The sequence below is a fragment of the Mesocricetus auratus genome, unplaced genomic scaffold, assembly GCF_017639785.1.
Source record: "Mesocricetus auratus isolate SY011 unplaced genomic scaffold, BCM_Maur_2.0 Super-Scaffold_15014, whole genome shotgun sequence".
Taxonomy (NCBI): Eukaryota; Metazoa; Chordata; class Mammalia; order Rodentia; family Cricetidae; genus Mesocricetus; species Mesocricetus auratus.
Window position 1 is genome coordinate 76,296,709 of NW_024429186.1, and position 72,089 is coordinate 76,368,797.

The following is a 72,089-nucleotide window of genomic DNA, read 5'->3' on the forward strand; positions in this document are numbered from 1 at the left end:
AGCTTGAACCCCAACATCTGTCTCTGGGTTTATGATTCTGGTGCTACACTTAAACAATATTCTTTAAGTAAATATAAGATTATTTTTTTCTACAAACACTGAGTTTCAAGTCTGAGAACTATTAAGTAATTTTATATCAGTTATTGATTATTTTAGGAACTATTTAAGGGAATCTATGGTTATAAGTACTTCCTTTTTATTAATTTTTAATTTGAAAGGATAACATTTTAATACAGTGCAGTGTTAATTAAGTATATCTTTGGTGATGTATGCTACCTCCATTTATAGTCCATAAAATGCGAGGCCTTCTGCATATTTCACATAGTCTCAGACTTGCAGAACTCTTCTGTTTAGTGGGCAGATGGGCTTGCTTGGGTTATAGATTGACAATGAAAATGAGCAAGATCTTGAATTCAATTAAGTTATAGAGACACATATATTGCAATGCATAGCTAGGCAATAAATAACTCAGGCAAAATGGAATTCATGGTAGGGAATATTCAAGAAAAACACTCAATCCCTGTGTGTGTGTTTTTAAAGTACTTGGGGCAGCAATTAATTGAGAACATGCAGTTTAGCTGTGTCAGAACTGACCGGGTGTGTCAGGAATGAGGAACTCCTGTAATTTATCCTCTGACCCCTCCACATGCACACTGTGTCATACACATACACACACACACACACACACACACACACACACACACTACTACTACTACTACTAAATAAATGTAAAGAAATATCCTTAAAAGAATATCAATACATAATAGGAAGTCCGAAAGAAACAATATATTTTAAACCAGAATACACAGGAATACATTAATTGCATTCAAGGATAATTACCATGCTAAAGTTAAACTGACATAAAATGGTGACAGTAGGATAATGTGACGGATACAGTGACCTGTGACAATGTTACTGCAGTCATACAGACACCCACAGTGTACTCAGCACAAATGTATGGATGCATATGTGTGTGGGGGTGCATGCACACACACACAAACACATGCACACCGACTGAGGGAGGGGGAGAGAGAGCGCTCTGTTAATACAGATAGATGTCAACCATAGTCACTCACTGTTGAATGTTTGTATATGATGGAATAACCACAGTGCAAGATAGATTACACCACACTGAGACATTGTTCAAACAGTAAAACCTACAGCCCAAATGACCAAGAGAAACTTTTTAAAAGATGGACTTAATATAAGAATAACAAAGATGCATCAGTTTCCACAGTGTCTCAAATTTGTAACAGAAACATTTCCAACTCCATGGAGTACTTTAACATCTCTGTTACCTGGTAAGAACTGTGGAATCATTAAAATTAAGTTAATTAAATAGCAATGCACAAGCATGTGCATACATGAATTTACAGATTTTTTTATGCAGGAGATATTATTCAACAGGGTAATCCAACCATATTGACAGCAAGTCCCTTGGTGAGAAGAGAAGAATGAGTGCTCTGTGTAGAGCTTAGTCAGCCCGTAAAACCCATAAAAACATGCGAGGAAACTTAAAAAGTTCTTGGAGTACATCTGGGTGTGCCACTCGGGTCACAGTAGTGATCCTGTTGCTTGCCAAGCCTGGCTAATTGGTTACTTACTATGTTTGAATCTTTGCGTGCCGCTTTGTGACTCTTACGTACGTTTTGTAGTCCCTGACTTCTACAATTGTCAAATAAACCAAAACATGAATGAAATCAGAAAACAAAATCTCAATGTGTTCTCCTAGAATGGGTCTGAGGCTGCCTCACAGGCTGTACCAACTGGAAATGTGGATGTTTGATCTGTGAAAACCATAGCTGTATACATTAGAGGTTGGAAAACCTATTTCATTTTAATGTTGTGAAAAACGTCTTGGTCCAAAAACCACATAGATTTTAACATAAAGGCTGCATAGAGAATGTCAAAAGGCCTTCAGTTCTGAAATCCCACAGAAGGAAGGATCACATACTAAGGAAAAGGCAAAAATAAAGCACTAAATGATTAAGAGTCGCATAAAACTGCGACATGAAATTTGAACACTAAAAATAGCCTCAGCATAGGTAGAATGGTGTTAGCACACTCCACAGTGAAGGCTTACTTCTGAAATAAACTGCTTGCTGTTTATAGCAACAAAGAGATGTTGTGCTTCGTGAAGATGATTACCAGTGTATCAAGGTTCCATTTGGGGTTCCAGGAACAGAACAGATCTCATTATCACAAAATATTTTTAATCGGCTGTGTCTATGTCCACTTTTATTCTAGCTGCAGTTAGATAAAGCAAGAACTTACAGACTGACTATGACTATTAAAACAGTAAAGGGTGAGGATGCTGTTTGGTTTTCTTGTTGCTCTTTTTTGTTTGTTAGTTTGTTTTTTGTTTTTTTTTTGTTTGTCTTGCTTGTTTCTCTTTAGTAATACTGCTCCCTTAACTCTTTCCATGCTCCCTGATCTGACATCTTATCTTCTCTGCCTCTTATAGACCTCAACATTCCAATCCTTACCTCAAATTACATCTTCATACTCAATGAAAACCTAGAGAAGTATTTTTGATAGCCTTATCTGTCTAGGCCCAAACAAGTTTGTTTGCCTCATAACCGGCTCCTGCAATTGAAAAACTCATCGTTGCCCATGGCCCTACAAAACAGGGACTCAACTGGGCCATTTCAAGATGAAATTTGCTTGCATCTGTACTACCTGCACACTGACAGGAGAAGCAGCACTGAAGGAAGCATAGCTCACCCTCCACAGTAGTATCCTGAGCTCCAGGGGATAGGACGCCAATGTATAGAGTCAACCAGAGGAGCTTTCTGCCTCATTTATTTTTATAGGTTCCATATTTCTAAGATTATTGTAGCAATCCTGTAGGTTCCTAATATATGACAGTTCCCAAAAGTACCTGCTAAAAATGAAGAAAGTATATCAATTCAACGAACACTTTAAAACAATTTCTCAACCTCCTAATTCTTGACCTTTGTCTGTGAAGCAACACAATATTTTTGAAAGTCATTAGAGCATTTTGAGGGCATGTATGACCTTAAGGGGAGAGGGAGCAGGTGAAATCATGGGACTGTCAGCTGCCATCAGGGATTGGCAGCTGTAGGATATTAATAAGTCAACCTGGGGATCCCCCCACCACAGGCTGATGTGGGAGGCCTTCTTGCTACCCAGGGCCATGTTGACATCCTGACTTGGGCTACTTCCTAGGACCATGGGTCTGTCGGCTTACAACAACCAGGGTCTGTGATTATGCTAATGGTCTGTGTTTCCACAAAGGGCCACATGGATGCCCAGGTTCTGGGTAACCAGGTATGGCCATGGTGGCAACCGAGGGATTTGCAGTAGCTGGAGCCATGATAGTGAGTGACTGCACTATCACCAGTGACCATAGTGTCCACTGGGCACAAGCTACTGCCAGGGGCTATCACTGGATCCGTGGTTCTACTGCCAACTGGCTCTGCAGTGATATACATTGCTCACCAGAGGCCACAAGAACCCCCAGCCTCTGAGCCACCACCTGTGACCATGCTAGAGTCTGAGGTACACATTGCTGCTGGAACCATGCCAATCTCAGTGGCCTGCATTGTCACCTGTGACCATGACTTTGTGCTGCCTAAACTGTTACTGAGGGCCAAGTTTGGGTCCATGGCCCCACTGCAGCCAGAGTCTACACTGATGTCCAAGGCTCTCTGCCTGGATCAGGATCCTGGCATGGGAAAGCTGGCTCCACCCCTCATCTGCGATGAATGGTCCCAGCAGCCTGAACTTAACAACTCAGCTACCACCCAGGCACACATACACGGCCTGGAGTAGGAACATCCCAAAATCTACCCCATCTATGACCTGCTTGAGTGTTTGAAGGGACTGATGCCGTGGAATCAATCAACAGGATCTCCATGACTCAGGACAAGAGCAAGATATCAGAAGAATGCTAGTGGGGTCCAGTTTTGATGGGGCACTAAAGCCAGAGGCCCTGAATTTGACCAACATCTCATTACACAGTGAACATGTGCAGGTAAAGCTGTTTGGACAAAAGGGTCTACTGCATGACACACTGCAGCTCCCAAAGCCACTAAGATGAATGGCAAGGCAATGGAGAGGTGAGAAAGTAACTTCTTCAGAATCAATTGATAAGATCATATAATTTTTTCCTTTAGTTAATGTGTTAGATTATATAGGTTAATTCTGAAAAAAAAAGCCCAACTTAATGTTTGAGAGGCAAGAAATTGGAAGGTGTCACACAGGATATGCCTGAGCATTCCCAACACTGCCTTCTTTTAAGATAATTTTGATAATCTTCTATTGAATCCTTATTTTCTACATAAATGAGCTTTGTTTGATGTCTGCTATTTGTCTTAATGTAAAAGCTCACCATCGTTCTGATAACTTATTTGGACATTACTCAGTTAATAATGCTGAATTACAGATATGGCCTACAGAATTGCATTGAACTTCACTAAAAACCAAGTAGACTGATTTAGTACATGTTTAAAAGGTATAATAATAATAATAGTAATAATAATAATAGTTATTTTCATGTAAATCTTGGTTGTTTAGATTGTTTTATTGAAATAAATATTCTGAATATATGCATAATTTTTAAAATGTCACTTCTGTGTAATAGAATGTTTAAGTAATAAAGTTATTAAATTTGTAAAAATCGTAAGAGGAAAACATGAAAAGTTAGTATTATTGATGTTGTACTACAAATGGAATAATTATAAAATGGGATCCATGTGCCAGTCTTTAAAGTTGTAGGGCACACGAGTCCTCCTTTTCATGACTAAAGGTGGGTGGCGAAGGTTTTGAAACACTGTCACCAGTTGGCAGCCAGGCTCTAGCTGGCCTCTGTTCTTTCAGTTTGCTGCTTTCTACCTGCCATCAGCTTCAATACACGGTGTTGCCAGATGCTCTCCTGTGCCCCTGTAGCCTCATGCCATGCACCTATTATGTACAATTACACAACCATTTTCAGCCACTTAAATCTAACATCAGCCCAAACAACAAAGGCATCTACTCAAATGCACTCCGTTGCACCTTTGTGTTCAAGTAAGACAATGATTTTAAAAGATTCATGTAAAATTTCAGGCGATTATAAGATCCTGCTGAAGATTGGATCTTTCCCTCCCTTCCTCCCTCTCTCCCTCTCTCTCTCTCTCTCTCTCTCTCTCTCTCTCTCTCTCTCTCTCTCTCTCTCTCTCTCTCTCTCTCTCTCTTTCTCCCTCTCCCTCTCTCCCTCTGTGTATGTGTGTGTCTGTGTGTGTGTGAATATGGATTCGATTGAAAACAGAGGAGGCTGTTGTTTTCTGTGCCTCTGTTATTCATGTTTCTCAGGTCTGGAAACAGATGGCACACCACCTGACTCAGAAGGGTCTAATGTAAGATTCATTGTACTTCACAGGAAATCAAGGATTAGGCAATGATACAGAAGGTGGCACACACCACCTCAGTAACCAGTCACACAGTATGATACAGTCAAGTGGCAAAGGGAGAAGAGAGAGGAGAAAGAGACAAAGAGAAAAGGAAGTCCTCTCACTCCAGCTCTTGACTGTTAGTATATTAAAAACGCAGTCACCCTCTATCGCAAAGTTTCGCCTGCAGCAGTGATAGCTTGCTTTCCAGAGGACTTTAATTATGTGGTTGCTGTTAACACTGAAAAATTGTTCAGCGGGGCTGGAGAGCTCGTTCAGTGGTTAAGAGAACTTGCTGCTCTTACACAGCACCAGGATTCCATTCTCAACACATTCGTGGCACCTTAGTTTCAAGAAACCCCCTCATCCTCTTTCTGGTGCCTGCAGGCACCGGCACACATGTCATGTACAGATACACATGCAGGCAAAGCATCCAAACACATAAAATGAAGGGTTTTCTTAAGACTGTTCTGGCATCATTCTTTTGATATGGCCCTTACAGGCTACCCATTGTCCTGAGGATGACCCTATACACATGCTCATACTGGCAGCACTAGGTGAACTCAGTGGAACTAAAAAACAATACAAGAAGGTGGAAGGAGAAAATGTTGGGCTTATGGAGAAAGTTGGAGGGAAGGGATGGGAGAAATAGTTGATTAAAACACATACTATTTATCTATGAGATTCTCAAAGATAGTTTTTCAGAACTCTAACACCGTTGGTAACAAAGTGAGTAAGTCCAGCCACTCTGGATAGAGAGGGAAACTTTCTAAAAATAAATAAATAGATATAAGAATTTAAGTAATTGCCATATGATCCAGAAACATCATATCTGGATATATACTTAATGGTATCAAAGTTAACACAAAGTAGTGATACCTGCAAAGCCACATTTATCACAGCAGTAGTCACAACGACCAAGTTTAAGAATCAACCTAGTGATTGTCCTGCCTCTGCCTCCTTCAGCAAATCCTACCGGCATGTGCCACGACAACCCGCAGCCAAACTCAAGAAATTCAGGGACAGAGAGGGAGGATTGATGACCAAAGGGATTAAGACTGGGCTGGGTTAACCCCCAGAAACAGCTGACCTAACAAGGGTTAGCTCTTGAATCCCAGGCTACTGCCTGGGAATCCAGCATGGGACTGATCAAGACCCCCTGAGTGTGGGTGTCAGTGAGGAGGCCTAGGTAATCTATTGAACCTTGGGTAGTAGATCATTATTTATTCCGGTATACACACGGACTTTGGACTCCCATCCAACAATGTGAGATGGACTCTCACTCTGAACTATTGGGGGAGGGTCTAGGCCCTGCCCTGGATGAAATGATAGACTATGGACACCCCCATGGAGGGCCTCACCCTCCCTGGGGAAATGAGGGGATATGGGGGGGTTGGTGGGAGGGCACAGGAGGAGGGGAGGGAAATGGAGAGGGACCTGGAATTGACATGTGAAGCAACCTTGTTTCTAATTTAAATTTAAATTTAAAAATAAAAAAAGAATCAACCTAGTTAGCCACTAGTGGATGAGAGAATAGAGAAAATGCAGCATGCATACAAAATTAAAACATTTTCAGCTACCAACATGAATGAAATTATGTGATTTTCAGGAAAAGGAATGGAACCAGGAATCACATAGTAAGTGAAATAAATCAGACTCAGTGTGCTAGTTTGCTTTCTGTTGGTATGATCAAACACTGACCAAAGCCACTTTTGGGAGAAAGGGTTTCTTTGCCTTACATCTTCACCTCACAGTCCATCATTGAAGGAACTCAGGACTTGAAGGCTGTAAGTGAACCAGAGACCATGAAAGAACGTTGACTTGCATGTTCTCCATGACTTGTTCAGTGTTCTTTCTTAGGCAACACACTACCACCTGCCCAGGTTGGTGTCATTCAATCTCTAATCAAGAAAATACCCCACACATTTGCCTAGAGCCAGTCAGATGGGAGAGTTCCTCACTCAAGGCGTCATCTTTCTAGGTAAATCTAGTTTGTGTCAGGTTAATAAATTGACTCAGAAAGGGAAGTACCACATGTTTCCTCTCGTACGTGGAGTTTAGAAGAAGGAAATGGCAGAAAAGTAAAATGGCAAGGTTAAGGATATGGAAGAGGTAAGAGGTAAAATAAGGCTTTAAATTCAGAGCATTCCAATTTTTTTTTTGCTTGTGTGCAAATGTTACAATGAAGCCCAATACCTTGCATTTACGATAATAAAACTGTAAGCTAATAATAAAATCAAATCACCTTTCAGGCATAATAATGTATAATGATGGTGATGCACACAGTGAGTAAGGAATTTTAACAAAATTATAGAAAGCGGACCCAGAAAGGGCTCAGAAGATGGCTCAGTGGCTCAGAGTACACATTGCTCCTCCAGAGGACCCAAGTTCAGTTCCCAGCACACCACAACTGTCCAGAGCTCCAACTCCTAGAGTCAATAGTCTCTTCTCTTCTCTTCTCTTCTCTTCTCTTCTCTTCTCTCTCTCTCTCTCTCTCGCTCTCTCTCTCACATCTGTCTCTCTCTGTGTCTCTGTGTGTGTGTGTGTGTGTGTGTCTGTCCCTCTCTGTCTCTGTCTCTCTCTCACACACATACACATAAAGTTCAAAGTCTTAAAAAGAAAAGGGGCCTGGGAGGACAGGACATAATTGCTTGAATCACATGGGATGGGGTGTCTCCACAATGACGGAAGATGGTTGGAAATGTGGTATGTAAAGATGCGCAAAACCCACCTTCCACTTAACCTAGAACATTGGGTAAGTTTTTCCACAGCTTACTTCTATTCAAATAAGAAAGCATTCATCTAACATGCTCATTAATCAACTTGTACAAAATTGGCAGCTGTAGCTGCTTTTGCACTAAATTGTCAGAAAATTAATTATAACACAGATCATGTGACCACCAAAAGTGGAAACACCAGTTGACTGTTGCATAGAAAGCTTACTTGAGTCTGGGCTACCTTGTGTCTTCCTCCACTAACCTACATATGAAGGCAAGCTTCTCCCTAATCTGAGAAGTGAGGGAGAGCACCTGAGAAGTGTTAAGGACACTGTCCCATGCACACGAATCCCTGTCACTCGGACGAAATGTGTCTGGACTTTCCCTACCCCTCAGTGCCCACCACCGGGATGAATTCAAAGCAATACCAGTAGAAAAGAGGTGAAGCAGACTTCCTAACGGTCTGACGTCAGCCTCTGGCTTCGCTGTGGAAGGGACCCACACAGATAATGGATATGGCATCTATATGCTAATTTGGAGTCTCTCTACTCTCATGCTGCTAAAGCTTGTTGAATCATTTGTTCCTGTCAGGTTGTCACAACAGAAGAAAGTTTCAGGCCCCAGACAAAGACCACGTGAGGATGTATTCCTAACCTTGTTATCTCTGTAACTGGTTGTAACACAGACTCACCCCCAGAGACAGAGTGGCATTAAAGTGCAGTCAAGACATTTACAAATAAATTACTGCCTGCAAAAATCATAATAAGTGAAACAGCATTTCATCCGCAAAGAGCACACTTGAAAATCCGTTATCAAAGTCAATTTGCTATTTCCACCCTACATTAGCCTAATATGATGCACACGAGGAGCAGCCGGTGGTGTTCCAGCACAGACTCTCCAAAAAAAAAATTAAGCTTTAAGGATTTCAAAATCTCTGGGAAACTGCATTACTGGTCAAGATAATGGCATCTCAGTAACAAATGAAAAAAAGCAGATGAAATGCATAAAGGCATAAGACTGGGCATGAACAATCTGGTCCCGACACAATCCACCATCTGCCACTCCAGGCATCTTTTGCAGCAGGCCAGTGCGTCACCTATTAGAATTAAAGTCAGCATCGACTAGAGGGGTGACCATGGGGACAGGATGATAGCTTTCTTACTTCCCTTTTCCAAAGCTACACAGACAAGAAAAAACCGTCTCCTCCTGGAGTACAAAGAAGTCTTCCCTCCAACCCAAAAGCCACTTTACTCTCAAAAGAACCATGTCACTACACTAGATAGGTGACTACTAGGAAGCACTGAAAACAGCTTAATTCCACAGAAAACGTCTACCCAAAAGGGCAAGGAGAAAGAACGAGTACAAAATAACTGATTTGTAGTGCATCCATTTCCTTTCGGTAGTTCAGGATTCAATCATGTTTCAGACTTAGAATATGACAGCTCATTGACAAGATAGCTGGCCTATTCATTCTCCCTTAGCAGGTCTGGTATAAACTGAGGTGGCTGGACTATATAGCTTCCTTAAGATTGGTGCTGTTAGTGGGACTTCCTTAGCACTGAGTATCACTGCGTTCGGGACAATTTCCTTAATGATACATTCCATGGCTGATATATATTATTTTATACACCAACTATTTCATAACAAAAACAGATAAATGGAAATTCTCTTGAAAGCTGTTGACTGGCACTGTTAACTTTTCATACCTACTGAAATAGCAAGCAAAAATCTCCTAGACGTCTTACTCATCACTGTCCTTGCTAAAGTAAGCATGCCATCTCCAAGGCCTTTCACTTTTGTTCCCAGAATCATCTGAACTTTGAAAAATTTAAGATAGGTTTCCTAAAACTCCTGAACTTCAAATATACAATATGATGAATAAACTAAATATAAAGTACATTAAAGATCAAACTTCCCACCAATGTCGTCTTTTGCAACAAACAAAATATATTGCTGAAACTCTCAGTCTAGTTAAACATTAATGGTAAGAGCTAATGTTTGTTTCTATACATTTATGTGGCTGCTCGATGACATATTATATTTGCATATAAAATGTGAGCTTCTGGGAAGGCCATTATGAATTTATTTCCAAAGTCAAGGAACATACTGTTTAAATTACACCTAGTAGCCAGAATTTAATTTTAATTTCCCAAATTTCAAAGAGACAGATACAATTGGCATCTTTCATAGAAATTCCATACAAACATTTTCTATGTGCTTGTATGTATCAACCTATTATGTTGACCTACTATGCTATCAAGGGGAATGGACTGTATCGTATTCAAGATGAAATTTATAGAAAGATCCCTACTATTGTCAATATGGAATAAACAAATGTGGGGCATACAAATTTGACACTAACATGAGTAAGTCATCCTAACGTTGTATGGGTATGTTTTCAGATTTTCCTGTGCCTAGATCAACAAAATGAAGTGGAGTAATACATTCAACAAATATTTGCCCAACACATTCTCTACCCTGAAGGGAATGCAGAAGCATTTGTACTGAAAAGCATGTAGAAGAAAGTAATACTTGGAGGGAGTCCTCAGGAATTAGCTAAGTCAGTGCTGAATGGGGAAAGAGTTTCCACAATAATAATGGAAAAGACACCAAGCAGGGGAAATAAGCAGAGCTTATGGTAGAATTTCAGTTTGCCCTGGCTAGGACGCAATAGTACGAGACATGAAAGGTGCAGCTGAGGTTGCAAGCATCAAGCATAAGAGATTTTGCTCCCACTTAAAAATCCTGTGTTTTTTCCTACTTAGAAGAAGACACTAACAGTTTAGACAGAGATTTATGTCTTTAAGTGACTATTTCTGAAGCAGATAACTTATCCTAGCAGATAAGTTGAGTTGTTCAAGAATGGGGAAAGGAGGCCAATGAGAAAAACTAAGATGATGGTCACAGGAATAGATTAGGAAGAATGTTTGGTACATAGAAATTATGACTAGTGAAACATTGTGTTAGATGAGCAAAATATTGATGTATTTACTATCAACATTTAGAAGTCCTTGTTGTGGTTCCTTCAACTGGAGAGGAAACCATGGGATATGGGGAGAGAATTACTACAGGAAGTTTTACATTTCAGCACACCGACTGTAAGTTTTCTATGTGGCAAACTTTTAGAAGTGAGCATGCCTGCAGGGTGTAAGGGCTTGGGAAAGATTCAGTATACATATCTAATTAATAGCTGTAACCGTGTGGTTAGATGAGATGCCATGATAATCATGAAAGACTGAAGAAGATAGACAAGGAGAAAAAGTAGAAACAATCTGAGAGAGGACTAGGAGAATTTTTAACTCAAAGTCAAGCAGAGAGGAAATGTGGTTCTACCCTTCAAACATGGCAGAGAGGGCCAAATACAAATGCCACAAAGATAACTGACAATTGGGATAATCAGATATAACATCATGATATAGTGCATAAAAGAACAAACAGAAAGCTAATATATAATATTAGGAAAAACCAAAGTACCTGGAACGTTATCAAGATTGCTTACAGAAAACAAAATTTAAGATCATTTTCTTTATTTTCTTATTTATTTTAATTTTATTTTACATTCCAATCACAGTTCTCCATCCCCCTCTTCTCATCCCATTCCATCCCTCCCCCAGGCCAGTCCCCCTCCACTCCTCACAAAGAGTAAGAGCTCCTGTGAGAAGTCAATAAACTCTGGCCTATGAAATTGAGGCAGGACCGTGCATTAAGGTGGAGCACAGCATCCCCCCATAGGGAATTAGCTCCCACAAGTTAGCTCATGCACCCAGGGATAGATCCTCGTACTACTTCAGGGGCCCCTCAGATAGACCAAGCTAAACAAATGTCTCCCACATGCAGAAGGACTAGCTCGGTTCCATGGAGGCTCCACATCTGACTTCCCATAATCCTGGTTCAACTGTCTCTATAGATTTCCTTTTATGATCTTGACCTCCCTTGCTCTTTCTTACATTCACTCCTCCCTCTCTTCCACTGGATTCCTGGAGCGCTTGGCCTGATGCTTGGTTTTAGATCTCTGCATCTGGTTCCATTAGTTACTGGATGAAGAGTTTATGATGATAGTTAGTTTAGTCATCAATCTGATTACAGGGGAAGACCAGTTCAGACACCCTTTCCACTATTGCTATGAGTCTTAGCTGGGCTACAATCCACAGCTCTAGAGAAACTAAGTAACAAAAAGGTCCCTAAGAAGATGCATGGATCATCCTTGGAAGATGCAGTCTCCTGGGAAAACTGGGCAAAAGGGGGATCAGTAAAGGGGAGAGGCTGGGGGATGAGAATATGAGATATTGGGATGGTCAAGTTGGAGGAGCAACAGAGTGGGAGAGCAGTGAAAGAGATATCTTAATAGAGAAAGTCATTATAGGGTTAGGGAGAAATTTGGTGCTAGGGAAATCCTCAGTAATCCACAAAAAGAGGTAATTTTTTTTTTTTTTGATGAGTCATGCTATGACACTTTATTCACAACAGATAGGACATGGAAGTAACTAAATTTCCTACAACCGATGAATGGATAATAAAAGTGTGGTACGTATATACAACAGACTACTATTTGACTATAAGGAAAAGGATGTTACTAGGATGTAGTGTTCAGTAAGGTTCCTTACAACCACCGTTGAAGTATTTTATATTTCTTAGGACTCTACCATGACTGTGATTTCTTTCTATGTATGCCCACTACTATTTTTTAAAGTTTATTCTAGAATGTTTTTCATGCAATATATTTTATATCACATTCCTTTTTATTGTATATGTATTATTAAAATTTTAAACTGAAATATATTGTGATCATATTCTTTTTTTTTTTTTGGTTTTGCAAGACAGGGTTTCTCTGTATTGTTTTGGAGGCTGTTGGTCCAGCCGGCCTCGAACTCACAGAGATCCGCCTGCCTCTGCCTCCCAAGTGCTGGGATTAAAGGCGTGTGCCACCACCGCCCAGCTGTGATCATATTCTTTCTCCCCTCCAAGTCCTTCCAGATCCTCTCCCCTATCCACCCAACTGCAAGTTCTTTCTCACAAAAAAATGATACAAACATAAAATAAAATAAAACACCACCCCCCCAAAATACCCACCACCAAACTATAAACAAATAAAAGCACACACCCACACACACAAAACAAACAAAGAAAAGACAAGACCTGTAGAATCCATTGCATGTTGGTCAACTACTCCTTAACATGAGGCCTCCCCTGGATTGGTTGATACATCCAGTGTTCCTCCATTACAGAAAATTATATTATGACCATATTCTCTCTCCTCCCTCAACTCCCCTGGGATCCTCCCCATAACCCTACCAATCCAACTTCATGTTCTTTTATTTTTCTCTAAAAAAAAAAGTGTTCAAAGTTGAAAATCCAAACAATAACAGTAAGAAAAGATACCATAAAAACAAAATGGAAATCATGTATGCACTCCAACACACACACACACACACACACACACACACACACACACAAATACAACAAGAACAAAAAGGTGAAGCCCAACTTTTTTGTTTGCCAGCCATTCTTGGGACTGAGGACAGCCGGGCCTGGAGTGTGGTTAATTGACCTAGCTGTGACCTTCCCTTTCCTAACAGGGAAGGTCAGCTGTAAACAGCAGCTTTGTGTTCACTTTCCCTTCTCAGTTCATGGAATTTGTCTGGTTTCGCCTTCTGTAGGTCGTGTGTGTATTCTCATTGTCTCCATGAGTTTGCAAGTTAAAACACCTGACTGATTCATAACAAATGTCTATTTACTATTGATTGGCTACTTTTAAACTTATTCACTGCTCAGTTCATAGTCCTCTCTGCTAACAGATTTCTCTTATCTTGTGGAGATTCAACGGTGTTGAATAGCTTGTCATGGTTGACGACATGAACTTCAAGTTTTAGCCTGGTACACACTCTTGCCTCAGTTTATTTGTCCCTTTAGCTCATTACTTAGATTTTCTCCTCTATCTTTCATTGAATAAAAGGAGTGATTCTAAATCCTTGGGACACCATGCTCTCCTGTTTTGAAACATTTATGACCTGTCACCTTATCTAGAATGTGTTTCTCATCTCATGATGTCCAAGACAGCCTTCTGAGTGATGCTTTCTCCAATCTCACCATTGTGTGTATTGTGTTTGCATATACTGGAACAGCTTGAATGCTGTCTAATTGCTTACTTTGATGGTTCTCTGTCATTAATCTCTGAACTCTCTGCGCTTCCTGAGAACCAGAGTTGTGGCATTTCCTTCTCATCTTTGTATTCTCTACATATAACACAGGCCAAGGGCGGGCCCCAAATAAACATTAGCTGAATAAACAAATGCATGAAAAGAAAACTACACCATCCAATATTTATTTACAAAGTTTGTTTGGGGTATATTTATAGGAAATGTGATTTAAAGTGATTTCAGCTTGCCCTCAAAATCTGAAGCCAAAATCAACATGTCCCATTTTTCAATCGTAGCCTCAGTGTCACCATTCTCTCTGTAAGTGCAAGAATACCATGAAGACAGACCACACCCAGGTACATCTTTATGCACTCCCTTATTCCTAATACTTGCAAATATTTCCTGAAGAGTAAGAAGGGAAGATACGTTGGCTTAGAGTCTAACAATACCTAAGAAAGGCCAGCGCTCTAAAGAATCAAATGAAAGCTTCGTGGCAATATTCCTGTGTCTTGACACTTACTGAGAAGGACTTAATAAGTTTTGGCTTGAGATAAAATCCAACAATCTACACAGATTTTTTCACATTTTTATTTATTGCTTTCTCTCTCTCTCTCTCTCTCTCTCTCTCTCTCTCTGTGTGTGTGTGTGCACGGAATAGTAACGACACATGATAGCCTGATTATGGTCCATATAGAGATCCTACCCTTTAGTGCTAATCCTTTGGTGATGAAAGTTAAGTTCATTAAAGAATAGCAGTGGACTCCTTACAAGGGATAGCAGCAAGGGCATTAGCAGGAGGAAGGATGTGGCTATGTGATACAGGTGTCTCTTCCTTGGATGTGTGCTCTATTTATTTCATCATGCAAACAGTGTTTAGTAATTGGAACTTGTGTATTAACTTTTCACATCTCTGTTTATACATGGTGCATGGGATATACAAGAGGACACCCCAGACATTATAAATGAGACTGTGGCCTCTTTTCTTAAGGAAATCACAAGCTATTGAAGGAGAAAAATATGTTATATTACATGAAATTCATGAACATGTTTTCAAGTAAGTGTATTGTAAACCCAGAAAGAAGTAAATAACCCTGTTCTGACTACCCGTTAACAAATGGAGAAATCAATATTACTGGAATTTTGTTTTTCACTGAACTGCATGAAAGAGCATCCCCAGCATGGAGGTCAGACAATGAAAAGAAGAAACAGAAGATGGTTCTATTTTGTGAAGTGTAGTATAGGACCCACCCACAGCAGCAGATGACAGAAGCCTCCTGTTAGCCAGCCCAGCACTGAGGAGTGTCTGCAGCTTTCCTAATAACTGGACAGTCTATTCTAAGTAATTATTTGCCTCAACTCTAAAAGTATTATGATTTCCACATCGTTGGACTTTGATGCACATTGTATGAAACAAACAAAATCACAAACGGGAAGCCTGAGATTCCTTGCTCCCATTCAGCTGAGGAGTCAACAGAGTAGCACGGGTTACCTCATTTCTTTTTTTTTATCATTTTTATTTTAATTTTAAATAGCTTGTTTTACATGTCAATCCCAGTTCCCTCTCCCTCCCCTCCTCCCGCACTTCCCTTCCCCCCCACCCTCCCACCCTATTGCCAAATCCTTCTACAGGATATCTAGAATCTGTCACTTCACTCTGGGTATGGTCCAGGCACTCCCCTAAGAGTCCAGGCTGAGAGAGCATCCCTCTTTGTGCTATAAGCACACGATGACTGTTTGTATTCCAGGGATAGACACTGATCCACAGCCCAGGGTCCCATAGGTTGCCAGGCCTTATTGCAACATCTGATACTTTGGGATTGGCTTTCCAATCCAAGTTACTAAGTTCTTTCTATTTGAAAAGTCAACTTGCAAAACAAAATATAAACACATGGGTGGAAATACCCTAATGATACTTTGTATCATCACTTAAAAATTAATTATAAAAATCAATGTGAGAAGCTATGACTTTTTCAATATAGTATGACACAATTTTATAAAACAATAGTATTCAAGAGCCACATTAAAATGTCACAGTGTCACAGAGCAAAATAAATAATCTTCATAAAAGGAAGGGCTGATAATGCTTTTGTGCATTTACTAGAAGCTCAGCACCAGCAGTAGACAGATCCTAAGGAGCTAAATTTCCTTTATTATTTGCATTTTATACTAGAGGGAATGAAATGAATCAAAATTTTTATATTGACATCAGTAGTTATAACGATTCCAAACCAAATACCAGTAATAACAGCATAGATGGTGTCACTGTTTGCTATGGTCAGTGTCTCCTTAACCACTTGGCAAAAGCATACTTTGGATCACTCTGCAAAAGTGACTACTGCAGTAGTATTTCCCAATGAGTCACAAAGCTGACAGCCACAAAATAAGAACCATGTTCATATCTGTTGCATTACTTTCATCAAAAATAAAACAGCAGGGCACTCTTCCTTTAGGAGAAGCTTAAGACACTCCGTTTGTGTCTGTATGTCTACATAATCAATTAATTCATAGAGGTCAGATCACTCAGTACTAGGCCTAGCTAGTATGTCCGTTTTGAACAGCACATTGCTTTTGTAAATTCTCAGTCAAATATTGTCCAATTTATATCCATAATTGATCATTTGTTAAAGGCAGGAAGCACAGGGAACTCTGATGGAGAAATGCAATAAGGAAACGAGAGGCATAATGATGTAATTCTGCAAATTTTGTTCAATTTTCTCTTCATCAAATCAAAATTCTTGTATATATTTAGTATTCCAAAAGTTAATTTGAAAAACATAAACTAATCTATGATTATTAAATATGGTTTTTAAATTGGGGGGTTGGGGAATTACCCTGTGTACAATATGCTACTTGCAGATTTTTCAACAAAGAGCTAAAATCCCAGTCAGAAACAAAATAAAAGAATTCTACTCTTGTTAAAGTATACAGTAAGAATTCTCCATATCCACTCATATTAGTAGCTTTTTCTCAAACCATAACACATATTTTAGACATGTTTTATTTGATACTCCATTTTTTTTCTCTTGGCAGCTTGCTTAACTCTAAATCAAAAAGAAATCTTCAAGGACATGCCTTCAATCACACCATTAAATTCCATGTTCATGAGCAAAGTATATTCATTAAAGTGATATTCAAATTAAAACCTATTATCTATTGTCATAATAGTTACTGCAAATTTATGTTTTAAATACATAGCTTCTGTTCTAAACACTTTAATATTTTGTGTTGAAGAAATTAATTTGTACAAACGTGTATATATACCCACTTTTTAAAAATGTTTGCCCCTTTGGCCAAAACCTCAGTTAGAAGTAACCCATCCCTGGTACTGCCTTTAGTGAAAAGAGATGACCAATTGGAGCTGGAGATTGCTTCTATATATGTTTATATTTTAGGAAATTTCTATGGTATTAGATTCTCATACTACCCCTCAAATGGCACTCAATTTTAGCTGTCTCTCCTCATATTCCCTTAACTTCCTTTGCCCTCACCCTTCCTACTTCATATGCCTATTCAAGTTCCCCCAAACACATCTATCCATAACTATATATTATTTTTCCCTTTCTTAGGGAGATAGATCTATCTGCCCATCCTTAGTCCCTTGCTCTGTATACAACCTCTGGTGCTGTGAATTGTAACGTGGTCATCACTGACTTAATAGCTAATATGCACATAAGAGTGAATATATATCATATTTGTCTTTCTGTGTCTAGTTTACCTTAGTCAGGATGATTTTTTCCAGTTCTATTCACATACCTGAAAATTTCATGATTTCATTTTCTAAAGGTTGAATAATACTCCATGTATAAATAGACCACGTTTTCTTTATGCATTCACCTGTTGAGGGACATCTAGGTTGTTTCCAGTTCCTGGCTATTCTACAATGGAGCAACAATGGGCATGGCTGAGCAAGTGTTTCTGTGGTAGGATGAAGAGTCTTCTGGGCATATACTCAAGAGTGGTACAGTTGGATCTTGGAGTCGATTTATTCCAATCTTCCTGAAGAACTATTCAAGTTTGCACTTCCTCCAGGAATGAATGAATGTTCTAATGCTCTAGATCTTCAACAGCATGAGCTGTCATTTTTTGGATGGCGAAGGTGACTTTTTTGTTTTTCTTTGTATTTTTTTCTTTTTTTCATGTTTTAGTTTGTTTAATTTTGTTTTTGTTTTTCTATCTTAGCCATTCTGACAGGTGTAATATATAAATCCAAAGTAGTTTTGATTTGCATTTCCTTGATAATTAAGGGTGTTGGCCATTTAATTATTTCTAAGCCATTTGAGCTTCCTCTTTCAAAAATTCTGTTTAGTTCTGTATCTCTGTGTCCCATTTTAATTGAGTTACTTGTTTTGTTTTCTGTTTTGGGTTTTTTAAGTCTAGTTTCTTGAGTTTTTTATACTTTGTATATTAGCCTTATATCAGAGTGCAGTTGGTAAAAATCTTTTCACATTCGGTAGGCTACCACTTTGTACTAATAATAGTCCCCTTTGCCTTAGTCTTAGTGTCTGTGCTAAAAGTGTTCTGTTTGGAAAGTCTTCATGCTTCTCTGAATTTTCCTCTGTATCTATTGTTGTGTTCCCCTTTTTATTTCTAATTTTAATAAATTTGAACAAGGGTTTGTCAATCTTACTAATTTTGTCAAATAATAAGCTCTTTGTTTATTGATTTTTTGTATTTTTGTTGTTATTGTTGTGTTGTTGTTTAGTGTTTCTATTTATTGATTTGAGCCCTAAGTCTGATTATTTATTGTCATCTACTCCTTTTGGGAGTTATTTCTTCTTTTTATTCTAGAACTTTCAGGAGTTGTGTTAAGTTACTAGTATGACAACTCTCCAATTTTCTTTTTTAATGTAGGCACTTGGTGCTATGAACTCTCTCCTCTTAGAACCAGCTTCATTGTGTCCCATACATTTTATGTATGTGTTGTATTTATTTCCATTTAATTCTAAAAAGTCCTTAATTTCCTTCCTGACCAATTTTTCACTCAGTAGTGACTTCAGTTCTCATGTGTGTGTGTAAATTTCCTGTTGTTTCTATTGTTGTTGGTATCCAACTTTAATTTGTGGTGATCAGGTAGAAGGCATTGTGCTATTTCCATTTTCCTGGCATCTGTGGAGACTTGCTGTGTGTCCATGTATGTCATCAGTTTTGGAGAAAGTTCCATGAGGTGCTGAAGAGAACATATAGTCTTTTGTGTTTGGGTGAAACTTTTTGTAAATACCTGTTAGGTTCATCTGGGTTATACCATCAGTTAGCCCCAACATTTCTCTGTCTAGTTTTTGTCTGGATGACCAGTCTGCTCATCAGAGTGGGATACTGTGTGTGTGGGTCAATACATAATTTAAGCTATAGTAGTTTATCTCTCATATCCTTCAATTCCCTTGTGTTTGGGGCAATGTTAGCTTGGTGGATTTTTCCTTTGAAGTGTATGTAATGCTCTTTCCTCTCTCTTCTGATTAGTTTATGCTTGAAGTCTGCTTTTGCCAGATAGTAAATGGATACACATCTTGCTTCTTAGTTCTATTTGTTTTTAATAACTCTCCATCCTTTTGCCTGGAGGTGTTGTCTATCTTTGATGTTGAGATGTGTTTTTTGGCTGCAGCAGCAGGATGGTTCCTCTTTTTGCACCCATTCTATAGATCTGTGTCTTTTTATTGGGAAATCTTAGAACATTTGATTTTGAGAGCTATCAATTAGCAGTGACTTGAGTCCTGTTATTCTGTGTTTGTTGTTGAGGTGGTGGTGGTGGTGGTGTGGGGAGGGTATGTATGTGTGTGTTTGTTCTCTCTTTTGATTTACTAGTCTGGCTTTATTGATTCATTGTGTTTTCTTGGGTGTGCTTAAACTCTTTTGGTTGGAGTTTTCCCCAGCACCTTCTGTATGGATGGATTTGTGGACATTGCTTACATTTGACTTTATTGTGGAGTATCTTGTTTTCTCCATCTATGGTGGTTGAAAGTTTTTCTGCATATAGTAGTCTAGCCTTGTAATCTGTCTTCCAAAAGATCATAGATGGGGTACATATTATTGTGGGCCTACCCCAAACTCTGGATGTGTGTGCCTGGCAGCTGAGTTGGTCGTCTAAGCTGCTGGCACCAATCATCTCAGGTATGGGTCAGAGCCCTAAGTGTGGGGGGTGTAGTTCTCCTATTAGGCAGAGGAGCCAGGTTTCCTGTGTTTGGGTCATCAGTCTGTTATCCCAGAGCCAAGGTGGTTCAGGGTCAGCTCTACTGTGGAGGGAGGGCAGGGGAAGCAGATCACTCCAGGCCAGTGAGAGTAGACCCAGCTCAGCAGAACCCTCGTACTTCAACACACAGTTTGCTTGGTCCCTGTGATAATACGGATAATGGATATCCCAGTTGCTGCAGGACCACAGATTCAGATGTGGTCTTCACAGCTGCTTGGGGCTGGTTGTTATCATGGCTCTGGGTGGCAGTGGGAGCCTCTTAGATCCATATTGGCCCAGCAGCATGGTCCCTGGCCTCCAACCCGGTCCAATAAGGCAGTTCAGACTCTGGTCACGTGACCCTTAATGACAACAGGAACCATGGACTCAGAAAACCCGCCTAGCCACAGCGTAGTCCCAGCAGCAATACAGCCCCAGGTGTCAGTGCAGACCACCGTGATCTGCAAGGTCCAGGTGGCAGCATGACCTTTTGGCCCCAAGATGGCCTCAGATGTCAGCGCACACCCTGGGCACATGCATTGCCTTTGGTGGTAACCAAGGCTTTGGATATTGGCCCAACCCATGACTGGGGCCAGAGACCCAGACATGGCTCTTGGCAGTGCTTTGGGCCCAGATGACACAATGGCCTCAGGTGGCCGTCAACGCAGGCCACTGAGATTGGCATGGTACCGGCAGTAACATATTCCTCAGACTTCACCATGGCCACAGGTGGCAACTCAGAGGCTGGTGGATTTTGTAGTGTGATACTCAGACACCAATATGACCTCAGGTGTTGGCCCATACCCTAGAGAGCGGCACAGCCTTCAGTGTCAATAGAAGCTACATACATCAACACAGACTCCATGGCCATCGACCAAGACATGGCCTCCAACAACAGCTGGGACCTGGTTGACACCATAGCCACTGGTAGCAGTGCAGGCCACCCAGATTGCCACAGCCACATCTGCAACATGTCCCTTGGTCCCCAGCATTGTCATATGTTGTAACCCAGAGCCCGGGCATCCATGTGGCTCTTGGTGGAAACACAGGCCATGGACATCATCACGGACCCAGGCTGCTATAGGACTATGGACTCAGACATGGCCCCTGACTGCACCTCATGCCCCCAAAACAACTTCATGGTCCTGGGCAGCAGCCCAGGCTAATCAGTTTTGAATGGTCCCTGCAGTGGCATGGCCCTCGAGTGCTCCGAATCCTCTCGGTCCTTGGTGCTAACAGGGGTCATGGACATTGACACAGGTGGGGCTGTGGACCGAGACACGGCCCTTGGCTGCATCCCAGGACCAGAGGATGCCATGTCCCTGGGTAGCAGGCAGACATCCCACATTAGCCCCTTCTTCTCATTCATCTCTTCAGATCCACCTTTCTCTACAGGACATGAACCATTCTCTCCCGCTCATACCCCAACATACACTTGCTCATCATAATGGTGCCAAGCAGGCCCGTGGCTTCTCACCCACCCAGAGCAAACTACCCTAGCTGAGCATGTTCATGTCCATCTCCACCACTCAGTTTTTAATGGCACCAAGTAGGCCACTGTTTTCTTGCCTGCAGGAGGCCCTTGTAGCTCTTAATATTCTTTCTTTGTTCTATACATTTAATGTTTCTATTATTATGTTCTGGGGGGATATTTTTCCAGTCTAGTTTATTTGGTATTCTGTATACTTCTTGTTCCTTAATGGGCATCTATATAATTTTGCTAGAAATATTTTCTGTTAGTTTGAGCCAGGATTCTTCTCCTTGTCCTATTCCTATTTTCTTAGATTTGGTCTTTTCATAGTGTCCCTGATTTCCTTGATGTTTTGTGCTAGGATTTATATAGATTTAACATTTTCCTTAACCAAAATTTTCCTCTTTCTACTTTCAGATCTAGAACTTCTTTATTCATATCCTCCCACTGCTTGTGTTTTCATAGATTTCCTTAAGAGATTTATTTATTTCCTCTTTAAAAACTTCAATCATATTCATAAAGGACATCTTAAGCTACAGCTATGTTGCAACTTCCAAGGCCTACTGTAATGGGCCCTGACTCAAGTAGACACATATTATCATGACTATTATTCATTGTGTTCTTATGCAAGTGTCTAGGCATCCGGGATTGGGATGATTGTAATTCTAGGTGCTGATATCCGGTCTTGTCCTTTTTATGTGTGTTTTTCTATTCTTCTGTTGTTTTCTCTGGCTCTTAGGAGAGTGTGATGGCCATACATGGCCTGGTAGGGAATTCCTCTGGGATCCTGCTAGGTGTGGCCCCTGTGGATTCTGGGTAAATTTTGTCTCTAGGTATTGGGGTCTGGCACTTAAGAACTGGGATATACTAGGAGGAGTTCCAGAAGAGGGATGAAAGCAGGGTATCCCACCTGGATCTGCTTAGTCCTCTGGGAATGGGGACAGTGAATGAGGAGAGGTAGTCTGCTCCATCCAGAGCTGGGCCTGAGACTGGGGCATTGGATATGAAGGACAGGAGGGAGAGTGAGGTCTGAATTTCACCTACCTGTCTTGCTTCTCTAGAGGGTTGTCTAGAGGAGTCCCAGGGAATGTTTGCTGGAGTGTGGGGAGAAGGGGGAGTTGGTGTGTTTAGAGTGGGACAAGAAGGGTGGAGGAGAAGGTCTGCATAGTGTGCTGGAGGCACAGGGAGGGACTGAGGGATGGGAATCCACAACAGGTGGTCTGCTACAGAGCTAGTGTGCCACCAGGGGATTGGCTTTGCAGGACAGGAAGGAGAGAGAGGTGTCCATATGCAGTTAGTCTATCTGATTCCCTGACCAGCGTGCCCTATGGGTTCTCTGGGTATGATTGATGGAGTTGGAGACTGGGACAAAGAGATAAGTGTAGGGGGAAGATTGGAGGGGGATGTCTGTGTGATCCTCTGGAGATGAGTGCAGTGAGGGAGAGGAGGCTGAAGAAGTAGTTTGCTATAGAGCTGGGGCTGAGACTGGGGGCTTGGATTTGGAGGAGAGAAGGGAGAGTGAAGATCTACAGGTAGCCCACCTACTTCCCTAGCCCAAGTGGCCCGAGGGTTTCCGGGCACAAAATATTTTTGATCCAGACGTTTACATGAGATGCATAAAAGTAAAAACAACCACTTTCATTGCATGAAGAATAACAGTTAGTGTTTCCCTGACAAAGAATCTGGCTTCTACCCCATGCTTCTTTGAACAGAATGTAGTGAGATAGGAAGTTCTTCTACCTTAGAATCATGGGGTAAGTTATGGCTCTGAAAAGTGTCGCTGTTGTTGGGACTCCATAGAGACTTCCCTAGGGAACGATAACAAACACAGCTATGTACCAGCAGCTGGCTCGAATTTTAAGATAGCAGCTGTCTGAATTTGGTAATTGTTACCCACTTAACGTGCTGCCTATTTAGTATGTGAAAATTCAAGCACTCGTGTGTAGTTTTGCTAGAAAGAACCTCTGTACCCAGCGTGTCCAGACTTCCTGTTGGGTATCACTGTTGAAATTGTGAAGTGAATAAAAGCCACAGCACCATGCAGTAGAATGAGCACTTACCACACCATGTGAGCTTATCAAGGGAGCATTCCACTAGTGGTTACGTGACTTCAAAACACTTAAATGGTGTAAAAATCACTGTACGCTTGCTCCACTGACTAATTCCTAAAACTTCCAAGTCATAGCATCAGGAACATGCAGAAGAAATCTCTTCTGGATTTCAGGAGACTGTTTAGCTGTTGGGAGCCTTTGCCCTTATTCCAACTACATGGGCTCAGTTCCCAGCACCCACATGGTGACTCACAATTTCCTGTAATTCTAGTTTCAGAAGATCCATTGCCCTTTCTGACCTCACAGGTGCTTCATACATGTGCTGTGCATGTGTATACACTCAGCCAAAACAGCCATAGATATAAATTTAAAATAATAAACATTTAAACACTTTTGAGCTAATGGATACCTTTCACTATATTTGTTATATATATATATATATATGTGTGTGTGTGTGTGTGTGTGTGTGTGTGTGTGTATGCTATTTCTGTTTGACTAAACATGAAGTAGTCCAAACAATAATTAGACACAATGAATCAGCCAAATGCCACAATAGAGGCACTGTTTGACAGAAATAAAATTCATGAGATATCAGAATGAATCTGTCATTAGATACAGATCTAGGTCTATTGTAAGCTAGACAGAGACACGGACTGATGGATTAGGAATAATCTGATTATAAAAGTCAGAAAATTTCTTATTAGCTGTGAAGGTGACAAAAGCAACCAAGTGACCTAGCCTTAGACTGACTTTACTTAGAGAATGTTCCTGGAAATGTGCATATTTTCTCTAATATTTTACAAGCAGGTTCCACTGATTTCCTGATGGCTCTTATTGCTCAATTTTAATGTTGATTGCAACATTAACTATCATTATCATAAATGCTAAATATCAGAGCAGTTGCTCCATCAGGACAATACTGGTTCCCTTGACCACGTGTGGGTCTTGTGCCCATGTTTGGAAATGGAAATCTAGTCAGTCCAAAACATGACAACCCCAAATGGGAATGGGGGTTTTCCTCACTGAAACTCTAGGAAGCAGATCAAAATAAAAATTCTTTTATTGCATTCTGCCCCTAGGTGGCTAGCATTCGTTCATACTGTACTCTAAAAATAAGTATTCAAGCCTGCCTGAGATTGCATAATGCAACAAATCCCTATATAACCCCAAATAAACACACAGAGGCACTATGTTGATTATAAAACTGTTGACCAATGGCTAGGGCTTCTTACTGGCTAGCTCTGTCTTACTTAGTAACCTATTTCTGTAAATTATGTATTTCCTCTTTTACATGGTGTCTCTTCGCAGTCTCCCTCTGCCTGCCTGTTTTCAGAATTCTCTTAGTCTTCTAGACCCACCTATCTTCTTGCCTCTATTGGCCAAACAGTGTTTTATTCACCAACCAATAAAAGAAACACAAATACAGAAGAACATTCCCTGTCACATATCACTTCATCAGGAGACAATTCAAAATTATGTTATTATATCCTGATACATTATAAGCAAATCATATAAATGGTTAAATATTCTCAAAGTCACTACATGTATTATGGTAGATGGGGAGCACAACATCCATCTGGAGAAAATGACAAATAGAAGAAAAAGTGTAAATCTGTCTTAGTCTTAAACAAAATCCCATAAACTGATTGTTTGAAAAACAACAGAAACTTACTTCTCACAGCTATGAGGGCTGAAAAGTCCACGATCAAGGCACCAACAGGTGAACCACTGGACAGTTTCACCACCTCAAGCCTTCTATCAGGATTATATTTTGACATTTTGTATTACAAGATGATTCAACTGATCAGGTCATGGCAGTTTTCAAAGTATCGTCTGTATACCTATGGACAATGAATCACTGCATTAAAAATGAGTCAGTTGCTCTAATACTTAAACTTTTCAAAAACCTGTTCTTCAGTAAATCTATCTCTTGATTTCTGTTTCCATTAACTAAAAATTAGTTGCCTGTGTGAAAATTTCTTTCCTCATGCATTGAATGCTCCAAGCACCCATTTCAGCCCTATTTCCTAACTCGAAATTGTGGTGGGTAGTTCCACCAGGAGCTTAAACATGACGTTTTTAATATGGAAGCTTTGAGCTCGAATGAATTACCTTTTCTGAGCACCACTTGGTATTACCTGTTGATTGCTTCCATAAATGAAGCCACCATCATTCCATATTTAGTGCTCTCGTGTCTAGGTCTCTCAGACATTGTTCCTGGTGAAACATTCTCTTCAGCATGTTTTAAAGATCAGTTGCGTCACTGAACTATTAACAATAACACCTTTAAAGAAACAAATCACCAAATTTTAACTGGTAGCTTTTTGACTACTAAAATCTTCTAGAAGAGAACCTATTGAAAATAACAGTGAGAGAAAACATTCAGAAACATGCAGGAGTAAGAATTCATCAATAGAGAGGTTGCTTCCAACAATGAAGACTGAAAAAGAAGTAAAAACATTCAGTACAAAGTCCAATCTTTTTTTTATTTAAATTAGAAACAAGTCTGCTTCACATGTCAATACCAGTTCCTTCTCCTCCTCCCCCACCCCACACCAACCTCCAACTCCCAACCAATGCAAAGTCCAATCTTTATGAGAATAATTTTTGTTATTTAAAAGTCGGCTACATTTATGGGACAGCTAGTTTGTAGTTTTAAACCCAACTCTTTTTTTTCCCTGGGTTTTTTGTTTTGCTTCCTTGCTTCAGTGTATATTCTAACTTGTGAACACTACAGTGAGCTTTTAAAACTCCATGATGCGTCAGTACACTGTGTAAGGTGTGAGAGTCACCCATACAGAAAGCTGCCTTCCCCCGGAGAGGAGGCTGGGAACACAGGGAGCTGATAGCAGAGGCAGACATGTTGGCCAGAGACCATAGTTCACAAGCATCGTTGGCAGTCCATGGCCACAGAAAAGCTGCTGCTACATGTTTCCCAGCAGCAGGATTGCTATGTGTAAAATGTTTTCATGTAAAGTTATTTATCTCACATTGGGTTTTTCTGTATTAGCAAGTGAAACATCGGCTGTCTGGCCCCATTTATTTTAAGCTTCTATTCCGCCCAAGTTTCTCCAGCTTTCACTAACATTCCCTGTTTACAGGAACACAGAGAGCTGTTCAAGCCAGCATTCAGGTAGGCATCAAGCATCACATGGGTGCCACAACGCCTTCCTTCCATAGGAAAACTGCAAACCAAAGCCTTCCTTTGTGAAATGGCAGCTTGTCTCCTACCCTACCTCACTGGGTTAGATTTCCTTCATACCCAGCTGCTCTTCTAGCCATAGACGTGAAGACTCAGGTTAAATTTCCCCTGATAACATGGTGCCTCTGTGCCACACTGACACTCTGACCGGTGCCGCCATCCACAAGTTCAGAGGTCTGTCTCCTCCAGGCCAGTTTTCAGTATTTTCCTTATTGTTCCCTGGATTCCGTGTGAGTGTGTGTTGTGTGTGTGTGTGTGTGTGTGTGTGTGTGTGTGTGCGCGCGCGCCCATCTTTCTTGTGAGCACAATATCAAATAAGCAGGCTGATTGCTGTTACCCACCGTTGAATTTCACAACTCTTCATGCAGAGGCTTGCTGTCTTTCTTCATGGCGCTCCCCATAATGAGAATGATATAGTTCAAAGAATCGCAAAGAATATAGGAATTAATAGTTTCCATTCAAGGTGAGATAAAAGTCATTGTATGGTAGAGAATCTGTCTGTTTACAAATGAGTGATTCTGTGTATGATTTGCAGGCAGTCTACTGTGCAAATTATTGGTATAGTGAAGTTGCTTGCATTGTTTTGAGTGCACTCTGTAAGCCTGTTTACACAATGCAAGTATGTCATGATGTTTACTTCTTGATCTAATAACTCTGAAAATGTAATCACCTTCACAGTCTAATGATCTTGAGATAAAGAGCAATAGTTGTCACTGATGACCAAGAGGAACCACAGGAAATGCTCTGGGGCACAGGGTCAGTGATGTAAAGTGATCAGTGATCACCTGAGGAGAGAGGAGAAGAAATGCTAATGTCTGGAAGTCAATCATCACCTCACAAGAATTCTCATTTTTATGAGTGAAAATTCTACAGCCAACTGACTTCATTATAAAAAGAATATATTGGCTTTCGTATTTGGATGGTACAGAGAAGACAGGGCTTCAGATTTGGGTTGACTAAACATGTCAAGGCTAACATTTAGATACTTTGTTTTCTCCAATTCTAAATTGACTTCCTTAGGATCATCTTCACTCTCAAGTTGTTTAAATGGCTGCCACCGGTTCAAGATCCACACCTTTTGTACCATCCAGGTAGACAGATATTGTTAATTGCACACGTCATAAGATTGAGGCCAACCTGGGCTAAATACCTTCATTTAGTAGAGAGAAGTACTATGAGAAGTAAAGTTTAAGAGGCAAACTCTAATGGTTAATCCAGGCATGTGTGTAAGATGAGATCAAAGTCCCATCTAGAATACCCCTAAGTCACTCTACAAAGAGGAGTGATCAGAAGAGAATATGAGATCCTCATAAGACTTATACTTATTTATTCTTTATATTTTTGGTGAATTATCCATCTAAGTTACATTGATTTATTAAAGTTTTTTTGAGACAGTGTTTCTGTTTAACAGCTCTGGCTGTCCTGGAACTAGCTCTGTAGACCAGGATGACCCCAAACTCACAGAGATCCACCCGCTTCTGCCTCCCAAGTGCTATGATTATAGGCTTGCACCACCACTGCCTGAATCACATTGAATATGTCACTAGACTAGTACTTGTTCCCTGAAAGTCTTTCCTAGGGATTGGAAATATTGCTGGTCTGGGGATTTTGTAATTTCCATATTTAACAATAAGCTGTTTCAGGACTAAAGAAAGTAATAGCACCTGAATTCAGAATGTTTTTGAAATGCCATCATAACTCAATCAAAAGTAGTATTTTTAATATTCAAATTTACAAACTCAAAAATCTCTTGTTTGAGGAAGTACCTTGAGTGATGATGACATGAAAGTCCACACAAAAAAGGGTAGTATCACCTGTAGAAGATCAAGCTGTACCCATTAAGTGTCTCCATGGACACTTGATCATCATGTAAGATTGCTTTACATGTATAGAGAAAAGCGGGGGCAACTCAAAACACTGTAGTCACATTGTCCCCCATAAACTCCTACTCCAGTTGAAGAGTAAGTGGCTGTCACCAACTATAAAAACTTTAACCTACATATATGTTGATACCTGTCTAGACTGGGTTTTCTTCTCTCTAGCCAGAAGCCAAAGCACTATGTTTTACATCATTCCTAGTCCACAAATTACCACTAAGCAGCCTTTAAAGATATGAGAAAACACCTAGGAATGGTGTCATCAACATAGGCATGATACCTCTCTTACCACACTTACAGAGCTAAATTATCAACTGGGCTACTCTTTGGTAAGCCCAAAATGAGATATGGAGTGATGTTTTCTTTCAAAACTGAGGATTTTCAAAATGAACCATGCTGTCAAGATTTGTTTCTCAAGTTCACTCAAATGAACATCCCCTTTTTTACAGATGGGATTGATCAAAATTGAGTATGTGAGAACTTTGACAGCACCAATGTAACCACTCTGCACCCTCAAGGTTGAAGTTTTCTGTTCATTGTTTGTAGGCATTCCAGCCACATTATTACTTTAGGGCAGACATTTCAATAGCTGGCTGATGTCAGTTGTGTTGTGATGATTGTGTCTCATTTCTCTCTCAGAGGGAAACCTTAATTCCAAGAGCCTAGGATTCCTAGCTGTTACCTCCTAGGTACTAACTACAATTTTCACTGTGATTTTTAAAGTCAAGACATTAAAATATTGGTACACTATCACAACAAGATATTAAATTGATATTGAATTCCTCTTACTCTTTTATTTTCCTACAGAGAGTGTCTGATCTTGTAAGTTTATGTTTTCTTTTTTGATACAGTAGGATAGCACATTTTTAAGGCATGGGATTCTCATACATCATGCTCTGCCTGACAATCTTGACATTAAAACAACTGGTGTTGGGTGCATACCATGCTTGAAAATGACAGATCATACCTCACTTAACGTACTGAGTAAAGGAGCTTGATAAATTGCAATATACCATACACTTTTAAGAATTAAATGATAGCATGAAGAGTTGAAGGCCAAAGGGGTTTGTTTATAGTCTCTGCAGGACATTGTCTTGTCCAAGATTTTATATCCAGTACCTGGCATCCATATGAGGCTGGGTAATTTTTTTTGAAAAATAATTAAATGAAAATTTGAAAGATTCTGAGAATGAATGTATTTCTTTGGCCAATTGTTTATGATGCAGGAAGATTTAAATTTCAAAAAAAATTATGTTCTTGTAGAAGATATAGAAACCGACAAAATAATGAGTTAAAAACTGCTTCCCCTCAGAGCAAATTTGGTAGCAAATGACTACTGAATGAGAAATACTGCTTTCCAAATCTCACAAATATAAACACTAGTTTTCTATTATTATTCTGAAAATAAATTAACAGAATTTTTAATGGAAATTGTTAGAAATTTTGCATTTTGATATACAGTCTTAAGAAATAAAGAAGTATTTGGAGTGAAAATATTATTTATAAAATAAGCATTAATGTTTGAGTTTCACAAAAATTATTTGCAAAGCCTTCTGATACATTGGCTAGTAAGGAAAGGCTTTGAAAGTGTAGTCCATGTATCTTAAGTGCACTCAAATGCTTGGAGACATTTAAAACCAATAGTCTTTTTTAGTTATTCTTTAGAAGAACCGAGTATAAATATCACACAAGCCAACATTTTCACATTAGTGGTGACTCTTTCCTGGAGTTGTAAAAGTCAAGGGGACAGGTCTTAGACTATTCTAACCTCAGGCCATATGTGAGAGGCCAGCAGCAAAGCCACCTGTAACTTTCCTTGGCCTAACCAATTTAGAATGCAACTTGCTTTTGTTTATAATTCCAGCTTGAATCAAAGTATCTACGACCCCAAGCATCAGTGCTCTTCAATATCTAATTTCACAGTTTTCTTAACACATATCTCATGTTATTTATTATAGTCAGAGGCATCCCAACACCTTGTCTATCCCTACTACCTTTTAAATGGTTTATCTGGCAAACCATCAATCACAAATCATGAAACATATTTTAGCTTAAGTAAGATCAGCTAAGAAAGTAAACAAGGCTTGTGTGTCCTAATTGGAAACATTGCTCACATCAATAAGTGATAAATGGTTATTCTGTGATGAAATATTTATCCCCTAGATATATCTGTAAAGGAAAGTATGGACAAGATTAAAATCTCTATCATTCTCTAACTTTGGGACCATAAAGATGTTGATAAATATACAACTCAAATATTTTGTATTCAAAGTAATTCAATTTCAGATTCAGAATTTTTTGGTATTATTAAAAGGTGTATATGTTTATTTTAATTATGACATCCACTGATCAGCAAGAGATCATGAACAACTTAAAACAATGAAAATAAGCTCATGAAAATGTTTCTGTATATTTCAAAAACATTGACTAGATTCAATAGTTCCTTATTTGATATTTGTATTGATAAGATGAAATTTTACTGAAGCATTTTTCCTTCAGAGCTTTTTACTACTGTATACGTTATGTTCTGTGACTTCTGAAGGCTATCTCAAACACTGAAATGGATGTTTTCCCAGATAGAAAAGGTCGCTTCCTTCATAAAACTGAATCAGGGAGCATAGATGTGCTCACTTGCTCCATGAAGTCAACGGTGTCAGCCAACAACACATTAGCCAGTTGATGCTCACTAACTTTACAGGTAATTTATCACAGCCACAGCACTGTCTCAGGGATGGCTCACACAAATGATTTCGCTTAGGTAAATACCATTTTCCCGTAATGACAGAACAAGATAAACCTTCAGAGCATTTATGAACAGTGACATCACACTCTCAGTACACATTTGCCAACCTGTCTCTATTGTTTGCAAAGGAATTAACGTGGCAAGAAGATCATTAGAGCCATCTGCTTTACTGGTGAGAAAGCACATCTTTGATTATTTTATTATTGACTCAAAGACGGGGAAACTGTTTTAGAATGTTTCAAACATCATTTACCCCAAATTTGACATTCTATCTTTAAATGAAAAAAGTAACAGTTTTGCTTGCTCTTGCCAGGCTTCTTATAAATTCACTTACTCAGAACCAAGTTGCTCAAGCAGATGTACTTGAGGGAGAGGGAATGTGGACTTTCCTTCATTACAATTGGCTGCTATGTCTAATGTGTTTTCATCCATTAAATAATAAGTGAGCAAAGTTTTTTAGGTAGCTTAACATAGTAGTTTCTTTTTTTTGTTTAGATATTACCTTTTTAAATTAAATTTTATTTAGATTAAAAACAACATTATTTTACATGACAATCCTAGTTTCCTCTTCCTCCTGTCTTCCATCTTGAAATACAGTAGTTGCTTTGGGTGCTTTGAATGAGTAAATAAAACTACTTCCATGTGTTTGTTTAGTTCATTTTCTTGCACAATACAGACGTGTCGTTCTCAATACTACTACTCTTCAGATCTCAGGAAGGAATACTTTATTCAGAGACATACCTGTCACATAATTCTACCTGGCAGGTTAAAATGCAACATCTGCCCAGAACCATGTGTGCTCATAATGTGAACCCATTACTCCACAGGTGTTTCTCATGGATGCACACATTTGACATAAAGGGGCGTGGGAAGGAGAAGAAAGAAGGTGAAGAAGAAAAGTAAATAAAGTTCATTGATAACTAGATTTTCAAATACTAATTTTTTTGAGACAGGTATCTGGCTGTGCTGGAATTGGCTTCACAGACCACGCAGGCCTTGAACTCACAGAGATCCACCTGCCTCTGCCTCCAGTGTGCTGGGATTAAAAGTTTGTGCCACCACCGCCAGACTGGATTCCTTAATAGTGAGCACATGCTTTACTCTTTTGTCAGTGTGGTCACACACCTGACAACATCTTAAGTGAAGAAGATATTTTGGGCTCGTTAAGTGAGAGAAGTTCAATTCATCATGGCAGGGACACGGAAGAGAAGCTCCGTTCACAACCACACGCACACGCACACGCGGCATGTTATTTGCATCTTGTGAGACCAGGAAGCAGAGGACATAATGGGAACCTTTAAAGGCTCACCATTGTGAACTACTTCTACCGACTAGATCCTGTCTAATTCTAAAGTGCCACCCTCCACACGCCACACACACATGTGCACAAATAGTGCCACTGCCTGATAACCATGCATTCAAACCACCATCCTATTGGGACTACTTCAGATTCAAAGCATGGCATTACAACATATACATGCTTTGCCATAGATCTCTCCATTCCTCTGTCCCTTAGGACAGCAATGTTGGAAGGACCCCTCCAAAGCAAAGCAGAACCTGTGCCTGCCAAACTACTTAAATCCAGTAGATATTCTATAACTAAATATATATTGGAAAAACATAGATGGTTGAGTAGGTAAACAAAAAGACACATAAGCTGTATCCTACCAAAGATCAATGAAAGAAAATAAAGTGAATCCACTGAAGCAGTAAGAACATCTCTCTCAAATTTAGAAGTACCGTTTCTTTTCTGTCTTCAGCTCAGAATGAGGAAAGAACATAACTGTATCCAAATGGCTGCATCAAAAATTTTAATCTGTATGTCAGGGGGTTGGTGGCGCACACCTTTAATCCCAGCACTCTGGAGGCATAGGGAGGCAGATCTCTGTGAGTTCGAGGCCAGCCTGGTCTACTGAGTGAGTTCCAGGACAGATTCCAGAGCTACAGAGAAACTCAGTCTCAAAAAAATTTTTTTCAATCTGTGGAGTGAGAAATGTGCACTCTGCTCCATCTTCATCACAACTGCATACAAATTTGTTTTTACCAGTAGGGTACAAAATACATGGGGAGGTCAATTTTACAAGTTTTACAGAACCCTCAATGAGAATGATAAAGCAGCGATACATTTACATGAGAAAATGAGCATACACCCTAAAACCTTTTGTCTGTGTATGCAAAATGGAATTTACAAAGTGGTGAGGTTTTTTTTCACTACTGAGAAAAGCAGCTCTCTAGACTCGCAGTGGTTTAAGTAAGAGAAGTCCAAAGGTGGCCACACATTAGCAGTAAATGTCTGGCCTCCTACTTTTACTCCTTCTATGAAATAATCTTAGAAATAATATTCTATCCTTCTCTGATGCTCATTTAAAATAAGTTATCAGGTCCTGCCATATTCAGGTAAAGGGAATTAAGTTATTAAATATCTGGAAATGGGGTGATTAGGGGCTCACACCACCAGTTGCTTGGTTTAAACTCTAGCTGGTCCCCTTCTTCACTGATTCATTCCAAGGTATCACTCATTTCTAAATTTCAGTAATTTCCTTTTTAAATTCAATCATGGCATTAATTTATAGATAAATCATTAGGTATACCTTTTTACTCATCTTAGAGAAAATTCTCGTCTTACCCTAGAGAGTTATTCAGTTTTTGACGATGGTTATGAACACCCAGTACTTACCAGAGCACATATGACAAGGCAATCATCCTTACAGGTGTCTTTATGATCACATTGTCTGTTTCTAAGTATCAATTTCTACACCTCTAATCTGTGTACCTGAAGTCCCGCATCACCAACCATGTCTACAGTTGCTTCAAATCTGGGAAGATAATTTTAACTTTGTATCCATGTTGTATCATATTGTTTTTGTTTCAAATATACTTTACAACACCTTTCAACTTCTGTTCCCACTTCCCAGTTTCATAGCCAGGTTTCCTAAGTATGAAGTGCTGGATCCTCTGTGTGGTCTCTCCAAGACTTCTCTGTACTTGGATCCCCCATCTCTCTTAAGTTTCTAGCAAAGATTAGTAGGGACCCTCTGTCTGTCTGAACAGCTTATCCCCAAGTGCCTTATCTAAGCCAAGAGCCCAGGGAACCCCTTAGAAACACACACTACATTGTGAGACCCTACTACAGCCATACTGAAAATCAAGGCTTCAGACCCAATCACTATTTGAAGTAGCCCTGTAGGTCATTGAGATGCCTGAGAGTTTGAAAACTGTTGTTTAGAGAATGATAAAATAACTGTGCTCTTAAGTAGCAGACACTCTTCACTCTCCAATTAACTTTGCTTCTGCTGCATTTTACACCTGTGCCTTGACAGATGTCCCCAGAACATTCTCTAATAACCCATTTTTGGTTATCTTCGACATTCTATGCCTTCTTCTATGTGTATTCTCAGCTACCTTCTTTTATGTGTATTCATGTTTTCCGTGTAATCTGTTACATAAATTCATACATGGAGTCACTAATACTTGTGACTCATACCTCTAGTAGCCTTCTCTAGGCAAGACACCCATTGTCAACATTTGATCAAGATACCAAAATGTAATGCCATTTTGTAACTTCTAAATCAGCCAAAGGCCATTTTACAGACCATGACTCCTGAATCTACTCCTTTTACATTTCTGGCCATCTTATAGAATAGGTTATATTAGTTGAATTAAAAAAGCACCTGTTTCACACCTCTCTGCTGCTAAGAGTCAGGACAGCAGGCACCAAAGCTTCCCAGAAACTGAAACTATTCTTCAGTTCACAGCAAAGTTCAACGAGCAATGGTTTCCTGAAACTAAGTCTCAGGCAGCAGGATCTCAGGAGAAGTCTCGACCAGTGAGGGAATCCAGTTGACAGAGGAAGGCACTGGTGGCAGAACTCAATCTGGGAAGATTACGATGATTTCAGCAGTAAAAGTTGACTGTAATAGCAATAAGACAACTAGGCTGGAGCCTTCATCGTTAGCTCCATTTGAATTGTGAACTTGGGTGTGAGTGTGTTAACTGGATAATTTCTAGCCCTCCCTAGTCTTGATTATTCCAACCCTGAAAAGTTTCAGTAGTGTTTTTTTCTTTTTCTTTTTCAAAACAAATGAAAAACCCAAGGTTACATGTGAGCTCCTTTCTTACATTCTTGAGAGAAGTTGGTTGTTTTTTTCCATAAGTGTTTTCAATGGCCAGTTTTAGGTATTAGGAAGAGAAAACTGGAAGTGAGTCTTCCTCAGTATTTCAGGCTGAGATTTGGAAATCTAGGATCTGGAGCACCTGAAAAGCTCCTGTCTTCTGGGATTAGACTATCTACCTTGGTACTTTTGGAGTAGCAATAGGAATTCCTGTTGCAGCAGCCTTTCTCCCTTACTCAGAGCTTAGGCAAGCCTCCCTAAGCACCATGAGAAGGAAACAGGTTTGATGTAGACACCCCTGCTGAGAACTGAGGACACAAGAAGTCTTCTGCTGACTCCTTTCTGCCTGCATCCTTCCCACTATGTGGGGAAGAACCATAAGAGGATGAGCTCCATGGACAACAGCACCATGCCTCCTCATCCTCATCTTGACTTCACAAGACCAAGGTGGAGGAGACAGCAACAGGATGATCATGGTGATACCTATAACCTATTGGCTTTCAGAATGTGAAACTATTATTTTCAGGTTTGGTATAAATAGGCCTGGAGAAATGGCTTTAGTGGCAGTGTTTTTACTGCCTGAGCAGTTCTATGATGGACTCAATATAGCCCCAGAGGAGTGTTTTTAGCCTGTTGGTCATGAGCTACTTAGGGGTCACCTGAGGCCATCATACTTACATTACCATTCATAACAACAATAGCAAAATTACACTTATGGAGTAACAGCAAGATAATTTTATTGTTGGACTTCACCACAATATGACAAACTGTATTAAAGGGTCACAGCATTAGAAAGATTGAGAACCACCTTCCTAGAGGGTCTGTTGCACAAATTGCAAGTCAGCATTCACAAAATTCTAAGTCTGTCCTAGGAACAAATGGATCCAACCTGTTGGGAGGCAGGTGAACTTCTCACACCTCCTATAGACAGAGCTGCCCATCATCTAGGTGATCATCAGCTACTTCCTCATCCTCAACTTCATGTCCTACAGTGGATACCTATGCATCAAATTAGCAGCAGTGTGGGGGGGGGGTAGAGGAATAGACAAGATGTTTTCTCTTCATCTTGGTAGTGATGGCATTGGTAGTGAACATCACAGATCATTGTCATTAACGTCAGAATCCATATGTGGCTTTATGCAGCAGGAAGCATCTAGGGACCCAGGGACATGATTCTCTCTTCAATCATCAATTCTTTTTCCTATTTCTTTATACACACACATCTACTGATTAGAGAGGCTTAGTTGACTGTCTCTGCGTAGAGGTTTCTCTGAGAAGATGAGATTGACATTTCTCTTGAGAAGCCAACTGTGAGATATCTTCTCCCTCGAGATCCTGATCTTCATTTAATCCAAGTAACTTCCTAGTCAAGGACTTGATTATCTGCTTCTTTTTCTTCTTCTGGTTTGGGGGAGTGGCAGAGAGGTTGTGCTTTAAAAAAAACAGACAATATATATTTGGTGGACAGAGTTCTGGGTCAGTAAGAGAATGGCATTTTAACTTCACTCAGGATTGGGACAGTTAGGGACATTCTCACTGAAACCAGGGCTTAAATTTCACATGAGAACATAAGCTCCATTTTTACACTGTGAGTGGGAAACACCTTGTGCCTTTTTTTTAGATGTGATCTGCTACACTGAAACACTCATAGTGTCTGGAGAGTGGTTAGAGGCTAAACACAGGCCTAGAGTTGAAAAAGCATGTATTCATGAGTTGCTCATCATCAACTTATGTTCCCACTTAATATTTTGATAGAATGAACTGGTCAATCAAAACAAAAACAGAACAATCAATTTGAGAGATAGAAATAGACATTGTTAAATAAAATCATTGGCACTATTTTTAAAAAAAGAATTAGCTTAACGTGCTATATGAGACCTAAAATTCTGGGGTGTCTTACATTAAAATACACGAATGTAACATGACTTTTGAATGCTACATCTTGTCCATGCAACAGAAACATCAGCAGTTTTCCTTGAGAAAAGAAGTTCACCTGCTTCATGGTCATGAAAATTGTCTACAACCTGGGTCTGGAAAGCTATAGCTTTTGTGTGTCAGTCATGCTAGTAAGGCCAGTGATTCTTTTAAAATGTGGCTAGCTGTTCTTGCACTGAAACAAGCTCACTGCTATGCTTCATTGGAACTGCTCTTATGTCTGGGTGTTTAGCAACTATTCATTGTGAATAGTTCAAATTCCTTAATACAAACTAAGTAAAAAAATTATTAGGCCAATACTTTTATGATTTTCTCTCTTGTGGCTGAAGACCAACTCTTTTTAAAGCACATGGTAACTGCCAGAACATTTGGTACTGTCGCCTTTACTTCTCTGAAAGCACAAGGACTGTCATCCATCTATGAGCTGTGCACCATGAATGCAAATGTCAGCACAGAGAGAGAAAACAGATAACTCCTATTCCTGTTATTCAAACATCTTTGAAGCAACAACACACACTCTGTCTCCCTGCCAAGGACCACCATCATCCCTCTAAGGACTTCATGGACAATACTTTAAGAAAAGTACCACGTTTGGGAGCTTATGCTGATAATTTTACTCCACTCCTCTCGCCTTGATCAAGGACATTATTCAACTCCGGGAAATAAATGTTAGTTGTAATTACTATTGCAACTAATGAGACTACGGTGACTGCTAGATGTTGGAGCTGAATCATGGAGAATGCTTGCCAGCAAGTCTGAGGTGCTGCTTCTAATCCCTGGTAGTGGCAGAATTAAAAATAAAATGAGAAGCAAAAACGTAAACTTCAGGAAAGTTATTTGATTTTTTAAGCCATGTTTTCTGAATTCCACATTGAAAATCTTATGTTCCTTAAAGGACATTGGCAATGCCCATAATCTAACTCTTTTTTTCTATGCTGTCTCATATCTCTGACCTCACTCTAGTCCCTAGAAGGCACATGCCAGGAGCCCCAAATAGTAAACTGCATCTGGTCCTGACATGTACGAACATGTAAGGCTTCACACGCACTAGGCCTATGTGCAATGTCTTGGTGACCTCTTTATATCCTTTGTGAACCTGGTTCTGGAGACCTACATATCTTTATATGAGTGTCAGTACATGCCTTTCTTCTCAATAGCTATGGAGCTGCTCTTTCTCACGGGTAGACAAACATCTCTAACCTAATGCTGGAGTGGATGAAATTACATTCCTTTCCAGCTTTCAAAGATTTTCACAAACAATACAGGTTTCCTTTAGAGAAACAAAGAAATGGGATTCATAGCCCTAGCACCTCCATAAAAAATAGGAGTATTTATAAGGAAATTATGAAAACTTTTCCTGCAAAAGACTGAAAATTTCTCTTCTCTCCCCTAGAGAATCAAAAAAAAAAAAAAAACAGATTTAGGGCTGGAAAAATGGCTCAGCAGGAAAAGGGGTTTGCTCCAAAGCCTGAGCATCCACCTTAAATGCCTGGAACCCATAGAAAGAGAGCCTTACTCCCACAAGTTGTCCTCTGAGTTCCACATGCCATGCCATGTGAATTCCTGTTTGTACATACACACATGCACACCTAAACACACACACACACAAATAAACGCGCCCGCGCACTCACGCGCGCGCACACACACACACACACACACACACACACACTTCCTTCCAGCTCACAAATAATGACATGGAGACTTCTAATTAATTAAGAAAGCTTAGCCTTTAGGTTAGGATGTTTCCAAGTAGTTCTTATAGTTTTTTATTTCCCATTCTGCCATGTGGCTTTTACCTTTCCTCAGTACAGCATGGCCATCTTGCTCCAGGTCTGCTGGCAAAGTCCACACCCTATATTCCTCCTCCCATTTCCTCTTGCTGTCTGAAAGTTCTGCCTGACCTCCCCTGCCTAGCTAGTGGCCATTCAACTTTTTAGTAAACTTTTTAATAAATCAGTCAGAAGGTGCCTTGGGCAGAGACACATCTTCACAAAAAGATTATCCCACAACATACAAATTTTAAAAACAGACTTAATGTTAATCTGACAAAATTAATATATTTTACAAAAACAAAAAATAAATATAACTATCAGACTCACATTAAAAACTCGATTGATCTGGAAAGGGATGGAAGGAAGCCTTAACTAAAGATGACACATATACAGAGGTAGCAGCTATCCCATAAAAACTGTACTGTTGCTGGATGGTGGTGGTACATGCCTTTAATCCCAGCACTTGGAAAGCAAATGCAGTAGGATCTCTGTGAGATAAAGATAGCCTGGTCTACAGAGGGAACTCCAGGACAGCAGAGGTACACAGACAGACCCTATCTCAAAAAAAAAAAAAAAGAAAGAAAAAGAAAAAACCCTGCACTTTTCATTCATTGTGCAATAGGTTTGTGTGCTATTTTTTCCAATGAATTTTTCTTTTGGTCCAAATTTTCTATTTTAAAAAAATGTCATGAATTCACAATTTGGAAAATGTTCTTTTGAAAAATAATTGAGTAAAAAAAAAACACAGAGGTATCATCTAATCAATAGCAACTTTAAAAGCCTTTCTGAAGTCATTTGCTTTAAGCAGTGGCTTAACAATTATTTTAAGCACCAAAACATCGATCTAAAGTAATGGAGGAAATTGTATTAACCGTTGATAGAATTCAGGTGGTGCCATCCCAAAATATGGCAGAGTGGCATTTGACGAAAGAGCCAAAGCTATGAGGTCATTTTCTCCTTCTCCTACCATTGGTACTTAAAGCAGATTGTAGTACTACTGTGACCTTCACCTAAAACCTCTCGTGGAACTCACTGCAGAGATGTTGTCCTTTATGCCCTAAAATCATAGGGGTTCCAAGAAGACTTCAAGCAAATTTATCCACACACACACCCATGTATTAGTAGCAAATTGCCCCTCTTTTTTCAGTCACATATCTACAGGCAGTCTACTCCTTATCAAACCTAAGCATAAACGTATGTAGAATTAAGTTGACCATTTAGCTGATAGTCCCAGCATTTTAGAGGCTAAGGCCAGAGCATCACTTGAACCCTTGAGTAACAGGACAACATAGATAACACAATGAAATTCTGTTTATAGAAAAATACAAAACAAAACTGGATTCTGTTCCCTTCGTTCTACATTACATGAACTCTCAGATTATGTAACACATTAAGAAAACTTCATGTCGTTCTCTTGTTAATCTGTCTCTTTTTAGTGGATGTTTGGCTGTGAACCTATATTTCTTAGTTCTGACATTCAATAAATCTCTCTCTCTCTCTCTCTCTCTCTCACACACACACACACACACACACACACACACACACTGAAGCAAGCACTTCTCTATAATCTTTCATGTAGTAGTCACCAAGCTAGTCACAAAATGTCTTGAAAGTCACAATCATCTCTGTGCCATCTACTGTCCAGGGTTCTAAGTACTAAATGATCCATGGGTTATAGGTAAACATAGTTAAAATGCATATCTGCACTCGCAGTTTTCTCATTAGCAAAATACAATTAAGGATCTGTCTTCTCTGGAATATTATTCCAAATACTGTAAGCTAACACACACACACACAAACACACACACACACAGAGACAGAGAGAGGGGGGAGAGAGAGAAAGGAATAAAGAAGGAAAGAAAGAAAGGAAGGAAGGAAGGAAGGAAGGAAGGAAAGAAAGAAAGAAAGAAAGAAAGAAAGAAAGAAAGAAAGAAAGAAAGAAAGAAAGAAAGAAAAGTCAGTTGAACAATTTGGGAAAAACTCCTTAGACCATTTGGGAAAAAATATTTTGATCCGTGTCTTAGGGTTTCTTTGCTGTGAAGAGACACCATGACCAAAGCAACTATTATAGATGAAAACATTTAATGGGGTGGCTTACAGTTTCAGAGGTTTAGTCCATTATCATCATGGTGGGACATGGTGTTGTACTTGCAGACATGGTGCTGAAGAAGGAGCTGAGATTTCTACATCATAACCCACCAGAAACAGGAAGTGAACTGAGTGTCATACTGAGTAAAGCTTGAATAAAGATGACATTGGTTTTTAAATTAGTTACAAGTTAAGCTTTGTCCATACTTAAAATATTTGACAACAGTGATAACTTTGGGAAATTGCACGTAATTTTGACTTTCCTATTCAAAGATGTGTACTGATTCATTTCACGTTTTTGGAGATCATTCATATAGGAATATTTTTTAAGAAGACTAACGTATATTATTTAGACCAGTGTGTGCGTCAGTTTGGTCCAGTCATCATTCATGGCCTCTATTTTTGTAAGTAGGTCTTGTGCCTGGAAATCTCTCTCACTTCCTCTCGTCAGCTGAGTGAGTCACCCAGCCCTCAGTGAAACCATCTGTGAACCTCCCCAACTCTACTGCTCTCCTCTCAGAGAAGCTGTAAGTGTGGTTTATAACGACTAACTCATTGCATTAAAGCTGGTCCTATATTAGGTGCATTTTGAATATGAAATTTTTAAAGACAAAATATACAAACACCCCCCCACACAGAGAGAGAGAGAGAGAGAGAGAGAGAGAGAGAGAGAGAGAGAGAGAGAGAGAGACTGTGTCTTCATCTCTCTGGTGACTAACAGGAAGTCGGTGGATCAGTACTAAAAGAACTCCCTCTCTGCATCTATCAAAAATAGAACAAGTTCTTTTCCCTGTGGATAGAGAAGGAAAAACAAAGTCTGTATTCATCTATATATATAAATGTGCTGTGCTTGTAGGTATCAAATACAAAACCCTTCTCGAGTTACTAAGCAAAGCAGAATCTGAATCTACAATAGTGTAGTCCTGCAGGTGGCAACCATAGATGATCTGTACTTCTGCCTAACTTGGTGTTTGATGATACTCAAGACCTCAATGCGGAGGAGACCACAAGGCACAAGAGGAAGGCTGATGGAAAACCACACTTGGAATATTGGCTCTTCCTGACATGCTTTCTCCCCATACTTTATCTATAAATTAAATGTATCTCTAACTAACAACTTGTTTTGGCTTTTGTGCTTGGTAATAGAAAAGTCGCAGGCATAGTATCTGTTAGCTGCTGTTTCTTTGGGCATGGTAGAAATCATTGCTGAGAAGTCCCTTCCCCAACTGCAATCACCCTTCCTCTACCATCAGGCTTTCTTTAAAATGTATGTTACTTAACAGAAGGAGCTCCAGTCTGATAAGTGCTACCTCTTCCTCCTGTTTTTCTGAATCCCTTTCAGCACCTGCAACACAGTGCTGGCTGGCCAGGCATTTGTTCCTTGAGTTTCATTGAAATGGTTGATACCATTTTCCACCAAATGTAGCTATTTTCAAAGTGTGATATCCCTGATAGCCCATTCTCTCTCCGTGACCTTGAGCCCCACCAGGCTGTGATCCCCAGTCAATTTCTAGCTACAAGCCCATAGGTTTTATTCTATTCTGGGAAGTTATAAAAATAACAATTCTATATCACTTTCTAATTCACAAAGCGACTTTAGTCTTTTGCTTTTTAATTCCTTTCTTTTCTCTTTTATAGGCCTGCCAATGCTGTGGTCTTTGCTGCCCTTGCATATTTAGGCAGAGTAACCAATGCTGAGAATTTTTGCAAGAAATTAAATTTGATCTGTTTTGAAACATGCATTCCATATGGCATTTAAACAACAGAATTAATTTTGGTCCTGATGTTGCAGAAACTAGATTAGAATTGTTTTTGGGGGGGTGGGATATACACAAATCGGAATCCCAGGAGCAGGTTTGTAGCAAAGAGCTTCCGTGAAACAGACATGAACAGAATAAGAGAACTGGAAAAATTACAAGGAAATTTTGCTGAATTTGGAGTCACCAACACAAGGGTCAGTTTGGGAGCTAAATTAGATTTTGTGTGGCAGTGGCCCTGTGATTTTTTTCTGTGTTTTTGTCATGCCATGGGACCGTGGGACAAGTGAATGGCAGTGTACACACCATATTAGCTGCAAGGAGTGCCGAGAAAGGGGTAAGTGGCCTCGTCCAGTGTGTCTGCAATAAATGCCTGGTTACTGATGACTATTTAAGATACTGGCACATGATGCTACGTTGTCCAATCTGCAAAGTGCGGCTGTTTTCTTCCAGAGCCACATAAGCGTAGAAGCTCTATTTTTGCAAACTCAGTAGCTAGAGATTGGCATTTTGGCATAGCTGAAGTCGTTTTCCCAAAACAAAACAAATGAACTAACAGGCAAGGGGGAAAGATTCACTAAGGAAACTCAAAAGCTGAAGCCTGGTCATCAAAGATTGCCTGAGGTTCTCTAGTTTGTATATGAGTGAAGTGTTTTAACCAATGTGAGGTATAGTTTGTAGTGGGATTTTTGTGGTTGGTTGTTGACATTTTAAAAACAAGAAAATAATTGGGATATGTTAGCAGGGATGCAGAAAAATAAATAACAAAATTCTGTGACATTCTTCCACTAGGGCCAGTAGGACACTGGTTCAGCTTAGCCCTTAAACATGGCCCCTAGGAAAGCCTGCGGGAAAGACCACCACTTGGAAAATGTGTCACAAAACTGATGGTAACAGACGTTTTCAGCAGTTGAGAACCCTGCTGCAGTTTCCAGGCATGAGTCATGCTTCCTGTTAAGCCCACAGACAGCCTCTGTTTGAGGCTCCATTATTTGGTAACAGAATGGAAGCAGCGTGTTTCTGTGTCAGTGAGCTGGAAGCAATCAGCATTCACTGGGCTTACACACATGAGAAATGCAAATAGGTTTCATTTACAGGGGTATGGGCTGGTGGCTTGAACCAAACACTTCACGCTCTTAGGAAGAAGGAAGTTAAACCACAGGCTTAATCCTTGACTAAACCTTGAGGTATTCTGTACCACAAATTAGAAAATTGAAACCAAAACGTGTTCTGTCCTTCCAAACCCAAGGAGCTGAGCTCTTCCTTCGGAGGCTGGCAAAGCCGTCACTCTGGATCTTTCCACTGGGTTCCTCCTCACTGCTTTACTTTCATGGTCTGCCCAAAGCCTTGTTAGGGCACAGCCATCAAAGCATGAGTGCCAGCTGTGGGAATAATGACTGGGTGGCACTAGGTCTTGAAGAGCAACAAGGAGCTTCCAGTGACATGAATGACCAGGGCTTCATATCTGTAAGCCATGACCTGGCAAGGACTCCTTGTCGAGCGACTGCCAACCAGAAAATGAAAACAGATCTTTATAGAACATGTACAGAGTTTTTCCTCTGGTAATTATTCCTCCTATAATACAGTATAAAATCTATTTCCAAAGCACCATCATTGTGCTAGATTTTGTAAGTAACCTAGAGGTGACTTGAAATAAGTAGTGGGAACACATAGATTGTGTGCAGTGTTATGTCAATGTATATAAGGGACCTCAGCATTGGTGGGTTTGGATGTCCACTGGGGTTGTGGAATGAGTCCCTCTTTTTATCGTCTGTAAACAGCTATTAACCTAAAAATATACTATCTTCACTTTTGTAAGAATGACTAACTGTAAAGTTAAGCATAGTTGTTCCCGAAAGGCCGAGTAAAAGTAGAGGAGTAGATCTATCAGTGCCAGTTCATACCCAAGGTTCTCTGCCAATTACAGACGTTAGCAATGGCACATGTACTTCAGATAGCAAGAGAAGGGCTGGGCTATAACTCAGTAGTAGAGCACTTGCCAAGTGTGGAATGCTAGGTCTCAAATACCACCCAAGTACCACCAAACACACACACACACACACACACACACACACACACACACAGCAGAAATGAAAGCAAGAAGGGTAGGAGTGTTTTAAACTTAGTTTACTTGAGTGTTTCATTTTACTCCACCTATTACCAAGGTAAAAGGGTTTAAGAAAACAGCAACTGTTTTCTCATATGAGAAAAATAGCCCAGAGAACAGAGGTTGTGTATGGTTTAAGAAGAACTGAATTAATTATGAGACTATAATCTTAGAGTAATCCCACCAAATCTGACTTATTTAAGTCTCACAATAAAGACGATAAAATTTTTAATGACTCTGAGTTTCAGTCACCAAATGTGTCTGTCTGTTTCTAGCTTTTCAAATGAATGATTAAATCAGAGAGCACTGATACTGTCACTGATTCAGTCAATGAACAGTGAGTGCTAATTCCTTCCTGAGATATATGGACTATTTTCTTGGACTGCAAAAAAGATGGAATAAAGTACATGATTTTGTGTTTATGAAGTCCTTCAGCTGGCAGAAGAAACACATCAAACACGTGACTCTGGGTGCCTCTCTGCAGGAGATGGGATACGAATTGTGTCAGATATCTGTTAGAAGTGGAATTTGATTTGATTTGATTTGATTTTAAACTAATAAGTTAGTCTGCTTTTTGATTCATTGGTGATGGCAGAAGACAGGAAACTCCTGGTTAAGAGACAAAGGACTTCATTAATCGTGCATGGTACAGCAAGTAGCATGGGCATCAACATGTTTATGTCAGTTACTCTTGCTGCCTCCTCCCAGACTCTTGGGGAGACACGGAGTTCCCAGACACATGTCTGAAACTCTCTGCTACACTGGAGAAATACTGAACATGGGAAAGCTACCTGATGCTTGGCATGAAACAAAACATTTCTTAATCCTCAAAAACCGTCGTATGTGAACACTGTGGTACAAAACAAATCCTTACAGCGCTTTGCAACCTGGGCTCATAAGTATGACACACAGGCTATCCAATGTCCCATGAAGGACATTCTCTCAGTGTCAATCGCAAACTGAAATCCAGTGCTGGAAGGGGACATGTGTGGGTTACAATGGGAAGTCCAGTCTATCTCCCTTCAATTTTATGACAATCTCCTTAAAAAGATCTAGAAGTTTCTATATACTTACATGTGGATTGCTTTCCAGAGCCAGAGCAGATTCCACTTCACAACAATTGTATCTTACATTCCTGGCTATGAAATGAAGTATTGTAAGGCACAATTGTCTCTGCTGTACAAATTAGGGTAAGAGGCACCTTTCATTGTTCTTAAGGTCAACATATGTTAGGGTCTGTTCAAGGAGAGCTCAAACCAAGGTTCAAGTATTCTCAGGATTAAAGTACTCCAAATGTGTTATTAAGCAGCATATATGATAACAACCTGTTTATTTGACAATATTTGTAATAAACATGGGAGCAGGTTGACAGGCATGGAGATTATGAAATGTAGACCAAACACAACTGGTTACTTGAACAGAGTATCCTCATAGTAAATTATTAAAGTCTAGTGCAACTATCAGAAGTCACTTGAGAAAAACTAAAATGTAAAGAGTTCCAATATAGGAAACAAGAGGCTTATACAATCATTAGGAAAGTCAATGAATTAAGTCATGAAAATGGCTACCTTCAATCCCAGCCTATGCTACCAAAGGGGAACTTTGCAAAATCTCACCAATATATGATTTCAAGAATGTCTGTAATGTTCTAAGTCCATTATCTCAGCTCTTTATCAATCAATCCCTATTCCACAGTTAGGGGGTTGAAAACTGTGCTGATAGTATTAGAGCCCTTGGTAGGTAATTTGAAAGAAGATCCTCAGCCAAGCCTGACCATGCTGAATGTTGACCTACAACCTCTAGATTTACAGAATTGAAAGAACAAAGTATAAACTCTGTGGGACTCCCAGACCATAAAGTTTTGTATGGGTGATCTGAACCTAGAAGACCATCATCCAGTAGCTTGTCTAATATGAAAGCCTTGCTTCCTCCATCTAAGAGAAATAACAAGGAATCTCCTTCACATTGCAAATCGCACACAAGTACTTCAGGTTGACACACTCTGGTTTGGGGCTTTGCAGAGAAACAATTACAATATATATATGGGGTTCTAACGTTTTCCTGGTGATACAGGGGCAAATGAAAACGCTGTAATACTAGCAGATAATCCAGTCAAGCAGGATGACTAAACACACAAGCAGATCACAGTACATGCATGTGAATGCCATGAGATCAATAGCATGAGACTGTTAGTGATACAGTAGATTCATAGGCTTCTCATACTTCCTAGCTAATGATGTCCCAGATCAGTGGGCACAGCTCAGTGGAGGCAGACACTAGGACAGGCATAGCAAGTGACCCTGACGGACCTGCAGAGTTTCAAGGATCTTTTAGGTAGTTCCTAAAAATATTAAGATGAAAAAAATCAGAATAACTGAGGTTTGCCAATTGAGCTCTTTTGTTAGCAGATGGTGGTACGCACCCAAAATATTCACTCAAAGAAAAAAAAGTCCAGTAAAATTTCAAGATATGTCTTCTGGATTATAGTTATTCAAATGAGTGAAGTGAAATGAAAAGGACATAACTGAGAAAGATAAGGTCAGTAACCAGAAACATGGTTTGTCTAGCGAGCGAGTTCACAGAATCCATTACAGTGTAAGTAAAGGAATAGTGAGGTGTGTCAGCAGGTATAAATGTCTGCCACCAAGCCTAACAACTTAAGTTCAGTCCCCAAAACAGACACAGGAAGGTGGAGGTGTGGGGAGGGCCCGGAAGAATCTAACATCTGCAGTAACCAGGTTGCCCTCTGACCTCTACTCTCTCTCTTTCTCTGTCTCCACCTCCATCCCTTTCTCCCTCTCTCTCCCCCTGTCTATCATGTATGTGTATACATACACACAAATGCATTCATAAAAAATAAAAGCAAATTTTTAAAATGAAAGCATTGGTTAAGGAAACCAAAGTTTCATCTGTAGGCCAACAGAGAACAAAAGCATGGAACAAAAGTAAAGTTTATGAAATGAATGAAAGGGAAAAAATACTTGAGGCACGGAAATGAACTGAAAATGAGGCCATTGTATTCTTTAAAGTGCATGGTGGCCTGTGTTTTATTGTAAGGATGCCAAGAAAAGCAATGGAAAAGACTCTTAGTCCATATGATGAATCAACAGAATTCAAACTCTCCTCGGTCTGCTTTCAGAGGACTGAATTGTGGAAGGCTGCCTGGTGTTTCTTGTACTCACCTCAGTGAACTCATATTTAAGTCTTCTTAACTTGACCTTGGCTTCATGCCTTTAGTCTCAGCACTTGGGAGGTCGAGGCTAATGGATCTCTGTGAGTTTGAGTCCAGCTTGGTCTACAAAGAGAGTTCTAGGACAGCCAAGGCTACCCAGATATACTTTGTCTCAAAAATAAAAGAAAAGAAAATAACAAAGCAAAATTAAAACAAAAACAAAACAAACCTTGACCTTGGCTTCACTTTCTAACAAGACTTTGTTTAAATACAAGACAGGAAAAAAAATCAGAATTTGGCATTTCTTCAGGCTATCTGCTACCCTTGATCACATCTAGATAACACTGAAAAATTCTTTCACATCTCTCTAACATGTTCCTCATTTGCTGGTTCACTCATTTTTTATCGTAGTAAGAAACATTAACAAAAACTACTCAGCTAATAGATATTTACATGCATTGCTTTCCATAGGCAGTGGTGTACAGCTAACTTGTAAAGCTTACGTACCTTGGGTACTGTAGTGTTATATCTGATGGTGGGCAACTCTTCATTTCCTCATCCTCCAAATCCTGGCAACCACCACACACTCTCTCACCTCATGCTTGGCTACTGTAGATACCTCACATAAATGGAATCATGTGATATTTGTCCTTCCATGATGGTCTTGTTTCACTGAACATTTTGTCCTCGCCAATCACTGTAAATTTTGCTAGATTTGTTTTTCTTCGAAGCTGGGCAGTATTCTACTGCAAACATACAGCACCTATTCTTTCTTCTACTCGCCCATCTGCCTGCGGACACTGTCACTGTTTCTCTAAGTTGGTTGTAGTTATTATTGCTGTTATGAATGGCTGGGATGTGTTAATCCATCCATAACACCTCAATTATAGCCCTTTTGATATGGCAGAGAGATAGCTGACTGATACGATATTTTGACTTTTAACTTTCAGAATGTCTTCTTATGTGTTTAGTCATGTACGTATATATGTGTCCTGGTGGGTATGTGCACATGCAAATACAGGTGCACACAGAGTGAATCAGAGGGCTTGGATCCCCTGGACCTGGTGTTACAGGCAGTTATGAGATATTCAAAGCGGGTATTGGGTAGTGAACTTGGTTTTTTATGCTTTTGACCATTGAGCCATCACTCCCGCCCTGATTTATAATTTTCTAATGATCCTCTCTGTTGTCTTCTACCTTGTACACCTCTGCCAATAATATTCAAAAGTTCCATATCCTACAAATTATCACCAACACTTATCTTTGAACTTTCTCCTTATAACCATGCTAATAGATGTAAGACCAAACTTTATTGTGGTTTGGGTTTGCATTTCCATGTTGATTAGTGGCATCTTTTCATGGACCTGCTAGTCATTTTTGTTATGTTGGGGACAAACTTATTTTGATTAAATTATGATTTTTTAATATTGAATTGTAGGAGTTCATGATAGATTACCCCCATTTTATGATATCTACCTTGTGAATATTCTTTAAATTAACTTTATTTGTAAAAACTTGGAAATAAACATCACCCATCGAAATTAATGAAACCCAAAGTATATATATAATCTTAATGAACGTCTGTACAGTTAGAGTAGTCATTCTGACTCTATGAAGCTTCACACTGGATTTGATGTTTTCACTATTGAATACATATTATGTGCTTATTCACCACCAAAACTAAAAATTCATGACAATTAAAATTTGAGAAACAATTAGTCCATATCCTTTTTCACAATTTCTATGTATTACCTGCATTCAGTCCTTCTTGAACCTCTAATATTTATCCCCTTCTTCTCTTTCTACATGTAATGTTGTATGCACATGTGTGTATATATATATATATATATGTGTGTGTGTGTATACATATATGCATATATTATTGGCTAGGTCCTGAATATGAAAGTAATGTTGTATTTTTTTCATTCTGAGATTGTGTGATAACACGTAATGCTATACATCCTAAGTCCATTCATTTCCTTGCAAATTTTGTGATTGATTTTTTCATTATTCATTCATTTGTTGATGGACAATTACATTGACTCTAGTTATTTGTTACAGTAAATAAAAAGCAATAAACATAGGATTGTGAATATTTCTATAGTAGGATATGAAATTATCTGGTATATGCCCCAAAGTGAAATACCCAGCTCATATGGTGATGCTATTTTTTAACTTTTTGAGAAATCATGCTGATTTCCACAATAGCTGTATTATTTTACACCCTACCAGCAGCAAGTAAAGGTACCTTTCTCTCCACACCCTCCAATATTTGATATCAGAGTTGCTGATGAAAGGTTTTCTGACTGTACAGCAGAAGAAACCACCAGTACAGCAAATGCACGGCCCACAGAAAATGTTAAGTGTTCCAGCTACATTTAAAACAAGGGGCTAATCATCCAAAATTTACAAAGAACTTCAGAAATCAAATACTGAAGTTGTAAAAGTGTCACTCAACAAACGGGCAAATAAAGTGCATAGGCGTTTTCCCAAGACAGAAACACAAATGGTTGATAACTGTTTTAAAATATGTGCAGTGTTGCTTGCCATTGGGGAAATGTAAAACATAATTACATGAGACACCACTTTGGGATACCACTTCAGTCCAGTCAGAGAGGCTGCTTCTTCTTTTGACAGGTTGCTTTGCTGTTCTGTCGATGGCACAGAAGGTTTTACGTCTTCTGGGGTCCCTCTTGTCTATTCATACCTGAGCCAGGTCTGTCTCTGGTGTCCTCGCCACTAACAGATAGTGTGTTAGATGCTACAGATTTAGGTAGGAATCTTGCTCTGTGGACATACTCTTCAGGATAGAACCCGGATCTGCACATACTGTGAGAAGGAGCAGTGGAAAGTATATTGCTGGACCAAGGGGGAGAAATCTCAGCTCTGGGTCAAAAATGAGCACTTTGGCTAGGCTTCAAGCAGGAAATGATTCTCCTTTTTTAAACATAGTTTCTTGAGGAGAGGAGGCTGGGAGTCTAGGGAAGCGGTGGTTCTTCCAGCAGCATCAGGTAAACAGGCCAGCTTCCCGGCCTGTGCCCCAGTGCCTGCAGATCGCCTGGGACCTGCACAGAGCTCCCAATCCCGGCGGGAGCCAAGCACCCCAGACTCCGGATCTTCGCTCACACCAACGAGACCAGGAAAGGAGAGGAGGCTGGGAATCCAGGGAAGCGGTGGTTCTTCCAGCAGCATCAGGTAAACAGGCCGGCTTCCCGGCCTGTGCTCCAGTGCCTGCAGATCGCCTGGGACCTGCACAGAGCTCCCAATCCCGGCGGGAGCCAAGCACCCAGACCCCAGGTCTTCTCTCCCACCAACGAGACCAGGAAACCAGAGGACCCAGGGAGACCAGGGGAGTAGCTGTTCTGGATCAAGTACAACAGGACCCAGCATAGGGTCCAGTGGACCAGGTAAGAGGATAAGCGCCCCAGATTCCTGTTCTTCTTCTCCACCCACGGGACCAGCATTCGGACAAGGAATAGAAGAACCACCAGATTATTGGACTTGCTAGCACCCACCAAAAGGGAACTCTGGTCCCCAGACCAGTAAGGGGCTCTTTCTGCACCCACTAGAAGAAGAGATGGGAAAGAGACAATACAAAAACACAGTCAGCAACAGAAAAACAAATATGACACCGCCAGATTTTAGAGACTCCACACCAGCAAGACCCCAACATTCCAATGCGGACGAAGCAGAAGAGAATGACCTTAAAAGCACTTTCATGAAAATGATAGAGGCCCTAAAAGAGGATATTGGAAAATCCCTCAAAGAAATGGAAGAAAAAACAAACCAAAAAATGCAAGAATTGGAAGAAAAAACAAACCAAAAAAGGCAGAAAATGGAAGAAGAAATGAAGCAAAAAATGCAAGAAATGGAAGAAAAAACAAAGCAAAAAATGCAAGAATTGGAAGAAGAATCATACCAAAAAAGGCAGGAAATGGAAGAAGAAACAAAGCAAAAAATGCAAGAAATGGTAGAAAAAACAAAGCAAAAAATGAAAAAAATGGAAGAAGAAACAAACCAAAAAAGGCAGGAAATGGAAGAAGAAACAAAGCACAAAATGCGAGAAATGGAACAAAAAACAAACCAAAAAATGCAAGAAATGGAAGAAAGAACAAACCAAAAAATTCATAAAAGGCAACAAACGGACGAACAGATAAACAGAAAATTGCAAGAAGCAATGCAAACACTGCAAGGGTTGAAAACTGAAATAGAGTCATTAAAAAAAACACAATCTGAAGAAAGGCAGAAAATAGAAAAGCTGGACAAACAGTCAGGCACTACCAATACAAGCATTACCAACAGAATAGAAGAGATGGAAGAGAGAATCTCAAGTGTTGAAGATACGCTAGGAGAAATGGATTTATCAACCAAAGAAAACCTTAAATCCAACAAATCCTTAACACAAAACATCCAGGAAATATGGGACACCATGAAAAGACCAAACCTAAGAATAATAGGTATAGAAGAAGGAGAAGAAATCCAGCTCAAAGGGGCAGAAGGCATATTCAACAAAATCATAGAAGAAAACTTTCCCAACCTTAAGAAAGACACGCCAATGAAGGTACAAGAAGCCTACAGAACACCAAATAGAGTGGACCACAAAAAAAATCCCTCGCCACATAATAATCAAGACCCCAAACATACAGAATAAAGAAAGAATATTAAGAGCAGCTAAGGAAAAAGGTCAAGTAACATATAAAGGCAGACCTATCAGAATTACACCTGATTTCTCCATGGAAACTCTGAAAGCCAGAAGGTCCTGGATAGATATTCTACCTACACTAAGAGACCACGGATGCCAGCCCAGACTACTGTACCTGGCAAAGCTCTCAATCACTATAGACAGAGAAAACAAGATATTCCATGACAAAACTAGATTCAAGCAATATGTGTCCACTAACCCAGCCCTACAGAAAATTTTGGAAGGAAAACTCCAACCCAAGGAAGCTAACTACAACCAGAAAAACATAAGCATTAGAGAATCTCTCTCTACCAACAGCCAAAAGAACAAAGGGGTGAAATTCCACACATAATTCCACCAACAACAAGCATCGCAAATCGAAGAAGGATGAGCAATCATTGGTCATTAATATCCCTCAATATTAATGGCCTTAACTAACCCATAAAAAGACACAGACTAGCAGATTGGATTCGAAGACAGAACCCTTCCTTCTGCTGCATACAAGAAACACACCTCACCCTTAAAGACAGACATTACCTGAGAATTAAAGGTTGGGAAAAAATTTTTCAATCGAATGGACCCAAGAAACAAGCCGGGGTAGCAATCCTAATATCTAACAAACTAGACTTTAAAATAAAATCAATCAAAAGAGATGAAGGAGGTCATTACATACTCATCACAGGTGAAACCCACCAAGAGGAAGTGTCTATTCTGAACATCTATGCCCCAAATACAAAGGCTTCCACATTCGTTAAAGAAACATTATTAGAACTTAAATCTCATCTAAAGCCCCACACAGTTATAGTGGGAGATTTCAACACACCACTCTCACCACTAGACAGGAATACCAAACAGAAACTCAACAAAGAAGCAAAAGGGCTAATAGAAGTAATGACCCAACTGGGATTAACAGATATCTATAGAACATTTCATCCACATAAAAAAGAATATACCTTCTTCTCACCACCACATGGAACCTTCTCAAAAATCGACCACATACTTGGCAACATATCAAACCTCAGCAGCTACAAAAAAATTGGAATAACTCCATGCATCTTATCAGACCACCATGCTTTAAAATTAGAATTCAACAACACAAATTGCAGAAAACCTACAAACTCATGGAAATTGAATAATGCTCAACTGCACCATCCCTGGGTCAAAGAGGAAATAAAAAAAGAAATTAAAGACTTCCTCGAATTCAATGAGAATGAAGACACAACATACCCAAACCTATGGGACACTTTGAAAGCAGTGCTACGGGGGAAGTTCATAGCGCTAAATGCTCACATGAAGAAAGAGGAGAACAGTTATACCAGAGAATTAACATCACAGCTGAAAGCTCTAGAACACAAAGAAGCACACTCCCCCAGGAGGAGTAGACGCCAGGAAATAATCAAATTGAGGGCTGAAATTAATAAAGTAGAAACCAGGAAAACAATACAAAGAATCAACACAACGAAGAGTTGGTTCTTTGAGAAAATCAACAAGATAGACAAACCTTTGTCCAAACTTACCAAACAGCAGAGAGTGAACACGCAAATTAACAAAATTAGAAATGAAAAGGGGGACATAACAACAGACTCTGAGGAAATCCAGAGAATCATTAGGTCATACTTTGAAAACCTGTACTCCACAAAATTCGAAAATTTAAAGGAAATGGATGACTTCCTGGACAGCTATCAATTGCCAAAACTAAATCAAGAACAGATAAGCAATTTAAATAGACCAATAACCCCTATGGAAATAGAAGCTGTCATCAAAAGTCTCCCAACCAAAAAAAGCCCAGGTCCAGATGGCCTCAGTGCAGAATTCTACCAGAAATTCAAAGAACAGCTTATACCAATTCTTCTCAAAGTGTTCCACACAATAGAAGCAGAAGGGTCTTTGCCAAACTCTTTCTATGAGGCTTCAATAACCTTGATCCCCAAGCCACACAAAGATACAACTAAGAAAGAGAACTTCAGACCAATATCCCTCATGAACATTGATGCAAAAATACTCAATAAAATACTGGCAAATCGGATCCAAGAACACATCAAAACAATCATTCACCACGATCAAGTAGGTTTCATCCCAGGAATGCAGGGATGGTTCAACATACGAAAATCCATCAACGTAATCCACCATATAAACAAGCTGAAAAACAAAAATCACATGATCATCTCACTAGATGCTGAAAAAGCCTTTGACAAAATCCAACGCCCCTTCATGATAAAGGTCTTGGAGAGATCTGGGATAACAGGGACATACTTAAACATAATAAAAGCTATATACAGTAAACCAACGGCCAACATCAAACTAAATGGACAGAAACTCGACGCAATTCCTCTAAAATCAGGAACAAAATAAGGCTGTCCACTCTCTCCATACCTTTTCAACATGGTACTTGAAGTTCTACCTATTGCCATACGACAACAAAGGGGGATCAAGGGGATACAAATTGGGAAGGAAGAGGTCAAACTTTCACTGTTTGCAGACGATATGATAGTTTACATCAATGACCCAAAGAACTCTACCAGGGAACTCTTACAGCTGATTAACACCTTCAGCAAAGTGGCAGGCTACAAGATCAACTCAAGAAAATCAGTAGCCCTACTATATACAGATGATAAAAGGGCTGAAAGAGAAATCAGAGAAACATCACCCTTTACAATTGCCACAAACAACATAAAATACCTTGGGGTAACGCTAACCAAACAAGTGAAAGACCTGTATCGTAAGAACTTTGAATCTTTAAAGAAAGAAATTAAAGAAGCCCTCAGAAAATGGAAAGATCTCCCATGCTCTTGGATAGGTAGGATCAATGTAGTAAAAATGGCAATCCTGCCAAAAGCAATCTACAGATTCAATGCAATCCCCATTAAAATCCCAGCACAGTTCTTCACAGACCTTGAAAGAACAATAATCAATTTTGTATGGAAAAACAAAAGACCAAGGATAGCCAAAACAACCCTGTTCAACAAGGCAACGTCCGGAGGCATCACCATCCCTGACCTCAAGCTCTATTATAGAGCTATAGTCCTGAAAACAGCTTGGTATTGGCACAAAAATAGACAGGTAGACCAATGGAATCGAATTGAAAACCCGGGTATTAACCCACACACGTACGAACATCTGATCTTTGACAAAGAAGCTAAAAATATACAATGGAATAAAGAAAGCATCTTCAACAAATGGTGCTGGCATAATTGGAGACTGGCATGTAGAAGAATGCGGATCGATCCATGTCTATTGCCATGCACAAAACTTAAGTCCAAATGGATCAAAGACCTCAACATAAATCCAGCCACACTGAACCTCTTAGAAGAGAAAGTGGGTGGTACCCTTGAACGAATTGGTACAGGAGACAGCTTCCTGAACATAACACCAGTAGCACAGGCAGTAAGATCAACAATTAATAAATGGGACCTACTGAAACTGAGAAGCTTCTGTAAGGCAAAGGACACAGTCAGCAAGACAAAAAGGCAGCCCACAGAATGGGAAAAAATATTCACTAATCCCACATCTGACAGAGGGTTGATCTCCAAAATTTACAAAGAACTCAAGAAGCAAGTCTCCAAAACACCAAAGGACCCTATTAAAAAGTGGGCTGCAGAACTAAATAGAGAGTTTTCAATAGAGGAGTCTAAAATGGCTGAGAGGCACTTGAGAAAGTGCTCAACATCCTTAGCCATCCAGGAAATGCAAATCAAAACAACTCTCAGATACCATCTCACCCCTGTCAGAATGGCTAAAATCAAAAACACCAATGACAATTTATGCTGGAGAGGATGTGGTGAAAGGGGGACACTCCTCCATTGCTGGTGGGAGTGCCAACTGGTTCAGCCACTTTGGAAATCAGTGTGGAGATTCCTCAGAAAAATGGGAATAAACCTACCACAAGACCCAGCAACTCCACTCTTAGGCATATATCCAAAAGATGCCCATTCATACAACAAAGAGGTCTGTTCCGCTATGTTCATAGCAGCTTTATTTGTAATTGCCAGAACGTGGAAGCAACCTAGATGTCCCTCACCTGAAGAGTGGATAGAGAAAATGTGGTACATCTACACAATGGAGTACTATTCAGCAGAAAAAAATAATGGAATCATGAGATTCGCAGGCAATTGGATGACACTAGAAGAAACCATCCTGAGTGAGGTAACCCAGTCACAAAAAGAGAAACATGGCATGTACTCTCTCATATATGGATTTTAGACATAGATCTGGGGAGTGCCAGCCTACAATCCTATGGCCAGAGAGTCTGGGAAACAGAAACTTTATTTAGTGGCTGATCGAAGAAGAGGCAGACTCCCTTGGTTAAGTACTGAGCTGAACTCAAGAAAGCCAGTAACAGAGAGGGAGGACTGATGATCAAAGGGATTAAGACTGGGCTGGTCTAACCCCCAGAAACAGCTGACCAGACAAAGATTAACTCTTGAATCCCAGGCATTAGCCTGGGAAGCCAGCATGGGACTGATCAAGACCCCCTGAATCTGGGTGTCAGTGAGGAGGCCTAGGTAATCTATTGAGCCTTGGACAGCAGATCAGTACCCATCCCAAGTATACACACGGACTTTGGACTCCAATAGAACAATGTGAGGTGCACTCTCACCCTGAACTCTTGGGGAAGGGTCTAGGCCCTGCCCTATATGAAATGACACACTATGGACACCCCCATGGAGGGCCTTACCCTCCCTGGAGAAATGAGGGGATAGCGGGGGGGGGGGGCGGAGGGCACGGGAGGAAGGGAGGGAATGGGAGAGGGACCTGGAACTGACTTGTGAAGCAACCTTGATTCTTATCTAAATTTAAACTGGAAAATAAAATTTAAAAAAAAACATAGTTTCTTTTTATTGAATCTTTGGGAATTTCACATCATGGACCCCAATTCTGCTCACCTCCCATTCCCTCCACATCCTCCCCTCCCACCCCTGCAGTGAACCCCCCAAACAAATATTTAAAAGTATCAATCCAAACCAAAACAAACAAACACAAAGAGGAAAAACAAACTAAAAACCCGAAAGAACAGAAACAAAACAACATTAAAACATCTTAGCTCCTCCGTCTTTTCCACCTCTCCATTCATCCTTGTGGCACTGAGAACTGCTGTGTGTCACAGAGTGTACCCTTTTGTCCAATCAACTTTTCTTGAAAATGTTCATCGCAATGAGCAGTTAGTCTGATCCAAGGCCTCTGGCTTCTGGTGCACCATCATCACCTGTTCCTCACCAAAAGTCCTTTCAGATATCCCACAGCCACCCGAGTCACGGAGTTCTTGCAATTATCATGTCACAGGGACCAGACTCCTCACAAGGTCCTTCAGGCCCTAGATGAGGTAGATGAGAGAGTGGACCAACCCCAGGCCCACCCTAACACCTGTGGTCCTGTGTAGTAATTGAGCTGGTCAGTCCAGGTCACTGATGCTGTCCCCGCATGTGAGGCGCAGACCTGGCTCCCCTATGCTCACACCATCAGGGTCAAAACTCCCCACCCCATGGTGATGGGTGGCGTCATCTCTCCTGAGTGTGGGAGAAAGGAAAGCAGCTCTCACATCCTCAGCCTCAGGGTCAGCTGTATGATGCAGCCTCCAGCGATGGGCAGGACCAGCTATCCGAGGGCCAGCAAAGGGCAGGGCTGGTCAAGCATGGCCCTTTTATTCCATCATGCGTGGCTCCCATGGCCCCGTGAGGCACCACGGGCCACAGACACCTACAAAGATGCCAGCTGCGGCAGGACCACAGACCAAATGATTGCTCAGTAGCTAGCATACACCAAATGACCAGTCAATGTCACCAATGGAAACTAAGTCCACAAACTATGTCTGAATGTAAACAGGAATCTCTCTTTGGAATACTATTGAAGTAAAGAACTTATAAGGAGAGGGAAGCATTATGACTCATACCTACAGGCTAAACTCTGAAAAGGCTAAGGCAGGGGAATTACCACAAGTTAAAGGTCTGTCTGGTTTACATGGTGAATGTTAAGTCTGAGCTATAGGAGGGAGAGCGGGGGGGGGAGGGAGTTATGGAAAAAAACATTTCTGTTTTAGTCTAAATTCTGTCATTTGTTAGAATGCAGAACTCCCTGCAATGTCTGAAAAAAATGAAAACTCCAAAAACGAAGACATGAAATGCCTCCACGGTAGAAAGGCACCCAAAATCCTAAATGAAGAGAGAGCTGTCAGTGGCCAACCTGTACTTCACGGCACATGTTCTACTCAACTGGGAAATGCATTTTTTATGTGACCCCCCATCATAAGTTTAGCAGAGGGAGAGATCTTTCAGTCAAAACCAAAGAGCAATGCAATTGAAAACAAAATCAGGGCCACCAATCGACGATCACATTGAACTGTGACACTGGCCATGCCATTGTAAGTGCGGGGACATCTGTGAGGCTTTGTACTTTGAAGCATGAACAAAGTTGGCAGACAATGTGGTGGTCTCTGGGAGGCAGCAATGTAGAAACGACACAGCCTAACAGGATGTTAAACGTGGAGGCTGTGTGCTTACTTGCAGTGTTTGAAGGAAAGTGATTACCACCCGTGTTTGTATGTAAACCTAGTTGTAGGATGAAGATCTTATATCTATAAGCTTAGGACCACAGAGATAGCCATGAAAAAAATTAAGTAATCTGATTTAAAGAACTGAGAATTTTCTAGAGCTTATGTTAGAAAGCCTCTAGAGCAGAGGCCAAAGATCATTTTCTGCAAAAGGCCAAATAGTAAATATTTCCAGCTTGGGGGCCATATGGTCTCTGTCAAAATAACTTAACTTTGTCATTGTGGTGCAAAAACAGTCAAAGACATCTGTATACAAATGGGCATGGCAGTGTTCCAACAAAGGCTTATTTCTAAAAACAGAAGTCAGCTAGATTGGGCCAATAGGCCACAGTGTGCTGAACCCTTGCCTCCTTTAGCTGCTGTGGCAAATGATTTGTTCAGTCTTATGAAAACAAACAGCACTTAAGCCTGCGTCACCTCTCCCTCGTCCAGGGCTGCTAAGCTTTCTGGAGAGCTGAATTTCAGCCATCCACACTGACTCGCCTTGCTGAGTGAGTGAGGCCAGTCCCTTGGGTAGCAGAGCCAGAAGCAGAGCATTGATGGGAATTTTCCATCACAGAGGGATGATTGTGGGCCTTGCTGGCACACCTGTTTGTCATCTGCCTGCTGCTTGTTCTTTCTCTTCCTCTGTTAGCGTACCTTTCCCTTTTCCCATGTCTTTTGATTCTGCAACTTTTCTCTCTTTCTTTTTTTTTTAATCTCTTTAGATCTGTGACTGGTGTTCCTCTTCCTTCGGAGAGCTGTGATTGCAACACATCCATTTAAACTTGCATCATCTGTGACCAAAGACCCTATGTAAACGCCACGAGAACTGTAGATGGGAGAATAGCACTGGGAGGTAAACTCATCAGGGTGTGACTTTATTGAGAAGTTTGATTTTGTGGAAACAGCATAAGGCACCAAGAAATGGATGAAGCATCAACTGTTCTAAGTGGATTTTCCACATCCCCTAAAGACACTGTTTACCTGAGTTGGAAGGAAAGGAAATACTGATACATCATCACTTCCTTTCACAAATATCCTGAACTCATGAAGCCTGGAGTAATCTGAGGTGTTACACAGTTCCTTGCTAATCTGAAATCATAATCTCTTGATTCTCTGTTTTCATTTTGGTTCTTTCAATGTTTCCACCTGAACCTGTGAAAAGCTAAAGATGAGTGTCAGAAACGTTTTCCCTTCTCTTCATCTTCATACACTCTCATTCCTGATGCTGTTTCTTCAGGCCAAAGAGACAGAGATAGTTTCCTTCTTACAGCTCTCAACACAGACGTGAGGATCAGGGTTGTTACCCTCCAAGAAAGTTGAGCTGTGTATCATCTTCAAAGCAACCATCCATCCTTTCCTTCTGCTGCTTTCCACCTATAAACAAGTCTCCTCTCCGCCAGCATCTTTCTCTTGTCAGTCTTCTTCCCCTCGGATGAGATTCTCTAGGTCACGCATAGTTCTGAAAATGCCACTGTATCACTTCCAGTAAAAACATAAACCGTGGGAGGGCTCCTCGCTGCTCCCTTGTGGAAACCATTTCCTTATGTTGTCCAAACTCATGTATTAATGCTGTAGAACTCCTGCACCAAAGTACCACAAGGTGAGTAGCTACAGTATCAGAAAGCTATTGTCTCACAGTTGTAGCGGCTACAATTTGCAGTCAAGTTTAGCAAATTTTCTGAAGTCCTTTTGAAATGGTTTTTCCCCTTTGAGTGCTGTGAGTGAGAATCCATCCATTCCTCTCTTCTAGCTCATAGGGTGTTGCTGCTGATGTATCTGTGGGTGCATTCATTCAGTCTTTTTATGGCATCCTTCCTCTGATTGAGCATCCAGATTTTTCCTTTTCATAATGAGTCAAGTCTTAAATGAGAACCTACTTTAGTAACCTCATCTTGCCTTCTACTAAGATCACACTCCAGGGCATTAGGGCTTCTGACTTCAACACACAAATTTGAAGGGGTCCTTTGTTAAGAACATGAAAAGTTTGCATTTCTAACTTTATACAAAAGCAGTATTTGTCATTTTTACTTACCCTGAAGTGCATCACACTATCTGGTATGCAAGAGACTTTGGAAAATGTTTACAGAATCAAAAAGGAGGTCTTCTATGCCCTAGAAATAGCAACAACTATAATATAGTCGAACTTACAAGGCCCTCAACATTTCTAGCAAGTATTTACATGACAGTGCTTAGAGATATTGCAGTATCATTGGTAAGGAGCCAGACTTGAGTGACCATCTGATCTAGTTGCTTGTGGGTGTAACATGACACTATTGTGCTTGTACAAATTTTTCAGAAATTTCTTCACGTGATATGAAAAAGAAGCTACCTTGAAAGATTGGCCTAGGAGTTTCTCACATATTCAGTCCCATAAGCACTGTGGTAGCATTATTTAAGGCAGACACAAAATCATTACTAGTATTCACACGTTTGCTCAGGATTTGCAGGAAGTGTTTTAAGGTGTTGGAATGACCATAAGTCAGAGGAAACTCTTCACGCACAGGGAAAAAAGCTTTGAGCCAGATTCAAGAAATAAAAATACAAGGGGCACTTCCTGTCCAATCAAGGAAGCAGTATCCATACTGGTCACAGAGACCAGACAGCTGTGCCACAGAGGGCTGCAGACCCTACATCTGACTCTAATATATGCCACACCTTTAACCAGAAATGCCATTTTCTGATATCAAGGGCAAAACAAACATTGTTTTCGGCACCCCATATCCAAATTTGGGGCCTTTACTTTGGGCGTGTTTCTTTTGCAAGGAAATTTGTCACAAAGTGACAAAAGTAACATTAAATGGCAAAAATCTGCCCGTAGGACTTTGTTACCTTCATGACAATTTAACGAAATGCCTCATTTCCGGCTCAGAGCTAAAACAATGCTTCTGTAACCCACCTGAGACTCCCAAGCAGCCTATTTATCAAAAGAAGTTAAAGTCCCCTTCTGAGTAACTGCTGTGGAGGTGTTTTCTCCCAGCAGAGAGGCACATTTTCTGTGGGTTATACATTGATCAGTAACTTCTAGTTAACGAATGTGTCTTGCTTCTGGGGCCTTGAGACCTGATGGTTTGTAGAAAGACTATTAAAATCACTTTGCTAACAAAGAAAAATCAATTGTTCTCCACAAGGAGGTGCCCTCCAGCACAATCAATATACAATAGATAATGCTACACTGGAAAGTCTGTGGACAGACTTAAGCTTTTGATGAGATTAAAGGTATGGAGAGAACCGAGATGGTTTTTGTCTCTCTGATGACACAAGAGATAAAGACATATGTTGTTGTAAGTTGTGTCTGTTTTTCCTTCAGGAGACCTTAGTTGTTAAAAGCACCATTTTCCACTGAGTACAATGTTTTGAAAAGTATCATTTAACCTGTTTTCAGTTCATAGACTATGTCAGACAAAGTTGTTCCATAAGGCATGCATACTCAGGCAAGCAGTTCAAGATTCAAAATGGAGGGACAAACAGGAGTGGAAACCCCATCAGTTCTATTGTGAATAGCTATGGAGGAAAAGTATATGCTATTTGTGATTTTTCCTCCTAGCTAACTATAAGACATATATGAATTAAGATGTCAGACAGGTCTTGGTGCTTTTTGTGTATTTTTGTGCCAACAAATCAATAATGAACTGTCATTTCCAGGCACAGGTTTCAAGAGCAGAAAAAATGGCATTTTCATGGCATTTATAATGTCTATGTATTTTTATAAAGCTTTGCTTACATGCCAACAATCTTTGAAGCAGGCATGAAATTTGAAATAGACCTCAATTCCAGCTGTTCAGACCAGAGCAGGGCACACTCTTGATAACAAAGAACTTTATGTTGAGAACATGAAGTGCTTTTTCTCTCAAAGGAATGTTATAGCTGAATAGTGTAGACAAAAAGCATTGAACAATTGTCAATAACTTACATCGTTAACTATAATATGTATGCATGAACTGAATTGACATTCAGTGTTCAAAATGCTAACTGTTCTTGATTTCATAAAACCAGCAACATTATTCATGGTTGGTATGTAAAATTTTGTGCATTGATACATAAAACAAAAGTAAAGATATTTTACAATTTACACAGCATTTGAAAATACACATTGTTTAGGAGGTAATTTTTGTTCATTACAGATCACTTCATGAGAATTATTGCTTGTAGGTTCCATTCTCTTGAGTTTGAACTCAACTAGTTAACCCAAATGTTGACCTGTTAAAGACTGTTTTGGTTATAAGTAAGCCAAATCAATTTCTGGACATAAAGCAATGTGATTTTTGGTCCATGTGCTCCAAATAAAGGTCTGTATATTTGGCATGCAGTATTATGGTTTTAAAGTAAAAATCCAAAGCTAGCAGAGTGGTACAGATTTAGAATCATGCTTCTATTGGAACAACTGGACATTGCTATATTGCTGATCTCGATTTCCAGAAGCTCTACTCATTCAATTTCAGAAACTCTTGCAGTCCTCATGCTTTTTAAGTAGCCTTTGTGGGTCTCTTTCGACAGATACAGTTCATGAGTGGATTCAAATAGCATAAAATAATGAAATTATCAAAGACCTCTCAGGCTTTAGGATTGATACTTAGTTTTGAGGTTGCTACATTGTCTGCAATATGGTTAAGGTTGTAATTTATATTGGAGAGTATCACAATGCTAATGTGTCAACAAATGTTGTAGAGTAAAGATAATAATGTGTAATGAGTTAATAAGTATAAAATGTAGTAATTATATGCAAACAAAAGAAGACTTAAATGAATAAAAAGATGCCCAGAATAGAGAAGGAAATAAACAAGAGATTGAAAACTGAGCTTTACATCCTCGGGACATACATGGTAGAAGAGAGCTGACTCTGGAAGTTGTCTATCGATATCCACACATGTGCTGTGTCATAGGCATGTGCATTCGAGAACACACACACACACACAAACACACACACACACTTGATGGAGGGAGGAAGGGAGAGAGACTAAAATAATTTAATATCTATTTTGAAATGCCATATGGGCTTTTAAAAATGCATTCTGCTTAGTTTTGTGTATTTTTTCCTTATTATCTCATATGCAGGCAAGTTGTCTTATTTTGAGGTCTGGATGCCTGAAGCCTCATATTTCTAAGTTCATGGTATTCTAGCTTGGTGATTCCAAAGACAATTACAGTCACTCAGTATTACTTCCTAAAATGTTCCTTAGGTGATCTGACCAACTGCTTTCATTTTATGCAAACATCTTAATTAAAAAATGGAGACACAGTCTGATATCAGAATGCCAGCACAATTCTAGTGAGGGCATTCCTCCAGGTTTCAAACTACCAACTTCTTATATTCCTCACACACACACACACACACACACACACACACACACACACACACACACACAAACACACACACAAAGGAGGACAAGAGATCCCTCTCAAGTTCCTTCTAATAAAAAAATGAAAAATATGCATCCAGTTGATGAGGTCCTGTCTTGGCATCTGATCACCTCTCCAAGGCTCTCTCTACCTTCTAATTCAATAACACTGAGGGTAGCAATATCAACTTGAGGATTTTGTAGAACACAGACATTGAGTACACTTTAAGTGTCAAAAATATGCATTTTTAAGATTATTAAAAATCATTTTAAAGCGTAAAAAATGGAGACACAAAGATGGATCAATGTAATGTTGTAGTAGGCCTATTAAAAGCTCATGAAACAGAGGTGTTTGCCAAGGGACCATGTTTTGAAGACTCTACAGCTGCGTTTTCTAGTGCTGTGACCTCCAAACACAGTCTTTGTTGCTACATGACAGAACAATTGTTGTGATTTGTTGGGGGACACACAGGTCTTTGAAGCCCCAGCTCACTAGGGAAACCAGAAGTGTTAAACACTCAGAGGAGATAAAATATTTGCATTCCACCCAGAAAGCTTCGAGTGGATGTTCTTAATGACCTGGGGACCTTTTGCTATTTGTAAACGCAGACCTCACCTACATTTTGCTTCCTGTAGACCCAGACTTCACCCAATTTCCTCCTGAATGTGTATATGAGACTCCTCCCTCCTTAGACCTTTATCTTTAGCTTCCAGTCAATAGAACCTATTCATAGGGGAGATGTCACACATATTTTATGGCCTGTTGATCTCTATGCTATCTTGGTCAGAGACCACACTGAATTTTGGGCCTTTTAACTACAGAACCCACCTGGTGGACACATGTACTTTGCAATGGAGTTTCTATATAGTCACACCTTAAGCTTTAATTTGCACCTTGAATTGCAAGATTATGGACTGGAAACTTTTATTCCAAATTCTATTTTGTTTAAATATGCTGGCATCAGACTCTGTAGAAATTTGATCCAGTTTGAATAAGTCAAATTAAACTGAGCAAGTTTTCATTCTCATATCTGGGGTTTGTTTCCCTGCCTGGTATAATACCTGTAGGAAATCCCTCAGTGAGTGTCCCATTTGGGGAGAAAAATACATCCTTGAATCATTTTAGCAAATACGTGTGTGTGTGTGTGTGTGTGTGTGTGTGTGTGTGTTTCATGTTTTCAAATTTGAGAATAAAATCCCCAAATTTCATGAAGATTAAAGTAATGTTTTAAAAAATTGCCCTTATTTCTTTACCCCAATTCACTAGCACTTAACACTTTCCTGTATTATCTTTATAATCGTTGCATTTATTTCCAACCATCTATAATTAGGAATGTTGCAGAAATAATTGCCTGTAACAAAAATTGGTATAGTCTCCTAATTATGTGGTTATTTTTCACATAATAAGAGTACAATTTTAAAATCAACTGTTTTTTGTTTTTTGTGTGCTTTTACAATTTCATGCACAAACACACACATGCACACAAGAGAGAGAGAGATATATAAATTGATCATATTCTCATCCCCACTAACCTGTCTTATCACCATCTCATAACTTACACGACCACCCTTTTTAGTTAAGAGTTCCATTTTTATGTGTGTGTGAGTGTGTGTGTGTGTGTGTGTGTGTTTGAGAGAGACACACACACACATACACACAGACAGGGACAGCAACAGAGAAAGCATTTGTGATGTAGTAGGTATGGCGCCTTCCATAAGCCTAGGTTGTAGGTTTTTTTATTTGAGCATGGGCAACTTAACACTGGCTACAACACTGAGTGATATGACTCTCCCTTCCCAGCAACCATTAACTGACTATAGCTTCTCAGAGAGATGCTGTGAGTTCATGGATGCCACAACCATGTCATGTCCAGCAGGCAGCATTCCATAGCATTCCTTTCCATGCTCTAGATCTTACATTCTTTCCAGTGATGAGATCCAATTTAGGACTGAGTACTCAACAGTCACTTAATCACTTCACTTTGGCCTAGTATGAATTCCTTCATTCACCACCAATTAAAAACTACCACCTCTACCACTACAAATAACAATAGCAAAAGCAATAAATTTTCCATTGGAGAAAACTGTGTCTCCCTTTCACAGAAGATACTCCTTAGTTAGGGCTGCAACCCTGTGTGTTCACTTTGCCCTCTCAGTACTGGGACCCAGTCTGGCTTGAATCTGCACAGCTCCTATGCATGATGCCAAAGTTCCTGAGTTCATATGTGTGTCAGTCCTCTTGTGTCTGGAAGATGCTGTTTCCTTGGAGTCATCCACCACTCCTGGCATTTACAATCTTTCCACCTCTTCTTCCACCCTGATTTCTGAGCTCTGAGGGGAAGGGTTTAATGAAGACATCCCATTTAGGAGTAAGTGCTCCCAAGGCAAGGCCCACACAAGAGTAGTTGGTCAATATGAAACAAATGCCACTTTTTGTGGAACTTCTGTTTTGTTTTTCCTCAGTGTTTGTTTGTTTGTTTCTTTGGGGGAGTTTGGGAGTGAGAAAAAGAGACAAAAAGAGCTTCCCACTTAGGTCTCTATATCTGGGTGGGCTCCAGAAGATTCTGCCCACTTTGGAAGAGGGTTTTCTCCTCCTCACTTAGTCCTTCCTTGACACCCCCACTGAGCTGCCCAGAGGTATGTGTCTTAGTTGATTCCGGATCTCAAAAAGATACCAACCAAGCTCAAGTTCTTTGATCTCAAAGCAAGATTCCTTTTGCTTCTGCCATCTGTAACTAGAAATCAAACTTTCTCAATTAGTGTAAGATTGTTTTGTTTTAATTTGTCGGTATTCTAAAGAGCTGAATGACAATTTTAGGCCATTCAACTTGCTCAGGGATCTTTCTTGTTGCAACTGGTTTGCTGAAGCAAGAGTCATTTCATCTGTCATTGATGTTGGTGTACCAGTCAGAATACTGTCTTACCATGCAGAAGGGATTCCTCACAAAGTTTCAAGAAGACAAGCAGAGAATCTTTCCTATGATGACTGTAACTCAAAAGTCACATGAATTCATGTCAATACATTTATTCAAACATGGAATTCAGTCATAACAGAACTTTTACCCCTCAGTTCTCAATGTATAAATAATGGAATACCAAATAACACTGTTTCATTTTTTGTTGTTTTTTTTTTTCTAGACAGGGTTTCTTTGTGTAGCTTTGAAGCCTGTCCTGGAACTTGCTGTGGAGACCAGGCTGGCCTTGAACTCACAGAGATCTTCCTTTCTCTTTCTCCAGAGTACAGGAATTAAAGTTGTGCGTCACCACCACCCAGCTTCTAAGTTTCATTTTAAAATTGCCATCACTCTTACCAGAAACTCTGACTTTCTTTGCCTACTCTGTCATAGAATTCTGCTATATAATGTCTTCCTTCTTCATCAGGTGATATTCAGTTGGATGTCTGTCTCTATTTTTCTCATATTATCAGTTGAAGTGTGGTATGAGTGCATATATTCTTAATACTTAGGTCAGATATTTTAATTTTTGTTTTAAAAAATTTAACTAGCAGAGCCGCCCACACAGGAAAGAGATCAGCCCCTCCAAGACCCCAACCCAGCGAGCCCAGCTTCAGGTGAGATTGGGTCTCTGGCTGGGACCACCCGCCCATCACCCATCCCCCTCCATCTTCGGGGCCGCTCCCAGCTTTCAGAAGAACCGCCCACACAGGCCCCTCCAAGACCCCAACCCAGCAAGCCCAGCTTCAGGTGAGATTGGGTCTCTGGCTGGGACCACCTGCCCATCACCCATCCTCCTCCATCTTCGGGGCCGCTCCCAGCTTGCAGAAGAGCCGCCCACACAGGAAAGAGATCAGCCCCTCCAAGACCCCAACCCAGCGAGCCCAGCTTCAGGTGAGATCGGGTCTCTGGCCGGGACCACCCGCCCATCACCCATCCCCCCCATCTTCGGGGCCGCTCCCGGCTTCTAGAAGAGCCGCCCACACAGGAAAGAGATCAGCCCCTCCAAGACCCCAACCCAGCGAGCCCAGCTTCAGGTGAGATTGGGTCTCTGGCTGGGACCACCCGCCCATCACCCATCCCCCTCCATCATCGGGGCCGCTCCCAGCTTTCAGAAGAACCGCCCACACAGGCCCCTCCAAGACCCCAACCCAGCGAGCCCAGCTTCAGGTGAGATTGGGTCTCTGGCTGGGACCACCCGCCCATCACCCATCCCCCTCCATCTTCGGGGCCGCTCCCAGCTTTCAGAAGAACCGCCCACACAGGCCCCTCCAAGACCCCAACCCAGCAAGCCCAGCTTCAGGTGAGATTGGATCCCCGGCTGGGACCACCTGCCCATCACCCATCCCCCTCCATCTTCGGGGCCGCTCCCGGCTTCCAGAAGAGCCGCCCACACAGGAAAGAGATCAGCCCCTCCAAGACTCCAACCCAGCGAGCCCAGCTTCAGAAGAGCCGCCCACACAGGAAAGAGATCAGCCCCTCCAAGACACCAACCCAGCGAGCCCAGCTTCAGGAAAGAGATCAGCCCCTCCAAGACCCCAACCCCAGCGAGGCCAGCTTCAGCTTCAGCTGCAGTAAGGAAGGAGACCAGTGGAAACAGAAAGACCCCACCAGCACCCACTGGAAGAAGAGATGGGAAGAAGACAGAATAAGAGATCACTCAGCAATAGAAACACCAACACGACCCCACCAGAATCCAGGGATCCAACACCAGCAAGACCTGAAAAGCACTACATAGATGAAGAAGAGGAGACAGACCTTAAAAGTTATTTCATGAAGATGATGGAGACCCTCAAAGAAGAAACGAGGAAATCCCTTAAAGAAATAGAAGAAAAAACAAACAAAAAAATCCATGAAATGGGGGAAAAATTCAAGAAATAAACAAATCTCTCAAAGAATCTAAAGAGCACCAAGAAAAAACAACCAAGAAAATTAAGGAAACAGCTCAAACAGTTGAAGGATTGAAAGCTGAAATAGAAACGATAAAGAAAACACAGAATGAAGGGATGCTGGAAATAGAAAAGCTCGGTAAACGGTCTGGAATTACAGATGCAAGCATCACCAATAGAATACAAGAGATAGAAGAGAGAATCTCAGGTGTTGAAGACTCATTAGAGGACATAGCATCATCAACCAAAGAAAATCTCAAAACCAACAAATCCTTAACACAAAATATTCAGGAAATATGGGACACCGTGAAGAAGCCAAACCTGAGAATAATAGGTATAGAAGAAGGTGAAGAACTTCAACTTGAAGGTACAGAAAACATATTCAACAAAATCATTGAAGAAAACTTCCCTAACCTAAAGAAAGATATGCCTATGAAAGTACAAGAATCTTACAGAACACCAAATAGGCTTGACCAGAAAAAGAAGTCACCTCGCCATATAATAATCAAAACATCAAACCTACAGAGCAAAGAGAAAATATTAAGAGCAGCTAAAGAAAAAGGCCAAGTAACATATAAAGGCAGACCTATCCGAATTACACCTGACTTCTCAATGGAAACGATGAAAGCCAGAAGATCCTGGTCAGATGTCCTACAAACACTAAGGGAACAAGGATGCCAGCCCAGACTACTATATCCAGCAAAGCTCTCAATTACCATAGATGGAGAAAACAAAATATTCCATGACAAAGCCAGATTTAAACAATACGTATCCATGAATCCAGCTCTACAGAAAATGCTAGAAGGAAAACCTAGAGCCAAGGAAGATAACTACATTCACAAAGACACAGGCAATATAGAATCATACTTTACAAAACACTAAAAGAAAAAGGGAGGAGAAACTACACAAAATAACTTCACTAACAATAAATCAAGCGCAAACAAGGATCACCAATCAATGGTCATTAATATCCCTCAATGTCAATGGCCTCAACTTACCTATAAAAAGACACAGACTAGCAGAATGGATACGAAGACAGAACCCTTCCTTCTGCTGCATACAAGAAACACATCTCAATACCAAAGACAGACGTTATCTCAGAGTAAAGGGCTGGGAAAAGATCTTCCAATCAAACGGCCCCAAGAAACAAGCGGGCGTAGCAATCCTAATATCTAACAAATTAGGCTTCAAATTAAAATCAATCAAAGGAGATGAAGAAGGGCACTTCATATTCATCAAAGGAAAAATACATCAAGACGAAGTCTCGATTTTAAATATCTACGCCCCAAATACAAAGGCACCTACATTCGTGAAAGAAACATTACTAAAGCTCAAAATGCACATAAAATCTCACACACTAATAGTAGGAGACTTCAACACTCCGCTCTCACCGCTAGATAGGACCTCCAGACAGAAACTTAACAAAGAAACAAAAGAATTAATAGAAGTTATGACCCAACTGGGTTTAACAGACATCTATAGAACATTCCACCCAAATACAAAGGGATATGCCTTCTTCTCGGCACCACATGGAACCTTCTCTAAAATTGACCACATAATAGGAAACATAGCAAATCTCCACAGATACAAAAAAATTGGAATAACCCCCTGCATCTTATCAGACCACCATGCATTAACATTAGAATTCAACAATAACACAAATCACAGAAACCCTACAAACTCATGGAGATTGAACAATGCACAATTGCACCATCCCTGGGTAAAGGAACAAATAAAAAAAGAAATTAAAGACTTCCTCGATTTCAATGAGAATGAAGACACAACATACATAAACTTATGGGACACTTTGAAAGCAGTGCTGAGAGGAAAGTTTATAGCACTAAGTGCCCACATGAAAAAACTGGAGAACAGTCATACTAGAGAATTAATAGCACAGCTGAATGTTCTAGAACAAAAAGAAGCAAACTCCCCCAGGAGGAGCAGACGCCAGGAAATAATCAAATTGAGGGCTGAAATCAATCAACTGGAAACCAGGAAAACAT